General features: G+C 43.9%; 1 protein-coding gene across 2 annotated transcripts; it reads right to left on the reverse strand.

Annotated features, from left to right (window-relative positions):
- Window positions 1–2,297: 2,297 nt before the first annotated feature.
- On the reverse strand, window positions 2,298–42,634 carry AQP9 (aquaporin 9). 2 transcript variants are annotated; one of them, XM_034783048.1, is made up of 6 exons: window positions 42,290–42,633; window positions 24,901–25,027; window positions 21,148–21,285; window positions 17,276–17,394; window positions 14,631–14,848; window positions 2,298–3,756 (listed from the first exon to the last, which is right to left on the reverse strand). In XM_034783048.1, exons 1-6 carry the CDS (start codon window positions 42,389–42,391, stop codon window positions 3,555–3,557), a joined length of 906 nt encoding a protein of 301 aa, XP_034638939.1. In that variant the 5' UTR covers window positions 42,392–42,633; the 3' UTR covers window positions 2,298–3,554. The 2 variants fall into 2 exon arrangements, with proteins under 2 accessions (XP_034638939.1, XP_034638940.1); XM_034783049.1 differs by lacking the exon at window positions 2,298–3,756 and adding an exon at window positions 6,602–6,820 and having other exon boundaries at window positions 42,290–42,634.
- Window positions 42,635–61,672: the final 19,038 nt, after the last annotated feature.

Consider the following 61,672-nt stretch of genomic DNA (forward strand, 5'->3'; position numbering starts at 1 on the left):
TCTGAGTCTGTTCAATATCTTCGTTAATGGTTTAGATAATGGCATTGAGAGTACATGTATAAAGTTTGCGGATGATACCTAGGGTTACCATATTTCAACAAGCAAAAAAGAGGACGGGAGGAGCCCCGCCTTAGCCCCGCCCCTGCCCCTCCCACTTCCCACCCCCCCAGAACCCCCAACCCTCCCCCCGTTCCTTGTCCCCTGACTGCCCCCTCCTGGGACCCCTGCCCCTAACTGCCCCCAGGGACTCCACTCCCTATCTAAGCCTCCTTGCCTCTTGTCCCCTGACTGCCCCAACCCTTATTCACACCCCCACCCCCAGACAGACCCCTGGGACTCCCACGCCCCATCCAACCACTCCCCCCCCCCCGACACCCCCCCCCCAGAACTCCCAACCCATCTAAACCCCTCTGCTCCCTGTCCCCTGACTGCTCCGATCCCTCTCCCCACTCCTGCCCCCTGACAGCTCCCCCCAGAACTCCCAGCCCCCTACCCCCCGCTCCTTGTCCCCTGACTGCCCCCTCCTGGGACCCCTGCTCCTAACTGCCCTCCAGAACCCCACCCCCTACCTAAGACTCCCTGTTCCTTGTCCCCTAACTGCCCCCTCCTAAGACCCCCCCCCAACTACCCCCCAGGACCCTACCCCCTACCTGTACCCTGACTGCCCAAAACTTTCTCCACTCCCCTCCAAAAGCCCCCCCCGTTTCTTGACTGCCCCCTCCAGAACCTCCCTGTCCCTTCTCCTGCCCCCCCTTACCCTGCTGCTCAGAACAGGGTGTTGGGCTCTGTGCCAGCCGGACACATGGCTGAGCTCCCCTGCACAACACAAAACCCGGTCCCTGGCCCTGCACAGGGCTGCCGGAGCGGGCTGCAGGAGGAGGAGCTGCCGGCCGGCTCAGAATGCAGGGAGGGGGGGGGTGGGAGGAGGAAGCTGCTCCGGAGTCCAGCCCGGGACTTTCCTGCAGCCCTCCCAGCCGCTCGCTCTGCCGGGGGAGGGGGAAATCCCGGACATTGTGAGTGCTTTACAAATTCCCCCCGGACGCTATTTTTAGCACACAAAAGGAGGACATGTCCGGGTAAATCCGGACGAATGGTAACCCTAATGATACCAAGCTGGGAGGGGTTGCAAGTGCTTTGGAGGATAGGATTGAAATTCAAAATGATCTGGACAAACTGGAGAAATGGTCTGAAGTAAACAGGATGAAATTCAATAAGTACAAATGGAAAGTACTCCACTTAGGAAGGAACAATCAGTTTGCACACAGACAAAATGGGAAATGACTGCCTAGGAAGGAGTACTGCAGAAAGGGACCTGGGGGTCATAATGGATCACAAACTAAACATGAGTCAACAGTGAAATATTGTTGCAAAAAAAAAAAAAAGCAAACATCATTCTGGGATGTATTAGCAGGAGTGTTGTAAGCAAGACACAAGAAATAATTCTTCTGCTCTACTCTGCGCTGATTAGGCCTCAATTGGAGTATTGTGTCCAGTTCTGGGAAAGATGTGGACAAATTTTAAAGACCCGAGAAGAGCAACAAAAATGATTAAAGGTCTTGAAAACATGACCTATGGGGGAAGATTGAAAAAATTGGGTTTGTTTAGTCTGGAAAAGAGAAGACTGGGGGGGGGGGGGGACATGATAACAGTTTTCAAGTACATAAAAGGTTTTTACAAGGAGGAGGGAGATAAATTGTTCTAGTTAACCTCTGAGAGTAGGACAAGAAGCAATGATCTTAAATTGTAGCCAGGGCGGTTTAGGTTGGACATTAGGAAAAACTTCCTGACTGCCAGGGTGGTTAAGCACTGGAATAAATTGCCCAAGGAGGTTGTGCAATCTCCGTCATTGGAGATTTTTAAGAGCAGGTTAGACAAACACCTGTCAGGGATGGTCTAGATAATATTAGTCCTGCCTTGCATGCAGGGGACTGGACTAAATGACCTCTTGAGGTCCCTTCTAGTCCTATGATTCTATGCAGCTCCTCAGGTAAATGGTATTGTCAATGTCCAGTCAACAATGCAAATTCAAATAAAGCTTTTGTCTGCATTTTTACTGGCATATTACGTCAAGGAAGGGGAGTAACAGACCTGCCCTCTGGAAATTGGGAGAAGGCTTCTGACCACATTATTCTCAAAACCACTTCTGTTTGTCATTTGTTAGAGTGGCTGCCCATAAAAACAGTTCTGCACTCCCCAGTGTAGATACTTTGGAGAAAATGTGGGTGTTGAGGATGGATTGAGGTTAGATAGGGAACAATAATACCCTAAAATGAGTGAATAGAGCTGATAACCAGAGCTTTAGAACACAGCTTTTGAACATGAAGTCTCTTTATTCACAATCACAGCCATATAAAAATTAGAGATTGCTTTGAGCTAATTTGACACATTCCATTTACATTGATAAAACAGGAACCTGGATTTTCAAAGTGAGGACTTGATAACGATACTGACTAGCATAAGCTAAATAGTGTGGAAGTAGAATACATCTAACCATCTTCATTAGAGAAAGAGAGCCCACTCCTCAGAGCCTGTCTGGATTTGAACTCAGTCTGGATCTCAGAGCTCAGTGCAGTTTGAATCTGGGGTCTGGCTTTGGACCTATTTCTAATTTTAATGACTGTTTTTGTGAGATGACTTGAAGCCACCAAAACAAAAATTGCTCCCTATTAGAGGATGAAATTCATCCTGTGCAGAGTGCCCACACGAGGCCTCTTATGAGCTTAAGTAGTGCATAGGACGTGTCTGCATTTCGTAAGCCTTGTGCTGCTGGCCCTCTGTGCAAGGATGAAATTCACCCAGAGAACACAGCAAGAGACATTTGGATGAATAATCTAGTTTAGGTTTTAAATAGATTCCATTAAGATTAATCAATTGGTTTGAAAACTTACTTGGAGCATTACAGCTATGAAGAAGCTGAGCAAAAGTATCAATATTATATTTTTGGATTAGAGCTCAAGACAGAGATTTCTTACCTTTTGTCAACATGTTATCTATTATCAATCCTCACCACTTGCATAGCCTTTCACAGCTGTCCAGTTAATACCCAGATACAAAATTAAGTACAAACCACTTCAATTAACTTTTGGGTAATTCTGATATTGTTTTTCCTAACGCATAATCTTTTCAGCACATGCCTTTTTTTAATAAATGGCTGTAATGAGTGAAATCGTTTCTTTACATGGTAATGCAGCACTGGACCACTTAACTGTCTCTGTGCAGGCAGTTTTGTGACGAAGTGCCTCATCCATTAGTGGTTAGTTAGATCACTTGACTTATGGATTGTATGGATTGAATTAGCAAATCAGTGTATCATCCCATTACAATTTCATCTAGAAGAAAACTTGACCTGAAAATCACAGAAAAAAAGACAGCATTTTGTCTCCTGAAGCAAGTAAGTAATTTACGTCCCAGATTTTGGAATAATCAGCCTTCTGCTTCAGGGGAAGAAATCCTTTTTGGACTTGTTTTCTGTGCGGGTCACATGTAACTTATGAAGTGTGTACTTTAATTGAGGCACACAGTGTTTGCAGAATGGCCTATACAGTCATTTTGCTTTAAATCCGAACAGGGTTCTGATCACAAATTCTTTCTTCTTTCTCCATATTGGTAAGTTCATATTTTTCATACATATCAGTGTCTTCTTCCAGCTGTGTATCTGAATGATGAATTTCAATAAAAATAATATAGGTAATGGCTCCAATTACGCCTCCCATCATAGGTGCAACTGTAGGAACCCACCACCAGTTATTTCCAGCCCTGTAAGAAAGAAAAGCAGAATTACTATTCACTATGTTGCTAATACTGATCTATTGTTTGGAAGCCAAGTTATAAGCACTGTATGGTGGTATTGATTTTACTGCAATATTTCGTGTAGCTAAAATGCCTATCACAGTGAGGTTTTTGTACCATATCTTACTGTGGTAAATGTTTACTTTGACCTAATGTTTCTGTAGATTGGTGACAACCATTATTTTCCTGTGCACACTCTGGTTGAAATATGCTAACAACCCCCTGGGCCTTAGGTCTGATTACTGTATATGTTCTTTAGAAAATAAGGCTTCCTAACTACCAGACCCTTAGGGGATAGGGAATTTGGGAAAGCTGGGATTTGTTGGCTTGTAGTGAAATTAAATGAAACATATTTTTTGCACTACGTTGTCAGATGATGAACACACTAATGAGCAGCTGGCAACATCAAGTGTGATGATTGCACAGGTATGTCTTAATTTTTCTGCTTACATGAGGAATGGTTTGCAGGATCAGGCCCTACATTCACATAGTATACAATGTTTTGCTCGAGAAGTATAGTATATTTTGTGTGTCTTGAAGAGTATAGTTTCACATACTAAAGTGTAAAGTATATTATGCTTGACTAGAGTGGTCAAGATTCAAGTTTCATAAGGCAGTTTATTATCTCTGTTTAAGGTGTGAGTTTTTTTCAGTAATAGTTAAAAAAAGATGCTGTCAAGTTTTATAGGCCTGAAACTGAACCTTCTTATAATGGCAATTCTCTGATGGAAAGTCTTGTAGAATCTAAGGGTGAAATTTTGGTTCCATTGAAGTCGATGGAAATTTTGCCATTGATTTCAATGGGGCTGGGACTGGTAGGTAATAGCTACTATATGTGTGTATCCTAGACATATACAATCAACAGCAGCAGTTTATTCTGAGCACTGGTTCCAGAGCTCTGATGATAATATAATGAGCTGTTTTGGCTTAGTAACATGATATATCAGTTGAAGATGTGATTCTCAAGCAGAAAAGAGTCACTTACATTTAATGCATACTGGAAATGAAGAGGGAACATATTTTCCCCAAATACAAAAAGATAAATTAATTTGAAAAAGGATTTTATTGGAAAACGATTCTAGGAGATTATTACAAACAATGGCAAATCAAATTTTTAAATGATATAAATAATTACTCAATGCGTGACAGCATAATTTTATGTGGAAGTGAATTTATGTTTAGCCACATTACAAGTACAGTGGTATTTGTTCAGTCTTCACAATGTCCATTTCATGAAATTATTCTTTTATTCAGTCTTTATGCCATAGTCTGGAGCTTCTCCTTTGGAGTTGTTAAGATCTTGCAAGAGCAGAGGTGGGCAAACTATGGCCCGCGGGACCGTCCTGTCCGGCCCTTGAGATCCTGGCCAGAGAGGCTAGTCCCTGGCCTCTCCCCTGCTGTCCCCCCTTCCCTGCAGCCTCAGCTCGCCGTGCCACCAGCGCTGTGGGCGGTGGGGCTGCGAGTTCCTGCTGGGCAGCGCGGTGGCATGTCCGGCTCCGGACGGGCGGCGCGGCTCAGGGGTGGATTTACCAGCAAACATAGGGTGCCCTGGTACGGGGACCCCCAACAACAGGGGGCCCCAGGGCTGGGCACTCGGGCAGCCCAGCACTGGCGCACCTCCCGTGGGGGGGGGGGCTGCACTGTGGGGGCAGGGAAGCAGGGAGGGAGCTCACCTGCAGCCTCAGGGGAGCAGGCAGGAGGTGCAGGTGGCGGGAGTGCTGCAAAAGTGGGCCAGAGGATTCAGGAGGCGCACCCGGTGGCCGCGCAGCCGGCCAGAGAGAAGCAGCACTTTGAAGGGGAAACCACCGCTTCTCTCTGGCTGCGTGGCTGCCCTTGCGCCTTCTGAGTCCTCCGTCCATGTTCGCAGGGCCGCATTCTGAAAAGGGCTTTGGGGGGGGGGTTGGTTAGGTGGTGGGGTCCCGGGGGGGACGATCAGAGGACAAGGAGTGGGGGAGGGGGGTTAGATGGGTCAGGAGTTCTGAGGGGGGCAGTCAGGAGGTGGGAAGTGGGAGGGGGTTGATAGAGGACAGGAGCCAGCCTGTTTGGGGAGGCACAGCCTTCCTTACCTGGCCCTCCATACAGTTTTGCAACCCTGATATGGCCCTCAGGCCAAAAAGTTTGCCCACTCCTGTGCTAGAGGGTATAAAATAGTCCTTGACATTGTCCCACTGAGTTTGTAGCTCCATTCATTGCTCAGACTTGACTGGCCATCTGGGCTCTGGATTGCTGTGACAAGGTGTACTCAGTAGTCTTTGTTCTGTTGATCTACATGTGACGGGTTCGGTCACAGAGATCCCCTTGGGACTGTCACCTGAAGTGCTGAAATTACCTCTGAGCTCATTTTCCCTGCCAGCCTGGGACTCCAGAACCCTGTCTTGTTGATCCAGACACGCTAGCCTGCTGCAACCCAGACCTAGGGTATGGTCCACACCCCCAAAGCTGCAGACTTAATGGAAAATAGCTCAGCAGGTACCTATCTCCAGCACCCAGACTCACCCAGCTCCCAATGGGATCCAAACCCCAAATAAATCCGTTTTACTCTGTATAAAGCTTATATAGGGTAAATTCTTAAATTGTCTTCCCTCTATAATACTAATAGAGAGATATGCACAGCTGTTTTCTCCCCCAGGTATTAATCACTTACTCTGTGTTTTTTAATAAACAAAAGTGATTTTATTAAGTATAAAAATAGTATTTAAGTGGTTTCAAGTAATAACAGACAGAACAAAGTAAGTCACCAAGCAAAATAAAGCAAAAACATGCAAGTCTAAGCCTAATACATTAAGAAACTGATTACAGGTCATCTCTCACCCTCAGAGATGTTCCAATAAGCTTCTTTCACAGAGTAGACTCCTTCCTAGTCTGGGTCCAATCCTTTCCCCTGGTACAGTCCTTGTTAGTTCCAGCAGATATTTCAGGTGGTAAACAGGGGATTTCTCATGGCTGGCCTCTCCTTGTCCTGCTCCACCCCCTTTTATAGCTTTGGCACAAGGCGGGAATACTTTGTCTCTCTGGGTCCCCACCCCTCCTTCTAAATGGAAAAGCACCAGTTTTAAGATGGATTCCAGTATCAGGTGACCTGTTCACATGTCCTGTGAGACCACAGCCTACATCCTTCCAGCCTGGCCCACGGGTGCACAGGAAGGTTTGCAAGTAAACAGAGCGATTTACAGGTCATTGATTCTGAAGCACCCTTAATGGCTTCCACTTAATATGTTTACAATAGTAATACAAATTTATATCTTATTCTCCTAACTCCAAACATAGAAATAATACATGCAAACAAATAGGATGAACACACTCAGTAGATCATAAGCTTTGTAATGATACAAGAGACCTTTTGCATGAAGCATATTTCAGTTACATCATATTCACATTCATAAACATTATGGAGTGCAACGTCACACTACACATGCAAAACTTCATCTGCATCTTGCATGTGTGTGCGTGTCCCTGTTCCAAACAAAGCCAGTGAAGACAGGGACATTCAGAGGATTCAGGGGGCATGGGGCAAAGCAATTTTGGGGTTCCCTTCCATAAAAAAAGTTGCAATACTATAGAATACTATATTCTCGTGGGGGCCCCTGCAGCCCTGGGGCAAATTGCCCCACTTGCCCCCCCTTCGCCCCGCAGGCGGCCCTGGGAAAAATAAACATTTAAAAACCTTCCGCATCTCGGCACAAACCTAGTTTTGAGAAAACTTATTTTCAAGTCACCTTTACAAGGTATCACTGGTTCTCAGCATCAGCTAGTGCTAAAAGGCACTAAAGCTCATTAAAAGGGTTGGACAAATATTTTCCATCAAAACTTTTTTTGGATCGAAAACAAGGGGTTTTTAAAAAGCAGAAAAAAATCACGGACAATGTCTGCTTTCCTTCAAAATTTGTTATTGTTTTTTTTAATTGAAAAGCTGAAATTAGTCTGCCAAAACCTGAACATGGTTTGGGGGTTCAGAAGTGTGTGGCCAAATGTTTGCTGCTTGCTGTGTTTGATTGTTTAAAGAAACAATAAAAAAATTCTGCTTAAAAAAAAAATCCAAAACTTTTGAACCACCTCAGCTTGTGACCAAATGCCTCAGCTCATCCACTCAGAGATTTTTCCAGGTTTCTGATACTCTGCTGGCTTCCTTGACTCATATCTGTCTCCATAACTTTGGGTTCATTTAGGTTAGAACATAAGAACATAAGAATGGCCATACTGGGTCAGACCAAAGGTCCATCCAGCCCAGTATCCTGTCTACCGACAGTGGCCAATGCCAAGTGCCCCAGAGGAAGTGAACCTAACAGGTAATGATCCATTGATCTCTCTCCTGCCATCCATCTCCACCCTCTGGCAAACAGAGGCTAGGGACACCATTCCTTACCTATCCTGGCTAATAGCCATTAATGGACTTAACCTCCATGAATTTATCTGTTTCCTAGAGACTGGCAGCATGGGGACCCTCACAAACTGGAGACGGTTACTGTGGGTTTGTCTTTAGTATAGCTTATGTACGTACTCCACAAACTGAGCATTTGAGCTTGTTCCAGAATGTGGGATGAGCCTATGTTGTGAAAACTGAAATGCTCAAAATAGCACATGCATGTGAATGGACACAGGGTGGTAAAATTAAATTAACCCAGGGGTTCTCAAACTGGGGGTCGGGACCCCTCAGGGGGTCACGAGGTTATTACTAGGGGTCGCGAGCTGTCAGCCTCCACCTCAAACCCCACTTTGCTTCCAGCATTTATAATAGTGTTAAATATATAAAAAACTGTTTTTAATTTATAAGGAGGGGTCACACTCAGAGGTTTGCTATGTGAAAGGGGTCACCAATACAAAAGTTTGAGAACCACTGAATTAACTCCTCTGGAGCCTTGGGGAATGCAGGGGACGGGGGTCTCCCTTGGTAGGGTTGGGAAGGAGGAAGGTGATGTATGATATTGCTCTTCTCATGTGAACCCTCCTCCATGGATCTCTTGGCTCTATCACTGTTAATCTAAAGTGGCTAATTTTAAATGAAGCTACCCTCCCCTGACATGAGTCTCCCTATGGCACTGAAATTAAATGTAGACTATAATTTGGCATTTGAGAAGTGAAAGGGATGGTAGCCCTAAGGGAAAAGATAACAACTTGGCTTATTGTGTTAAATAACTGTCTGCAAGCCTCAAACTGCTGAATAAGCTTTAGCGTAGGGAAGGCTGTGCCTCCCCAAACAGTCTGGCCCTGCCCCCTATCTGACCCCCACCCACTTCCTGCCCCCCGACTGCCCCCCTCAGAATCCCCGACCCACGCTGCTCCTTATCCCCTCACCGCCCACCCCAACCACCACCCTGGGACCCCACCCCCCACCAACCCTCCCTGTCCTCTTACTGCCCCGACCCCTATCCACCCTCCCCCCACGCGTCCTGACAGACCTCCGGAACGCCCACGATCCAACCTCCCATTCCTTGTCCCCGACCGCCCCACCCCCCCCAGCAGAGCTGTCCAGGGCCGCTCCTGGGTTACTGCTGCCTCTCCCCTCTTTCGGAGCCTCAGTGTGCCGCGTCCAGGAGCTGCCCTGGCCCCTGGACAGCGCTGCAGCGGCGTGATTCCAGTGGGACTGGAGCTCGCAGCTCCGCCCCTTTACCACGCAACTCTGACTCAGTGGGAGGAGCTCAGGCCCCGCTGGAGCCACTCCGCTGCAGCGCTGTCCAGGGCAGCTCCTGACGCGGTGCGCTGAGGCGCTGGGGGATGGGGAAAGGCAGAGGTGGGGCTGGGGCCTGGGGCAAATTGCCCCATTTCCCCCCCCTCCGGGCAGCCCTGAGTGAAGATGGGGCCCTGGTGCTCCCTATTTTATCTTCTCTAAATTATGGCCCTTACTTGCACTGGACAACTGCAGTTCTGGCATTTTCCCTCCTGCTAGGAGAGTATAAGAGCAGATGCCCTGGAGTTGATTGCAAAGCTAAACTGAGATCAGGACATGCTTGAGTTATGAGTTGCCATTATCCTCTGTCCTCCTCCACTGAACAGTGGCAAATACTCCTTTGTGACATCCCTTAGCTCCACTGATGCACATTTAGTTCTCCTGTTGCCCAGCACGCAGCTGGGCTTCCAGGTCAGAAGGAAATCATTCAATTATGTCTTTGTGATAATAAAGTATTTTCTCTGCCACTACTACTAAAGGGACACATTCTGCCCACTTTATTCATGCAACTGAAGACTAAGGGTACGTCCAGACTACCCGCCGAATCGGCGGGTAGTAATCGATCTATCGGGGATTGATATATTGCGTCTCATCTAGGCGCGATATATCGATCCCCGAACGCGCTCCCGTTGACCCGGAACTCCACCAGGGTGAGCGGTGGTAGCGGAGTCGATGGGGGAGCCGCGGCTATCAATCCCACGCCGTGAGGACCCGAGGTAAGTCGAAATAAGATATGTCGACTTCAGCTACGCTATTCCCATAGCTGAAGTTGCGTATCTTACATCGACCCCTCCCGCCCCGTGTAGACCAGCCCTAAGGGAGCTTGCAGGTAGTTTCCTCTGCTGCAGCTAGGGATTCCCTCAGGGCAAAAGAGTTCACAGTGGATGCAGACCTGACAAAGCCGATACCTATGCTTTCTTTTCTGCAGTCCTTGGCTCAGGGAGCATGGTATAGGTGAGGGAGTAGGAGTGGCTGAAGTACAGTGCACTCTAGTCATCCCTAGCTGGTTCATGGTCCTTTGGGGAGCAGGGGCAGAGAATCAGGGAGCTGTAATTAGTTCAGTAACAGCTCCTCACTCTGCCAAAACTGGGCACAGCAGAAAATCTGCCTCATTGGGACTGCTCTCATAAGTAGGGGGTCTCGTGAATTCGCAGAAAATCATGTCATGGATTGTGAAATCTGGTTTAAACTGTGAAATCTGGTCTCCGGTCACCCAGCTCTGAAGGCAGAGCGGAGAATGGCAGCTGCTGGTCAGGCGCCCAGCTCTGAAGGCAGCGCCGTGGCCAGCCCACCTTACTTCTCTGCTGCTGCTACTGGCAGCAGTGCTGCCTTCAGAGCTGGGCGCTTGGACAGCAGCCACTGCACTCCTGCTGCCTAGCTTCAGGAAGTGGTGCTGCCAGCAACAGCAGAGAAGTAAGGGTGTCAATACCACGCCCCCCCCCCCAATAGGTTTGCAACCTCCTTTTGGGTCAGGGCCCCCAGTTTGAGAAATGCTGTGGAAAAAATCACACATTTTTTGTGGGTTGGTCATGCAATAATAGCAAATTTCATGGATATGATGCATGGTGTAACACATCTGCAAAATTTGCTATTTATGCCATGACCAACTTGTGAAAAATGTGATTTTTTCCCCCTCTGATTTAAGTAGATCTCCTACTCATAAGTAAAATAAGTAGGGATTTGGTCCAGTATCCCCCATCTGTAATGGAACAGCAAGTTAAAAGATGGGTGTGGTTAATCAGAAAATCTGGAATGAAACTATATGGGATAAAATATATTAAACAAAATCCTGTGGAGATTTTTAAACATGGGGCAGCTGCATCACAGAGAGAACATTACACGTATGAGTGCCAATTAACTACTGTATGTTACACTTTAAAGGGAAACTCTCAGGTTCAAATCTAGTCATTTTTAAAAGAGTTCAACATTGTACAGAGTGCTTAAGCCCCTTTGCCCATTTTGATTGTTTTACAGTCACATTTTCTTTGTTTTAAAAATGCTTGTCCTCTCCTCTGTTGCTGTTTGAAAGTTTCCCAACAACAGGAGAAACTGGCTAGTTGAAGGTACATGCACAGAGAACCTAAGGCTAATAATGCACCTTCCAACACATCTCTCACCTTTTGAAGTAGGATATTGAGGTTAGAATAATTCTGATTTGATTTTTCAAAGAATTCAAACAGTTTAAATTCTGGGAATTTCTAGATGCTCCTTTACATTTTAAAACAAATGCAAAATGATGCACAAAATCTCACTGTACCTTATGTAGTTCTTTTGGACTTCTCCAGAACAGAAGTTGGTTTTAGTTAATGCTATTCATGCTGTTTGCATCACTCAAACTAGACATGTCAGCAGAGATGTGTAGATATCTGAATGCTACCTATAACCTTTAAATAGGACAAGCTGATAGCCGATAAATCCCTAAAGCTTCAGTATGGAAATATTAGGACTGATCTCTTGCAGCTAGCCGCCAGAGGGCACTATTACTATACAATATAACTAAAAAATCCCCAACACATTTTAAATCAGATAAAGGAATTCTGGTCTGAAGAAGGGCTCTGTGTGGCTTGAAAGCTTGTCTCTTGCACCAACAGAAGTTGGTCCAATAAAAGATATTGCCACACCCACCTTGTCTCTCTAAAGGAATTCAGAGGCAGTTTCAGGGGAGTCTAAATACACTGCAGATGTAATATTGAAAGGAACAGTACTGGCTGCACAGCTCATACAGAACTTTCAGTCTGCTAGTCAGTGCTTACCTAGCCTTTCGGAATCATCGTGGGCCCTGGTTAAAAAGGAAGGTATGATAAACACAGGGGGGGAAAATTCCACTGCTGCTAGATAGTTTCAGATACTGTAGTAAAATACTCATCTGTAGCAATGTCCCTCCCTCATCACCTCTTCACATTTTGTTAACCCGCCAGCTAATCAACTGCAAGGTTGAGCATTTGTATCTGAATCTCTGGCTTTTTTTTCCTCACGGTAACCAGAACTGTTAGTGGAAACCATGTTTAAGTATGGCTGTTAGGAGATTCTAGCATTATTGCCCTGTTCAGGTGGCTAAACCTTGAAAACTTTGGCTTTCCATTGATACAGTAGACTTCAATAGGACCTACTTGTTTGAGTAAGTTATCCGAACTGTACTACAGACAACCTTCTCTGTCCCCTTCTAAAGTATACAGAATGGTTTGACAACACAATTCTAACATGGGTTAGGCAAACCAAATCTGTCTAATCTGTGATTAGAGAAATCCTGCCACTGACCTGCTTATAATATTATTCAAACTTTAGCGTATGCAAGACCTTATCCGTATTCTGCAACCGACATACTGTACCTAAATTTTAGCCCAGTTATGTAACACTCCATTTAACCTTCTGTACTCCAACTTGGAATTATGTTGTAAATGGGTAAGGGAACAAGCATGTTGTAACTTGCTCCCCAGTTACAGCTGTAGGGTAAAGCTGTAGACAGCAAGATGTCCTACTTAATTTATATGTCTCTAAGACTGCTCAGATTATTTTTTCTCATGGTTTCAGAGATCTACTGCAATACATTCTGTGCTCTCCCTTTTAAATGCTCAATATGGTCTTTACGGTGTGGATATATTTCCCACCTGACTATAAATCCCAAGCAAAACTAACAGAAATGATCTGAAACAGGTAACAAATGCATTTTCTTCTGAACATAGTTTTCCTATAGATTTTAAAATATAAATGTGTATGACACCTCATATGAGGAGAGGGGAGTTCCTAGGGAATCAATGATTAGATTACTGCACGATAAGACTTCCCAACCTTCTCCAGCAAAATTGCCTATTTATAATGAAAGGTTTTTTCCCTGAATATGAAATCTTACACTGATGTGCTCCATTTTTTTTATAAGGCAGTGTTGTCTAGTGGACAGAGCACTGCCCTGGAACTCAGGAGACCTGGAATCTATTCCCAGCTATGCCACTGGCCTGTTGGGTGACCCTGGGCAAGTCACTTCCCAGGCACTCTGTGCCTCAGTTTTCCTGACTGGAAAATGGGGTAATGATACTGACCTCTTTTTATAAATGCTTTGAGATCTATGGATGGAAAAACGTGCTATGTAAGATCTGCGTAGTAATATTGATTGTCTTTGTATGGAATATTAGGGGCTCTGGATATTTATCCTGTAGATATCTAGGGGCTTTAAGTAGTTGTGGTGAGTACTTGGGATTCCTACTTGTAAATAATTAGCAATACAAAACTAAGCAACCAGAGGAGCCGCCTCCTGAAGAAAGGTTTGAAAATAGTGCTGTTTGTGTATGTACAAAGCAGGCACCTGGATACAACTGGATACAGGTGAGCTTTGCTTTTGGTATGTGCACATGGCTAACAGTGTGCCTAGCCAGTTCAGTATGTGCAAACCAGGGATTTGAGAGTGCATGCTGAAACATGAAAACTAAGGAGGCATCACACAGCCTAAACATCAGGCCTTTAGATTTTTCAGATTTCTGCAATTACCTGCATTCGACTCTCAAAATAGTAGTCCAAGTCAGCCTGATCTAGTTATGTTGTTTTCAGCGTTATTGTGGGCAGGTGGGTCCCAGGATATTAGCGAGACAAGGTGGGAGAGGTAATATCTGTTATTGGACCAACTTCTGTGAAAGAGACATGATTCCGTGCTTACACAGTGTTCTTCTTACCTTTCCCAGACCTGAAGAAGAGCGCTGTGTAAGCTCAGACTTGTCTCTTACCACCAGAAGTTAGTCCAATGAAAAGATATTACCTCACCCACCTTGTCTGATCTATCTATGGCTTTTAGTGCACCTATCACTGCACTAATTGCTGACTCTCTACAGCAGTTTTTGTTCTTTATGAAAACTGTTGTGAGAGAAGAAAGCATTTCCTTTATGCTATTTTCAGTGTTATCTGAGACCCCATAATATTTTGGGAGAGTCTGTCTGAAACTGTACCTGGTATTTGAGGAAATGCAAGTTTTATTTTCTGTATGTGCCAAAAATCCTCATTAAGACACGGTACTTACTTTATCATGTGTCAAACTTCAAGTACATGAATAGACTTCACTGGAACTATTTCATACGCAGGTGAGTATGGTATGTGCTGAAGTACCAGGCTTGATCAGGGTCTTAATCTTTCAGCAGAACAACACTTAACAGGGATATATTCACATCCCACTGATGCAAGAATTACTTACGTGAATACTTCGAAACCCCATCCGGCTATAGCTGTGAAAATCCTTGGGCTTAGGTCCCTGGCTGGGTTCATGGCACAGCCACTGTTCATTCCCAAGGAACAAGTGAGCAGAAGGATAAGAAGTCCAACTGCAATTGGTTCCAAGCCCTTTGGTACACCCATATTTTTGGTGTCAAAAATAGCAAAGACAACCAGAACAAGAAGAGCTGTTGACATCACCTGTCCAATGAAAAGAAAATATATTGAATAAATATACACATAAGCTCTAAATAGAGAGGGGGCCATCTGGACCAGAATCTTAACTTCCCCAAAATTTGGTGAAGTTTGGATTTGATGATCAGATTCATCCCATTACGGAGAGATGACAGAGCAGCCCAGTTGCGATCCCACTGTCCCTGTAGTTCAAGGTGATAGGAATATAGTCCGGTTTGTCGCCTATTAGCAATAAGCATCCAAAATAAAAAAATCCAACTCCACCCAAATGTTCATCATTTGTAAACACATAATAGAAAGGTGCCCAAGCAATAATAGATAGGAAAATACTGAAAAATGCAAGCGGAGAAATGCAATGTAAACTGAAGCTGCTGGTACCTGGCAGATCACATTCCTTTATGCAATAATTTTGCCAACACAAAACTAATTGCTTCAGATTTCTGCTTTGCTCAGCAGTCCCTGTTGCACATTTGATAGTCAGTTGAAGTGACTATTTGAACACAGCATCCATGCACATTAAAAATGTTGCTACAGAACCATTTGCTTATGATGGGCTTAATCCCACAGACTGTGTACAGGCAAAACTGCCATTAGTCAGCCCAGTGTGCTTACCTGGAAATGTATCCAGGGTTTCTTTACTTGCTGTCTAGGAGCTTCTGAAGAATAAAAATCACCTTTCCCACCCCCTGAGTACTTTATACAGTGACAGCTAGCTCTGCTTGATTCTAGTTAACTTTACGTAAAGTGTGTGTGTGTACATAGACACAAAAGACGAGACTGTCTGAACAGAAAGCAAAGGACAAATCTTAGAAATGTAGAGAAGGAAGTGGCAAGATTTGTTTACAAGCTTGAGAGAGACAGAGAGAGAGAGAGAGAGATGTCCCCCAGTGTCTAAGTACTCATCTACACTCAGGTTTTTGTAGTAATTTAGCTATTTCAGTTAAGAGTGTGATTTTTTTTACCGATATCATTAAATTGGTACAACTCCTAATGTGGTAAGTTTTATATACCAGTATAAAGGTGACTTATGCTGATACAGCTTATTCCCCTAAATTTACAGTTTAAAAAAAAAAAAAAGAGAGAGAGAGAGAGAGAGAGAACCTTTATTCTGGTATTACATCCAAAACCTACATTTAAAGAACAATAAGTTTACAAAGTTAAGCACTCAAAAGTTAGGGAATGCCGGAATTTTCATTGCCTGTACAACCTTAATTTGGGCCCTTTGTGCATATGACTTATGACATAATTTTTAATAGAGCTGCATGGAAAAACTTTGACAAAACAGTTTTCTGTCAGAAAAGACAGTTCTGACAAAATCAAAATACTTTGCAAAATTGAGTCAATTTCCCCAAAAGTTTATTTTTGAGAAAAACCTGGGGGGTGGGGTGGGTAGAAGGGGAGAGTTCTGACAGTGTCAAAACGTCCAATGTTCACATTTTTGGAATGAAATTTTTTTATTTTTTTTTTTTTGCTTTGAAATGACTTCATTTTGAATTTTTTTGGTATATCATGTTTTTAATATAAAATAAAAAAGTCCTTTGTTGCAAAATATTGATCAATACACTACAATTTTTAAAAAATTTGTTTGCAGAGAATTTTGGAATGTTCAGGTTTTGTTCAGATTTGAAATGAAGCCATGTTTTGAAAATCTCAAAATCCTTCACCAAATGGAATTTCTATCCTTTTGACAGCTCTAGTCTTTACATACATAATCACATGCTATTTTTCCACAGTGCTGGAGAAGGCAAACAGAGGCATTAGAGGCAGACAGCAGGTAAGAAATCATGCTGTCATTGAACGAGGAGGTTAAAGTTTTGGAAGGGGTGGAGAAAGGTGGAGGTTGTGGTGGATCGTCTCAATTTTTCTTTAATCATCAAAAATTCGTGCAGAGCAGGGTGGGGTGAAGTGGCATCTATGAAGGAGTTAAAGGTAACAAATAAATGACTGCGGTTCTAATTGTAAACTGCTATTTAGCAAGGGATAACATACATGTACCTAATGGGCCAGAACCCCAGCAGGTATAAATTGGTGTACTCCCCTGGAGACAGTGGAGCAGTGCTGATTTGCATTAGCTGAGGATCTGACTCAATACATTGATAAACATAAAATAGTAGAAGAATTCCAAAGACTGTGTGGATAAGAATAGCTATTATCTGGGGTTTAACATGGCTCTCACCGCTGGAAAGAGCAATTTTAAAGAGTTTTGCTTGCAGTCTGAATGAAATTTTCTCTCTACAAGCAGCAATATCTTGTCATTACTATAATGCATAACAAGGAGTGACCAAAATGATAAACTTGGCCACAGTTGTTAGACTTTTAATTGTTTTTTTTTTAATTGGCCAATTTTATGTTTTTCAACATTTTGTTTCTACAATCAAGACAACAAATGTAACAAGACTAGGTTTTTTTTTTTGTTTTTCTCTGTGTACTTACTTGATCTGCAAATCCACTTATCAGGGACAGATGTGGAGCTGGATAAGTTGCAAAAATATGTGCGGTTGCATTAGATCCTGTAACTATAAGCTCTCCACCACTGTAGTTCATGAGTGCATCTACAGAAAACATATCCATTGCCTGGTTATGCTTACTTATCAACATTACATACAGTGGGAATTGCACATCACATTCTCATTTGGAAGCTATTGGATCCTGTTTTATTTATGGCGAGGAATGATAAAACCACCTCCTCCATGTCTCATTTCCGCTCCTGTGCATTCAGGCACTGCAGTGCACCTCTTGTCTCTTACGGTCCATCTTTCAAATCCAGGCTCATGTGTTCCTTCTTTCTGATTGCTCGCCCCAAACGAGTGCTTGGAAAAGTTTCCTGGTCTTGAACTCATTTATATTGTTCTGCAAAATGTTTCTAGACCTGATATGACATCTTCAGATATCCGATTTCAGCAGCATTCTGATTTTATTGTTGTAAAACCATTCAGGTTACCAGCAGCCAGGGAAAAATGCCACATTACTTTTTGCATTATATTACATTATACAGTCCCTTGCTGTGGTGAAGGAACACTCCCGAGAGATCTCTGGCCCCAAAAGAGCTTGCATTCCCTGCTCTGTGTGAGGGCTTTACTTCAACCAACTGCCAGATATTTCTTCTGATACCCAAACGTCTGCCTGCCTGGAGAAAGGGAGTCACTTCTCTCAAATGTTGCCATTCCCCAGCCAAAGAGTTCAGCTCCCTGGAAGGACCTGCTTGGTGGCATGGGAGTTGGTGACTTAGTACCCTTAATTTCTCTATCTAATTTCGTGTTTACCAATGTCTTTAGAGTTGCATTCCTTTCCCAAATTATAGTCCCTCCTAAAAGAAGGTCTAAAGCCTAAAAGAAAAGACTCCCATTTTCCTAGCCATCCAACCTACTTTTTCTTTCAAATAGCAGACATAACATGGTAGTTAGCTCTTATCTTTTTATCTGTACGTAAGGTATTACCACTTCTAGCATTGGTCTTCATTATGGCCAAGATTTTTTAAAGTGACTTGTGATCGATTCTTGGGTGCTAAACTTGAGACACTTTATAGGGACCTGATTATCACGATGTGCTAAGCACCCACCTTGTGAAAGTCAGGTCCCTTTAAGGTGTCTCAAGTCAGACATCCAAAATCACCCATCAGTTTTGAAAATCTTGGCTGAGAATGGAATATCTTCTTGTCATACTACAGCTGCAGCATGGTATTGTGGGGGAAACTCATTGGGGCAGAAAGAAATGAGGACTCCATTACATATATCAAAATAAGGTATTTTAATGTAAAACTTCCTGTAATTTGACTTACAAAATTTGAGGTAACAAAATTCTGGTCCTAAAGATCCAGCTTTCCAGATCTCCTGCCTGGATCCTAACCTGGAATGAGCTATTACTAGAACTGGGTCTAACTTGGGGTGGGCTCCAAGGCCATGGAAACCTTGCATTAATAGTCCCTTTGCTCCACCTTCCTTTTGCTTCAGCCATTCAGACCCCCTCCGCTGCCCATGCGGTGGGGCAGGAGGTTCATAACTTTTTGTCTGTGAGTTTGTAGTGTGTTAACTATCTAAAAACAACTTGCCACCTTGGCACCCTGCCTGACAAGGAGGAAGGAAGGGGTCACCAACACCAGGGACCCATGAAAACAAACAATGAAAACAAACTGAGCATTGCTTTCTGTGCCACACTCCTGCCTTCAAGTGGTGCTATGGGAATGTAGAAATAGCCTCACCTCTCTCATAATGGAGGTCAGTGGTAAGTATTGCTGGCTAGAGCCGGGAGAGACCCAAAATGGTTTTAGAAACTTCTCAGAGGTAAGAGTGCCCAGGTCTCTACTTTTTGTAATAAAAGGGCAAGCTGAAGAAAAAATACAACTCTGCTGTGTACACCCCATGGTTGTTTTTTCTTTCTAGCTTTGTGTAAAGTTGAGATTAATTTAACTGTGAATGGCTTTTGGGTTAGCCCTTGACTAGTTGACCCCTCCTCAGGCTTCCTCCTTCTCATTGGTGGATGGTTCCATCACAACTATCTACGAATAAAAAGGGAAAAAAAAACTTTTTAACTGTGCCCTACTTTTGTTTAATTCTGTATATCTTTAAAAATTCCATATGTACATCAGTCAGATTATCACAGAATCATGTTGTGTGAAGTACCATCTCTCTCTGGAACATCATTGGTGGTGAAGGAAAATAGCACAGGCAAGTGATGTGGAATAAAATTATAAAAAGCTCCTAAATCCCACTGACTTTCACATAGGCTTTGGCTCCTAAGTGCCTAAATCACTTTTTAAAAAGAACGAGAAGTACTTGTGGCACCTTAGAGACTAACACATTTATTTGAGCATAAGCTTTCGTGGGCTAAAACCCACTTCATCAGTAATAGCCCAGCTTAACTGATGACTCTCGTTATAGTTGGTATGGCAACACGCATTTTTTCATGTCCTCTGTGTGTATATATCTTCCTACTGTATTTTCCACTGCATGCATCCAATGAAATGGGTTTTAGCCCACGAAAGCTTATGCTCAAATAAATTTGTTAGTCTCTAAAGTGCCACAAGTACTCCTCGTTCTTTTTGCTGATACAGACTAGCACGGCTACCACTCTGAAACCTGTCACTTTTTAAAATGAGACTTAGGTTCCTAAGTCACTTTGGTGCTTTGGAAAAGTTTACCTGGCTTCAGGAACCACAAGCAATAGTATAATGGGAGGAGCATATATGGGTGTAGGGATTGAACAAGGACTAAAGGAGAGAGAGAGGAGAGGGCCTTGGGAAATTGGAGAAAAGAGAGTTCCTGTAATCCTAGATCCTAGGAGACAGTAGCAGAAAACAAAGAAAAGGAGCTTTCATGAAATACAAACACCCACAGAGATCAACAGAATTAAGGATGGGACCACAGAAGCATGGAGTGAGTCCTTTTAAACAAGAAGCAGTGGTTAAAGAAATGACCTAGTCCTGGAGGATTTATCTAGCCAGGGAGGGCTATAAATATACCGTCTGATATTTTATTTTTCTATTATGCCTCAACATGTCATAGAGAGAAGCATGGTCCAGACAGAGCGGGGAGTAAGAAATTCCTGCATTCTAGTCTTGCCTCTAATATGTGACCCTCTGCCTCAGTTTCCATCTCTAAAATAGGGTTAATACCTAGCTCAAAGAGGTGGTGTGAGATTTAGTCAGGTGGGACTTGATCTGTAGCCTCACGGAACAACGTTGATGTTACTCGTATAAGAGCTGTTGGATCAGTCCTTCAATATTTCTAAAGTCCTTGCAGGAGGAGAAGCCCTATATACATGCTAAGAATTAAATAAGTAAAAGTCTTTGTGAGAAATACATGTTCTTAGAGTATCTAATTTGCCAAGAATGAGTCATTTTTCTACATTTCAGAACTTTTTCTGTTTTCTGAAATGTTAGTATTGTCGAACACTTGGGAGGTCAGAGCCTTCCCCCTTAGTTCTTCCTTTCTCTTTTTGACATAGGCAGGGCCGGCTCCAGGCACCAGCTTACCAAGCAGGTGCTTGGGGCGGCCACTTCGGAGAGGGGCGGCACATCCAGCTGTTTGGCGGCAATTCGGCGGACGGTCCCTCACTCCCGCTCGGAGTGAAGGACCTCCCGCTGAATTGCCGCCGCAGATCGTGATCGCGGCTTTTTTTGTTTGTTTGTTTGTTTGGCTGCTTGGGGCGGCCAAAACCCTGGATCCGGCCCTGGACATAGGCCCCAGTCCTGCAATGAATTGTGTGTGGCAGACCTCTGTGCCTGCTTGGAACTCATTGAAGCATCAGGGTGTCAGAGATTTCCTTACTTCTTGCAAGTCCTATAGGTGTGTCTACTATATACTCACCATAATAAATCCCAAAGACAGCTGCTGCTCCAACGAATGCTCCCAGGAATTGTGCTAATATATAAAAAGGTAATTTGGTCCATTTCAACCTTCCAGTTGCACACATGGCTAATGAAACGGCTGGGTTTATGTGACCACCTGAAAAATAAATCACAAAATAATACCAATAATATAGATAACACAGAGAAATAGGAGGCAGTGGAGTGTTTGTAAAAATGTGAGCACTTTTGAACACTAGACCATGTGCCTAGGTTTGCTGGGCAAGGGGTTATTTTGCTACCTCTCACTCTTCTCAGTATTTGGGGGGAGGGGGAGTCAGTAGAATGTTATTGACTGTTCATTCTGTTTCCCAAGCATTTATTAAGATTAAGAAGTAACGTTCACTTGGTCATGCTGCAAATCTTGATCTGGATTCTGGGCTAATCTGAACTGCACTCAGGAGAAGGTGGCATTAAGTCATCTTTATGCTCTTTGATCCTGGGGCTGGATGGGAACTGAGCCTTCCCTGGCATAAAGTAAAATCACCTCAGACTGCTCAGGTCGTGCTGACTAGAGGCTATCTGGAATTGAGATCACCAGTGAATAGATGCACTCTTACCCCTCACTGGTGAATAGACGCACTCTTACCTCTCATCGCACCCTTACCCCTCCCCACACTCCTATGCTGAGTTCAGGAGGGCGTGTGGCCAGGGAGCCGCTGTGGTGACCCTGTGTAAGCAGAGGGACCTATTTTTAAATATTTAGGAATGCATTTGTGACAGGGACCGTGTAAGTACCTAGATATTTAGGAAGGACGAGATTTCTCCAATAGCTGAGTTGGCTGTAACAACTTCATTATCAAAATCTGAATCGTGTTGTTTATTATGTCATGTATTATCCACTTCCCTCAACACCTTTTAATCTGCTTTGGGGAAAAGTGTTGAATGCCTTTGTAAACCTCATTATTGCTGGATGTGCACTAGATGCTTAAGAAATGCATATTTCTAGTTATAGTAATAAGTAGACTTCAAGATATTCTAAAATGTAAATATGATGAACTTGGATTTTGCTACAATATAGAACATGTCATGTGGTAACTTCCAGGTAAAGCCACATTCAGAGATATATTGAGACAAGAAAAATGATGGCCATTGTCTTTGATAAAATGTATATAAGAAAGTGACCTTTGTCAAAGGATAGCAGTGGAGAAAGGGTTTCTCTCTGCTATTTCCATGTTTACTTGCACTGTGTTATCATCTTGTGAAACATAAGCACCTATGACACGTGAACAGATAAACACAGATAACAAGTAGGATAAAGACCTCCCTTGTATCCTCTCCAAAACTGTCCCTTGTATCCTTTCCAAAACTGTCATCAGTCTGGAATGAATTCTGAACTCCTCTAATTCTTCATCATAGAGCTAATAGATGGATGGGAGCTTATTTAACAATCCTTCATGCGAATTTCATATGTCCTTGTCTTATCTTTCTTTTTTCTTGCTCTGTCTGAAATGAACAATTTTCTTTTCTTTCAACAATCCCACAATCCCACACCTGTGCTTAGCGGGTACATGCAGGGGAGATGATTATAACCTGGAAAAGGAGCTCATTAGAAATGGCTGATAAAATTAGATCTGCAATGGGCTAGTCTACTGGGTGGATTTACCACTGACTTGGGAGAGACTCAAGTTTCTTGGTCTTTGAGCCACCTACTGCTCCTTCGAATGACGAAGAGGCTTTGGAAAGTGTCATTTCCATTCTAATTCAGCCAGAAAGATGGGGAAGCCTCAACAGTGAAATGAGGAAAAAATGTGGGGAGGGGAATTCTCAGGGCATTGACAGGGATGTAGACAGCCCCAGAATGGTGGGAAAAAGGGAAATTCCCTTAAAATGGCATCTAGAAGAAAGCTCGAATTATGCAGACCTTTTAACCTTATGATACAGGGAGTTAGAATTTCCTAAAGTACCAATGCAAAGGATGTCAGCAGCACTTAGCCCTGGGAATGCAGGATTCTAGTGAGCCAGAGGGTGTATTAATGAGGCTATGTGGAAATGGATATTCTACAACATATACAAATAATTAGAAGTTGGGTTGTCACATCCTATTGACACATCTGCTCTTTCCCAGAGAAAATTTGCTGCATGCAGAATCCCTTCTCAAAGGAAAAGCTTTGCAACCTTGCCACAGATGAGCCCCATATATTTTAGACAGGTCCATATGAATATCCTTTAAAGGTACAAAAAGTGAGATGTGCTTTCCAGGTTATTTTCATAGTGCTGCATTGGAAGACCTAACCTAACTGTATCCACATCACAAGCAACAGCTGTAGTTAATCCTTGCTCAGATTAGAACAGCATTCCTGACATACTGTACTACCAAATTAAGCTTGTGTGATACTATTGAATCACACTTATCTGTCTGAGTGAAGGTAATGAGATCTGGCTGTTTCACAATACAATGAACCACTTCTTGGTATGAATCTAGAAACATCCTCTGTCAGTTATCTCAATGTATTGTCTGCGTAAAAACACACTAGAGAGGAGAAAACAAACAGCCACAGCAATTCCTTCCAAGGCAACTAGATTTAAATGCTTATTGCTCGGCTGAACTGCCCCTCTTTATCAGTGGTCGCAGTTTCCTCAACCGAAACTAGAGGGCAAGGGAACCCTTTAACTTTAACCATGGCAGTCTCCTCTTCACTTGCAATTAATTTTGCTTAAGTTATAAACAAAAAATGCAAGCTTCCCTTTAAAATGCAAGCGGGAGCTAACTCAGAATAAACACTAGAGCTGAAAGGAGGTATACAAACGCTCCCAGGATCAATTTGGTCAGAGCCGAATGGGAGGGTATAAATGTGCTACATGTCGGTACTGTAATGAGTTACCTCAGTGATAGGCACATTAGAGATGCCTGGATAGATTCACTGATTTTATTTATATAGAGACAAGTGGAAAGGTAGACAGAGAAACAAAGGGAAAGTCTCACAATACAAGAAGAGAATTATTATGGGTTTGCATGTTATTCCCAGATAATGAAGAACATCTGGCATGTTTAAACCTTTTCCTTGAATCCCTTTATCTTTTATTGATTTCTGTAATGCCTGATTCTTAAAAGTTACCCAACTGACGTTATTTTACAAATCTGGGGGGGAGAGGCACGGAGGGAGAGGCGGAAGACACTTGCTACTTTACTGACCTGAGACCTAGATCTGTAGTCTGGTTTAGTTCCCCTTGCTGCAGACATGGGGAAGGGGATGGCAAAGGTGTATGTATGTCACCTTTATATATCCCTGATCTAGGGCTGGCTAGTGATGCAAGTTAGAGCAACTTCAGGGTCACTCTAACTTGTACCCAGCTGGGAATCATTGTAGTAGCTGGGCATGGCTGGACTCTACAGCTTTTCCTGGCCATTACCCTAATATGGCTCTTATGCTGTCCAGGGAGCCCTCTCTGCTGAGGAAACTTCAGGCCAGTGGCTTGGCTGGTTTCTGACCTGGTGCAAAGCACTTATTTTAAGGACCAGGATCCCGAGGGGCCTTAGTGTTACGTGTTTAAATCCAGAATGGAAACTGGTGGCTGAATTTATTAAATACTGAAAAGGGAAAGTGTGGGGAGGGATGGGATTCATGGAAGATCTGATCTATCCTCTGCTATAATGGTACAGACAGCAACTTGAAGTTGCTAAATGTGTAACTGATAAGAATACCATGAAACTGGACTATATATAAATCTGTGAAAGCTGTGGTATGAATGCTTCACAAAAAAAATGACTTACCAGACACGCCCCCAGAGACATACACTGCCATAGTGACTGCCATTGCAAATCCAACGGATATTGTTACGGTTCCACCCATGGCCCCTCGGCTAAGGACGGCTTGGGCAACAGACCCACATCCGAGCACCTGTAGTTCAGAAGGGAAAGGTAAAACATGAGCATGCTGGCACCAAGCTGTAAATGAGATCTTACTGGATAGTTTGTAACTCCTGCTTGCTGCCTTAATGGCAGGGGAAACGTGCTAGTCAAGAAATGCAAGTGTTTGAAATCAATGGCATGTGGACAACCAGTACTTCAATTGTGCTGGGTATTGGTTTTCATCTCCCTCAATTCAGTGGCAGAAAGCGTGGCTTGTTGTGGGTAGGAATTCTATCCACCAATGTCCTATAGCAGGGGTCGACAACCCTTCATTTATTCACTCTAATTTAAGGTTTCGCGTGCCAGTAATACATGTTAACGTTTTTAGAAGGGTTCTTTCTATACGTCTATAATATATAACTAAACTATTGTTGTATGTAAAGTAAGTAAGGTTTTTAAAACATTTAAGAAGCTTCATTTAAAATTAAATTAAAATGCAGAGCCCCCCGGACCGGTGACCAGTACCCAGGCAGTGTGAGTGAGACTGAAAATCAGCTTGCGTGCTGCCTTCGGGTTGCCTACCCCTGTCCTATATTATAACAGAGAAGGATCTGGTATTCATGGAATAAAAATGAACTTCTAGGTTGGAAGACAAAGTGCAATGACAATGTTACATTTCTCTTTTTGCTTCATTAAAAGGCAACAAACCTAGCTCTTGCCTCCTAGCTCTACTTATGTTGGGTATACATAGAATTTTATATGGTCTCTCCCAAGAAAATGCTTTTGAGCTCTGTTGGTGAAATTCAGCCCAGCACGGAGCCTGCATCAGAGCCTGCGGGCTGTGTGTCGCTGGAAAGGAACACACCTTTGGGTGCACCAGCCTCACAACATTCAACTTGATTTATTGTGTAAAGCATGTTCAAGTTTATATATTTATGTTGACTTTTCTTTCAGACGAAATCCTTTTAATGCTGCCCTTTCTGAAGTCCACCTCCCAAACCAAACAAGTCCACTCCAGTGGCTGGATGCTGATTGGGGAAGATCATTCTGTCTGGTAAGATTTCAGTTCCAATAGGTTATTATAAACAATGAGAAAATGATGATAAAAAATTGTGAAATATATCCCAACAGTTTCTTAGCATGTAACTTTGATTTGAAACTCTGGATTACACAGTTCAACCAGCTAGTAAAAGAGCAATCTTTGGAGATTTTATTGTGTGCTTATATAATGCTGTCTGGAGATCAGACAACACTCTGTCTGAATGTGAATTGCTAGAATATCATGTAAAAATATTTAAAATGCCAGGTGTCCATAAAATGGACAGGACAGTATAGAGGAGAAGAGGTTGGAACAATTGGAAAGATCCACCGTTACATAAACAAAGGTCAGAAACAAGAATGAAAGACCAGGACTAATTAAGTTGTGGGCCTAGGTTGGAAGGAGACAAGCTGGAGCAAGTTCTGGAGAAAACAGCCAAATAGATCTACCTGTTTTCTGTTGCCCTGTGCAAACAGCCTGTAAAATAAATAGTTATACATGCTCACTAGTGAATGCCTCTTTCCTTTACCACTTATGCCTACCTTTTCGAAAGTGCTCAGCACCCAACTGCTCCTATTGAGCGCCAAGGGGATTTGCTGTGTACTGAGCGTCTTGAAAATCTGCCCACTTGTGACTATTTTATTTTAAGTATCAGGGGGTAGCCGTGTTAGTCTGTATCTACAAAAACAACAAGGAGTCTGGTGGCACCTTAAAGACTAACAGATTTATTTGGGCATAAGCTTTCATGAGTAAAAACCTCACTTCTTCCTATGCATCCGAAGAAGTGAGGTTTTTACTCACGAAAGCTTATGCCCAAATAAATCTGTTAGTCTTTAAGGTGCCACCAGACTCCTTGTTATTTTATTTTAGCGCTGTTCTTGGATGTGTGGACAAGCGGAAACACTCACATGAGTGCTTCATTATCTCTGCATTCTCCACATGGCACATCATTAAAATGAGCATTCTCCATCAGTTCACACGGGGGTTGGGAGGGGGGAGAGTCATTCTCACTAGGTTAATGAATTTACATTTTATGCTGGTTCTCATCAAGGTCCCAGTTCAGCAAAGCACTTAGACTGATTAAGTCCATCCCAAGTCAGCAAAGCACTAAAGCTTATGCTTAGCTTTAGGCACATGCTCAAGTCCCACATTAAACCAATAGGGAAGATTGTGAATGTCACAAAAGGCAGGTAGGCACCCAGCTCTCGCCACAAGCCAGTTTGTGCCTTTGAAAATCTCCTTTAAGCACATTTCTAAATGTAAGCACACACTTAAGTGCTTTGCTGACTAGGGATCCACAGCTGAACTGGAGCCTGGGGCCAACAGCCTGAACACTTCCATTTCCATGTCCATCTAAGAGGCTAAGGCTCATTGGATAGTAGCATGTGCCTCAGGAGAGTGCAGTCTGACTCACTCCTTGTTAGGTTGTGAGTGGGATCATCTTGAGCAATGTTAATTACCTTGGTGATTCACGTTCATGTGCATATTCGTTTTCTACCTGTCCATGTGTATGGGATTCTAATTTTTCTTGCTCCTCATGAACGATCTCTTTCTTATCTTTACTTAAAAGTGATTCCAAGTTAGCCAGTGCTAATCACCTCTCTTAATCACTGTTGTAATGTTATTGGGAACCACCAGATGGCTGCATTGCAGATGGTCTTCCTAACTCTGTTTATCTGAATGTATATACATTTGTTCTTGGAGAAGTGCGTATTGTGAGAGTGAAGCAAATTCTTTGCACAAGCTAAGCAGAACAGCAGTAAAAGCCTATTTTGCCTTAGGCCTACTCTAAACTACAAAAGGTTTGTTGGTATAGCTATCAGGCAAGCCCTCCTAGGACAGATGCAGTTTATACCCAGGAGCGCCGCCAGCTTTTCTGCTGCCCTAGGCAGCGGAAGATCCCGCCCCAAAATGCTGCCCCCCACAGAGGCGGCGGAAGGTCCCGCCGCCGAAATACCGCCACGGTCGCCGCCCCCCAAATTGTAGTGCCCTAGGTGACCGCCTAGACCCACGAATTCCATGCTTCAGTCGGCTTTATGCTATATTAGGAGTGGAACACTTCTGTAATGTATATTCTCTCTTGTGCTTTAAGGATGATATACTTAATGATTAGACACTCACAACAAAACCTAAAACAAAATGCATTTTTAATTGTTTTCAAATCTGACTAGTTTTATTGTCTTTAGCTACAGCCTGGGTCATTCAGGCTCATATGCCTGGATTGAAGCAGCTCAAGACTTAGACCACAAGACTGGTGTATTGGAATAGTTGATGGGACCAGAGCTGGTAGAGGATGAGTAAAGCATTGTGCTCTGCAGCTACTTCATTCTTCAGACTTTGTAACGGGAATATCTGAGGAATTGCACCAGGCAAGACCTAGTGAATGACACAGCTTAGAAGTGTAACAAAAAGATCCCAGTATTGCTATGGTACCTATGTACCTTTCTGCAGGTACAGTGTGCGCTCGGTCAGTTGGTATCCCTCAAGTGAATGGCTCGGCACAAGTTTTGCAGGCTCAAAAAAGAGACCACCTTCTTGAAAATGTGACCCAGTCAGTGTGCGAGAGAGACAACTGGGGTGGGAAGATGAGGGGAGGCAGGGAGTGCTAAATGCTGACTTTTTTAAATATATAGTGATGCCCTGGGCCAAGTTTTCAGCTCTAGCCCCTCTGTTTTTGTGCTTGCACCCACAGAAGCAGGCACACAAACTAAAATTTGCACAGGTAGCTAAGGCACTCAATGCCTTGCCCAGTGTGTATGTGTAATGCTTGCCCATGCGCAGTGAATGAGTACTGTCTATCGTGGGCACAGTCAATTATATGCATACCAGGAGCTAAGCTTGCAAGTATTGCAAATACCGCCTCATAATATAATTGCATAAGCAGCAATTTAATATCTTGGTAATCTCCACTAGTCTGAGCTGAAACTGGACTGGATCATCACATTGTAACTCAATATTTTGAGTTTCTAGGCCAAGTTCAGCCTTCAGTTACACCCATGCAATCTCACTGTTTGAAACAATTGAAATCAGTGGGGGTTGCCTGCGTGTAAATTGAAGGCAGATACCTTTATCTTATCTTGTGTTGCCAAGTTCTCATCTCCTCAGCAGTTGTCTGCAGCCTCTTCTGCTTAAATTTGCCCCTGTAGCTTCAGGGCTGACTCTTTTTGTCCCAAAACAAATAAGATTACTGTCGTCAATAACATGTAGTTTGGCTGGGTGTGGGATGGCTGTCTGCACATTCTCTGCTAGAAGAGCTTGCTTTTCAGACATTGAAGCTTTTCCTTTGTCTTGGGTAATATGACAAACATCAGGGGAAGGAGAACAATTGGGCTCCTTTGAGCATAATATCCTTGTTGCTCCCTGGCAGCTTGTAGAACTTTCCCAGACATTGGGGAGACTGAGAGCATACTGACTCCATCTGTGTGATAGTCAGGATTTCTGCAAAGATGTATCTAATAATAGCATTTTTGGTATTAAAAAGGGTTTTCTGAAAGGTCTAAGTCCAGAACTATAGAGAATATATTTTCTATAGAGGCTATAGTGTCTGAGTCCTTTTAAAGTGCAATTCATAAGTATATATAAGAATGGTATCTCTTTACTCAACAGAATTGCTTCTTGTGTATTCAGAGTCCTGTCTACTTCCTGTAGTGCCAAAACGAAGTTTATTGCTTTATACCGCTGTTAGCTGCAAAGAGCCAACACAGTTTAGACAATGAGCTGCATTCTTTTGCATCTTGCGCATCATCATCAGAACTGTGCACTAGGCTCCAGTCAGTTACACTTGTGCAAGCCTACAATGAGTGGCACAGGTGTTGCTGAGGGCAGAATATGATCTCCAGGATCTTTACAACTGCTGATATTGTACAAAAAGGAAAGAACTCAGCACAAACTCAGGCTGATCCCAGAGGTGGCAGTTACAAAACCCATCTTTTAACTTGTCCATGAAGCACTCTTAATCTGGAAGTCATTGAAAAATAATAGTGTCTGTTTTAGTCACTTTTCAGAGGACAGCCACACTTTGACACGCACGTTTGCTTGCTCCAAGGATCACTCTAATGCAGTAGAACTTTCAGTGCAGATTTCTTTATGAAGAGAGGACAGCTTCTTTGCCCCTTTCCGACACCAGACCCACCTTCCTACCTTTCTCTGCAACCCCCGGTAGGCATTTTCTGTTGGCAGGCAAAATGCCTTCTCCCTCTTTCTTAGGCAAGGTGGACCTCTTTAATATTTGTCTGGATTATTCTACAGCTGCATCTGGTTCTTTGAGGCTGAGATGCCCCAGAATGCAATGCAGTACAATAGGCTAAAAGTCCTATTATCCCATGAGAGAGAGTCCTTACTGTATCCTAGCTTCATCCATTCTGAGTCTGTGGAAGCAGAAAGATTGTCATGGGACCCTGCTGGGAGCTTGGAGGACCATCTCTAAGGGAAAGCTGTCTGACATGACATCCTTAAGGCAATAGCCATATTTCCCCCTGGCTGTTTAGGATTTTGCAGGATATAGGATTCCAGAAAGTCCATCAGGTGGGCAGCTGAAATGGCTGCAAACTGCCCTCTGCTGGGTTGTGGTGGGGAACATGTCTAACCAGTTGTAAGGGACAAGGGTATAGGCGGTCACAGCTGAGGTTTGCCCACTAGGGATGGGAGTTGCCTGGCAGGAGTTGGAACAATCGCAAGGCCAGGTCCCATAAACAAGAGTCAGGGTCAGAGTCAAGCTAGGGTCAGAGACTGGAGATCAGAGATAGTACCAGGTTAGAATCAAGAGGCAGAAATCAGGGTTGAAGTCAGGCTGGAGTCAGAGACGGAGATCAGGAGATGAGGCGAAGTCTGGTGTTCCAGCAGGCCAAAATCTGTGTGGCTGCCCCGACAACTTCCTGGGGCTAAGTAGGAGTACTTGGCCAATCAGAGGGCCACAAGATACAGTCATTCTGGGTCCCTTGGGAAGTGCTTTTTGCGGCACCTACTCTGCACAGTGCTCCCTAGCTGTGCCTCTGCATGGCCTCCCAGTGCCACTGTGGGAATATCAGCTGCCCTGGGCTCTGCAGACCTGAGTTCTAGTCCCTGGGTCCTAACACCAGCGCAGCCCATAAAGTGGTGTCCCTGGCCTGGGATTGGGTATAGCTAGGTTCTCAGGCGAGGTGCTAATTTGCGCATGCCTTTGACAACCTCCGCCAGCTGGGTTCTGGTGGAGTGCTCCAGGGAAACTGAGGATATGTCTAGGCTAGAAATGCGACTGCAGTAGCGCTATAGTGTAGGCACTTATTACAGTGATGGAAGGGGGTTTTCTGTCACTGTAGTGATGGAAGGGGTTTTTCTGTCACTGTAGTGATGGAAGGGGTTTTTCTGCCACTCCTAGAGGCAGTAGCCAGGTCGATGGAAGAATTCTTCCACTCCCTTAGTCATGTCTATATTGGGGCTTAGGTCAGCCTAACTATGTCTCTCAGGAGAGTGAATTTTTCATACCCCTGAGCGACTTAGCTAGGTCAATCTAACTTTCTAGTGTTGAGCAGCCCTGAAGCTGTCCCTGACCTGTGGATGCCTCAAGGAAGAGGGCCAGTGAGAACGTCAACAGCCCTTCCCACAGGTTAATTCTGCTACCCTCTTCCATGGGGCATAATAGGCCTTGCTAGTGCTGCAGGGTGTGATCTGCACCTTCTTGTCTCAAGGGCTGAATCTATTCCAAAGCTTCATTTTCTAAAATGAATGCAGACAAAGGAACAGTGGACATTTCCGATCTGCTCAAACATTTGACACATGGAAATCTAGTCAATTAAAGAAAACTCAAAAGAACATAGCTGTAATGCAAATCAAACAAGTAAGTTTTTTTTTAAACCCTAACACTTCCGTGCCCCTCCCACACACCCCTAAAAATACCCCAAACAGGTTTTTTTTATTCTGAAATGGGAGGAGAGTCAGAGACTCCACTAGGGTCTTTTGTATTGCTGTCAAGCATGTATAAAAGTTGCTTTGCTCAGCTACTGCGGTGACAGACAGCAGTATAATCAAAAGAAAGAAAGAAGTTTACAGGTCGTACCTCTGCCAGTTTGTAAAACCACAAAAATTGGCAGGGGGACAACCACATTTTCCTATTTGAAAAAAATATTATTTTTCCCTGTTGCTATATGAAGGATCTTCACAAGGAGGGGAAACTGGCTAAATACCTGATTCTACGGGGGGGAAACAGTGAAATTGATCATACGCAAATTGCTGTCAAATGCACAAAGTAAAACTGAAAATGTAAAGAATATTTTTCTGTGATCTTCTTCAGTTACGGGAATCTTAGGTGTTGTTGTTAATAATACTAGCTAAGCTGTTTTCAGACAGAGACAATTATCAAGTCGATGGTATCCCTTTGAAAGTTTTTTCCTTTGTCTATTTTATAGTGCTCTTTCATTTACAATCCATTTACTTGCAAAATCAGCGTTGCTTAAATCGTTATTTCCCATTTGATTTCCCGATTAGCTGTTTTTATAATAAACTGTAAGATCTTTGGGAATAGGGACCATCTTTTTGCTCTGTGTTGGTACAGCACCTAGCACGATGGAGCCTAGTCCATAACTGGAGCTCCTCAGCACTATCACAATTCAAACCATAACAACAACAGAGGCATGTTTTAAAACAGCTAGTATGTAGGGTCAGAGCTCTGGAAGAATTCAGGGCACAGGATTTTTATGAAGCTTTTTTGTTCTTTCTGGAAAGTCTTCAGCAAAAAGTACTCCTCATCTCCATCTTTTCCAATATCTCCAGTGTTTTGGCTGATATCATTTCTAATTTTCATGGTGCAATAAAAATGTAGTCTACTAGTAAAAAAAAAATCATGTAACTACTTTAAAACCACATGGCTCTTTATCATTAGTTATATATTTAGTTTTGTCCTGCTATTGCAATTTAATCAAACTTGGAGCAATAACTGTGCCATATCCATTCTTCTGGAGATCTCCTGGGACACAATCAATATCCTTTCAGGCTCAAATGGATTTTCCTCCATTTGTTTTCACTATCCAATAAAATAAGGTTTGGAATTAAAGCTGATCATTTAAGTAAATTAAATAGTATGGACATAAACCCTAAAATGATTATCATTTTGAAAATGTTTCTTTTTAATGGCAAAAAACATTACTACTAGGAGACAGTGATATACTGTACATTTCATAGGCTCTGGCAGAAATGAGTACATTTAAGCTTTAAAACACAAGAAGATCTGGTTCAAATTGCTCTATGTAAAATATATATGAGAAATATTGAGCTATAGACCCTACTTCATTTTTTAAAGTAGTGTTTTAAATGTTTTATTTTTTAAATAAGTGTTTTAAATGTTCTTGCATGTGCTATAGAGGAGGAATAAACTGATAAATTGCCCAGGGAAACTGGAAAGGTCTGTACTCTCTCATATTTTTTAATATTTTAATTTAATATTTTAATTTAATATTGCCCTCTTCAACCTTGGATACTGAAATGCTTTTCTGTCCTAAACTAGCCAAGACAACCAGTTTGAACCAATTTCTTCAGTGAAAATTATTTTCAAGTTCTCACTGGGTTTTAGAAATCCAGGAGACGGTCGGAAAGGAAAACACTCTGAAGGAGTTCAGGTTGTACCCTACCTTGCAGGGGTGGAGGGTGTCTGCTTCAAACGGGGGTTGGGATGCAGAGAAAAGAGAAGGAGGGAAGAATTACTTTTTAGCTTCTTGAGAAGAACTAAATATATTAATTTGGTGTTTCCTTGCAAGTCTCATAATTTATTCTTGTACTGAGATGTGTCTGTCTCTTTTCCTTCCTGCACCAACTTACAAACGTAAAAGCTTAAAAAAAGTAAAAGCATGTTTAAACACAGCAATGCTGGCTGGGGAGTTGTATCACCCAGGCAGTAGTGCCTGCAGGTGTTGTGCCTGTATAGGACAGAAGCTGGCCTGATGGCTCCTGGGAGAGTGGTACCTGAAAAGTGCAGTATGTACTTCCTCCAGGTGCTGGCAAATGAATGGGAATGCAGGGCCTTGGTCATGCTCCCAGATGTACAGTCACACCCCAGGTTGGGTGTACAATGCCATTGGTCATTGGCCCTCAGCTGGTTGAACTTTGTTTTCATTCAAAAATAGGATAAATTTTGTAAGTTTAATTTTTTTGAAATGTTAATAGAACAGTGTGACACGGTAGGTCTTATAGGACCAACTTTTGTTGGTGGAAGAGACAAGCTCTTCCTTAGGTCTGAAGAAGGTAACCAGAGTGCCTAAGCTAAACAGAAGGTGGAATAGATTGTTAAGCATAAGCGGTTCACACCTGCTGTAGAAGACCACTTAAAATGAAGTGAGCAATTAAGGGCAGCAGGCAATAGGGTATGTTACAAATTGTTGTAATGAGCCAAGATAAGTGCACTTGTTAAATCTATGGTTTTTAGCATCCAGCAGAGTTATGAATTTAAGTTCTCTGGCTCTTCTTTTGAGGGTGTTGTGCAGTCACAACTGCACCTATTTTCTCCCTATGTCGTCTACCCAGGGGCACCCATTTAATTGTTTCCAGCTTCTTGCTGTCACTTCTTCTGGGTAGAGATTTGTGCCTCTCTCCCTTCTGAGTGGGGTTTTTAAGGCAGTTCCCTGATTTACAGTGTCAAGTCAATCTGCTTAAACAGGCCAGTGGCTGTGCTTTGCTTTCTCTCCAAAGGCTATGACCAGTGTATTGCCTGCAGGTGTAAGTTACCACACTGCTGCTTCTAAGCAAGCACATTTTTTGTTAAGGTAAAAGCATTAGTGAGAGAACATATCAAAACAATAGAAGTTCCTACGTGCATGCTAAAAGGCTTACCAGAGGTCATTGCCTTCTCCAACCAAGGGGTCTGGTAGGTTTTAGTTCTTCACAACTCACAACTGGGTTTTCCCCATGGTTACATCTTAGATCCAGAACCAGAACAAAAACTGGACAGATCAGCCTATTTCTTTATAGTGCTCAAGCCTTTGAGCTTGGCCTGCTGTAACAGGTAATCAGCAGACAATGATACTCTCCTGGAGCTGGGGAATTTGCATTAACCTTTCCCAGGGGACTCCCCAGAAAATCCACTTATTGTTCCAGAAGTCCACACTTGTCTGGCATATTTTCAATATAGTCTTTTTAGAACTGCCAGGTCTGGTATCTGCCACTCAGCCCACAATAATACATAAATTAAACATAATAAGGTTTTTCAAGAATATTGCAGGAAATTGCCATATCAGTCATAAACCATTTTAGGGATGGCTTAGAAATTAATTCTGCCATTATACAAGGGAATGAACTAGAAGTCTCACAATAATTCCTTCTAACCTAAACGATTCTATGATTTTAACAATCAGAGCATACTGAAGGCAAAAGAGTGTAAACTCACTTTATAGTGAAAAGTTAATTTCTTGTCTCTCATTATATGTTCCAGGTTCTTGTAACAGTTTGGAAATTTTATTAGTTTAACTTCATTTTATTTATTTTTATTTTCTTACTTAATGGGCCAAATTTCCAAAAGAGCAGCGTCCAAATTTGCGCCTGCAAAATTTGCACCCACATTTTGCACCTACAGTTGAATTGTGGATGTAGTTTTGATTATTTTGCAGTCAGGCTGGGAGAGGCTAATGTACTCAGCAATGTGCATGCAGTTCAGTGCCAATTTTGCTGGCAAAAGTTATATCTGCACAAAGGACTCTGGGCCCCTGTCCTTTGAAAATGTATCCCAGTTTACTTATTGGTACCTCTGTGTTAATCAACAGAAGCCAATCAGATGGGGCTGCTGATATTGCAAAGATGAACTGAATTCTCTTTTAAAACCTTTGCACAGTACAGAATGCTTGCAGCACCTGAAATTAAAATGTCATATACTGGAAAGCCTGACTACCACAATTTTGCACTTTGGGTAACAGGAAACACAAAGGATTTCCTGTAACTTTTTAAAAAATTATTTGCTGTGAAAAACATTTTAGGTTTGAAAAACATTAGCTAGCCTTACTTCCAGTTCTTCCACTCCACTGCTAACCATTCAGCTCAGTTAGAAAGAAAAACTACAGTGAGATATGAACTGCTGTTTGGAGCAAAAACCTAATTTTGATAAAAGTACAATTAGGGCCAGAAAAGTGACTATGCAAAAATATCTCCCTCACTCAACACAATCTGGTGCCTGTGTGTTGGGCTGACTGTCCTCTTTAGTGACAAAAGTAAGCAATGTTTTTATTACGTTTGACTTCTGTTTGCAAGCAGGTTCAATACATTTGAGAGAGAGAGAGAGGGATTATTATTTGGCTTGCAGGTCATCAGTAGAATTCCCAACAAAATTCTAGCTTCAGAATCTATGTTACTGGTAAGTTTGCAGGAGCCAGAAAACTTTCTGACCCCAGGTTGAATTTGTGGCATTGGCAGATAGGAAAAAACACAGACATTTTTACTTGTAAAATGCTCTGGAAGTTCAGGACCAAACTGTGTCAAGTTCAAATCATGAGTGATGATTATTGTGTTATTTGTACTACAGTATTGCCAGAGGTGCTACTACATAGAACTCTGTAACATTGTAGAGCCACTTTTCAGAGTATTACTGTACCCGAGCCCCACAATGCATAGAACGTTGTTATAAAGGGTGTTGCCATAGTAAATGATGTATCAAAATTTCAATTATAAATGCATTTTAATCTTTCATTTATAACCGCTTTTTTCTCATTCATGACTAACCCATCCTACTTCAAATCCCTTCTAACTAACTTTTCACGTGATGCTTTCTGGAAACTGTCAGTTGATAACAGCTAGTAGCTAGGTGGCTATTAGAAGCCACTGATATCTATTTAATTTATATTTTATAATACACAAAAATGACTGAACCCTCTCATTCTATAAATAGATAGTCTAACCTCTCTTCAAACTTTGGATTTTTGATCATGCCAAAACTTAAATCATCTTTGTTTTTAAAAATATAAAATTTGTAAGTACTTATTCCATAATGTAGGCTAAACACATCTTTCATTTAATAAACAGAAGTAAATAATCAAGATTTAAACTGGCTATTATCCAATAAACACCACTTTATAAGGACTTCAAATATGGCTTCGCTAGTGTGGATCTGCAATACTGTGCCATTCTTAATGTGCACTGGAGTTCATATGGAGTATGGAAGAAGAAAAATATGAAGTCAGCTGAATTGTAATGGATTTATTGACTTGATTGTGACTTGACCAGCAGTCAATGATTGATTTGTAGATTTTTTTAGGCAGGAATAAACCAAGATGTGGTATTTTGGTGCAAACCCAAAGAGGAGTTTATTTACAGTAGGAACCAGGAAAAAAAAGTGGTGAATACAATAATAAAGTGCTTGCAGTTTGAAAACAAGACAAAAGATATTGATGACCACAAGATAAATAGGCATTCAGTCATTAGTCAAACAACTGCTCTTACCTTCCCTCAGTCTGTGCTAGCGTCTTCAACACAGCTAGTGTATCAGATCTCCACAGACCGCAGTCTTTATGCACACAACAAACACCCATCCGTTTCAATGGGAGTTACACAGGAGGCTTTGCAACTTCAACCTCAGACTAAAGCTGTGCAGAAGGACAGCAGCCATCCTAAGTCCTCAGCTCTTCCCCCTTCAAGGTCAAGTTTAAGGGTTTACGTGCACTGCATTTGGGGTGTGTGATTGCAGCATTTTGCAACATACATACCCAAGCTAACTTTAATCTAGCTAGCGCGGGTACCAACAGTACTGAAGCCACAGTAGCATGGACTTCAGCGCAGACCAGTTGCTTGAGTAATTACCTAAGGTTCTGGACAGGCTTGAATGGCCTGTGTTGAAGTCTGTCCAGCTGCAGCTTCACTGGTCAGGTACCACACTAGCAAGGTTAAAGCTAGCTTGGGTAGGTATGTTGCAATCACACACCCCAGTTACAGTGTAGATGTACCATGAAACATATACAACATCATCTCCAACTATAACATACAGTGAAATGTTCTCCACAATCAGTAGGACGACACAGGTAAACAACACACAATCTATATGTAGAGGGAGCCTGCACAACTGCCACCCATTTGCCCTGATATTGCAAGTGGAAGCTTGTGCTCTACTTTAGCAAGTAAACAGGCCCTGCCCCTACCTGCCTGTTGGACTCCGGAGTTATTTGCTCCATAGCCAGTTTTCTGGGAAATTGCTTTCAACAAGAACATTCTCTCGAGAGTGAAAATAAAACAGAAAATACACTAAGTTCATGGAACAAGCGAGGGAAGTTGCTCTTTTGGAGCATTTCACTGCTCCAGTTCAGATGAGCTACACTGGTGTAAACTGGAGTAAGTCTGACTTTACACTGGAGCAGCACATCACCACCACCTTGCTTCCTGTGTAGCTGCATTGGTGTAAGACACCCTTGCACAGACATGACTTTAGAAAAGGGTAAGAAAACAGAAGGGAAAAAATATATGTAGAAAGAAGGTTTAAACCAGAGAAAGGCAGACTAGGCCTACGTAGACCCCTAATGAGAGATCCACTGGAATGAGAGATCAGCTGGAAATCATGTAACCCACCGCTCAGTTCCATTGCTTCTCTGCTCTGTTGTGCCACTGTCCCTGTACCATCTCTCCCACTAGCCCCATGGAACTCTGGGAGGAAATTTGCCACAGGCCCCACAGCACGAGGGCTGCAGGCAGATGCAGGGACCCTGTCAATGTGGCTCCAGTGGAGTCTCACTGCCAGGAAGCTGTCTGTGTGTGGGAGGTTGGTGTGGGGCAGGGGTTGGGTGCATGCATGTGTGTGGGAGACCCAGATGCAACACGGAAACCCATGGAAGGTCCCTGAGATTTGGGAGCAGAACCCACAGCCTGTTTTGGAGGGGTGCAAAGCCCACCATAATGTGAATGGGGCCAAATGTCAGCCAGAACTGGAATGATCTGGTCCAGTTTCCATATCCTGGGTGTGCAAAAATCACATGACACTGCACTTGCTGTGAAGAAAACAGGTGTCTCTATTTTTATATATGTGCTGCAAACGCTGCAGACATACCATAACTGGGTGGGTTAAAGATAGACTTTCATCTTTAAAAATGTATTTAAACTACACAATGAGACTTTAGATGTTACATGTAATGCCACCAACACAAGTGTAAAAACAGGGAAATGAACAGTTCAGACATCAGCAAACCATTTGCAAGCAGAAATGTTCGGCATAATGCACGCTCCTCGTAGCACACATTTGCCTGTGCTGCTAATATAGAAACTGCACTAGTCCAAGTTTGTTTCTTAGAAATTACACATGAGGCCTGACATTCCTACCTTGATTAAGTGTAACATTTTCACTGCCTATGTATGGTGGAACCACTCTAATCCTGGTCCTAGAGCATAACTAGAGCAGCTATGCTGTGTGCTGGGGAACACTTTGGAAACTGTTGGTGAAAGCAGAGGGGTCTAAAACTGGAGTAGGCTACACAGCGGCATCTATGACCCATTCTATATAGTGGGCCATGGCCATTGCCCTATATGCCATCAGATCCACCTATCCCAGTGGCTTGCTATGGATTTGTGGTGGGCTGTGAACCCCATGAAGCCAGGCTCTGGCATAGGGTGTGTGAGTAGCTAGCTCTGTGTGGCATCCTCAAGGCCTGTCCTCAATGAATCCACATCAGTTCTACTGTAGGCGGAACCCTCCGCGACCCTGGTGGAAGGGCAGGTTTTGCCCCATAACCAATTGCTACTTTACCAATATCCTGAAATAAATCCTATAAGGCTTTCACACTTAATTTTTCAGAGTCTGGAAAATAATATTCCTGGTTTGAGTGAACTTTTCAAACATGGTAACATAAGAACGCATAGCAGTCTAGGATCAATGATGTTAGCCTCCCAGAAGAACTGGAGCCAAAATTGGATTGCTCTGTGTGTGTGTGTGTTGGCTGCGGGAGGGGGGCTACATCTTCTTAGGGTCAGTGGGGTTGGAATCCTGAGGTTAGTAATAACATATGCAGTCTTCCACTTCTAGGAGAAATAAGTGACTGGCAAAATTATTATTTTTTTATTATTATTATTCCATTAAACCCCAATTTGGTAGTGACTGAAAAGACATTGCAATATGTGGCCTATGGGAAATCAATAAGCGATCTGAGCCCATTTCTAGCTGGATATAGTATTCACATCCTACAAGCAACCCTCACAACTGGCATTAGTTGTGCCTCCAGAGAGGCTCTGGATTGAATAGACCAACTGAACTGTCTGACTCTCACTCCAGAATAGGATTAAGGCATGTCAGTGGGACAGTGTGGGGAAGCTCATACTTCTGCAGTCCACCCTGACGCTGATCTGCTCTTCGTGGATTTCTGTCTCCAGAGTTGTCAATCATGCCCCTTTCACCAGCTCAAAATTAAATCGGTTTTAATATTTTTTTTAAAAAGAAGTGAATCATAAGGTGAGAGATGCTATTGGTAGTGGGATCCCATTAAATAGTGAGGCAAGTAACTGCAGAAAAGGGAGCGCCTTGTTACAATAACCCTGTACTGTAGTTTACTTCAGAAAATCCTGTGCAGTCAAAACATCAGCCTAGTTTCTTAGCGGTTGCTGATTGCTCAATTATCCAGTTGTCTATTTATAGGTCTTTTCAGCATTATTCAAGGCTGAAACAACTTTAAACTAAAAAAAAGAGAAAGTAGGTTGTGAAATTTGGTTGCCAACCCCTGGATTATGTATTTTGTTTTCCCCGTTATACTATAAACAGACTATACGGTTGAATTTCCTTCCACTCGTGCATGGCAGAACATTAAATAATAGCATCTGCACTATAATATATTTTCTTCACTTACATAATTTGATTAATGGGGGGGGAGGAGGATCCTGTGGTTAAGACATAGGACTGGATGTCAAGTGATCTGGGTTATATTCACAGCTCTGCCACAAACTTCCTGGGTGCCTCCTATAACCTCTGTAATCACACTTCCTAATATGTAAAATATTTTCCTTCCTTACGGGGTTATTGTAAAACTTAATTGATTATTGTTGGTAAAATGCTTTGAGAATCTTGCATCTAACTGAGTCCCTTGCTATAACACTGTGCAGATGTTTTAGAAAATTGCAAAGTAGGATTGTTACGGTCATGCCTGTGCTAAGAGTTGGTTGACGTATGATAACGAATGTCATTTTCAACACTTACATAACTATCGGGAGTCTTCTAGAAGTTGACATGCTTTAAATCTAACTGATATGATTACAGACAAAAAAAGACACCTTTCCATGCTAGTATTATGCCTGTATTTAGTTTGGGGTCTTGGTAGGTATTTTTATTTTTATTGTTTTGTTTATTTTCTGTTGCAGTTTCACCTTGATAAAATACTTAGCAAAACCACAAGACAGTTGCATTCCATCTACAAGGAAGGATAGGGGGATTAGCACTAGTATTCTAATCCCAGATAATCCTCTTTGGTAAATCGGTGACCTGCTCTGTGCCTCAGTTTCCCCATCTATAAAAAAGAATAATACCAAACTCACTAAGGATTAGTCAGTGTCTGGAAAGCACAATGTAATCATTATTTTATGTGCTATTAGACTGTTATTAACATGTCAGTGTGTCTTTGTAAATCAAATCTACAATGTGTGTCTAATTTCTAATATGCAAAGATCCCAGAAAACTTTTTGAACAAGAAGTAAAGAGGAAAACATTTTGCTGCTGTGAATAAATAACGGAGGGGTCTAATATTTACCTGAAATGGAAAATTGATGCAGGTTACAGCAAATGTAACAGTGTAAAAGCCACAAACAAAATGTGATAAGCTTTCAAATCCCTGAGGATTCAGCAGTGCAACAGCTATTACATTCACTAGGAATCACAGGATTAAATCTGTGTAACACAGTGAAAAGATACCTAGTCTGAGATCTGTTATCCCCTATATGCGCAATATGGTTCATTAGTCAATGCAAATAGAACTCGTGCATGAGAACTGAGAAATTCCTGATTTTTTTTAAAAAATAGAAAAGCAGGATTATTGAAGTGTATTGTTCACATCTGCACATTTTTCAGAAGTTGGTAAGTCACTAAAAACCTAGTCAGTTATCAAATGAAACTTTTAAGAGACAATTGTAAAGTATATTCAACAAATATTGTAGTGTCTATATTTAATAGTCATGCATATTTATTTCAAGTGACTGAAGTAATAACAAACTTACCATTAATAGAATCAATTCATTTACTGCTGTGCACTATTTGTCAGTCAGTGACCCAATCTACTTGTAGAGTACAAGGAAAAGCAACACATGTCCCCTTACAAATACTATCCATCATTAAATTAGTGGGAAGGAAGGAAAGCAGCTGAAACTTACTATCATTACAAATGTTCCCAGGAATTCGGACAGGGCTTCTTTTATAAAGCTGTTCTTCAAGGCAATTTTCTCCTTGAATGTTCTTTTGCTTTGCCCGTTCATTTTTTGGTTCCTCTTGTTGCTCTGTAATGCCAGTTATGCTCCAGCACAGACCCCTCAAATTTGCTTTGTAATCATCCCTGCTTCAGCTGAACTTTGACACTTTTACTTATACATTGAAATATGAGATTTTGACATCTGTGCAGCCAGTGAAATCATCTGACTGTGCAGGCATTGACTGGATCCCCTCAACGTGACCTGATGATTCATCATAAGTTTTCCATCCTGTGTGATATCTGAGTTTGCTGGCTTCTATTTATATTAGCAGAACTAGATAATACTGGAAACCTCACAATCAGAAGCTGATGAACTTTTTTTCTTCTAATTCCACACAGAATGGATTAATCATTGTCTTTCCCCCAAGGTTACCTTTTACCAAGGTAAACTTTTGTGTGTTTATTTCCCCAAAAGATGAGAAGGAGAGAGATTATATAAACTGCCAAATATGGAAGCAAGCCCTTGGTTTTGCTCCCGGATGGGATTAAAGTTACGCAGTTGTTGGCCATTTGATACCTTTCTGCAAAGGAGGCTGTGCCAGTGAGTGAGTGCTTGCCAAAGAAATGTGCTCTAGCCTTTCTTTATTTATTTTTTTAAAAAGGCACATTCTGTACAGTTTAGAGAGATTTCAGTGCCTATTGAAGAATGCTGCTTTAGAAGTGCTGTGATTTTGTACATTCATGGACTGAATAGTAATACACTGCTTGGACTAAATACCTTAACTCTCTAGTGATGAGAGAGCCCTGTTAATGAGAGAGCAATGAGGCAGAATAATGTAAATGCCTCTAATGAAATCTGCTTCAGTCCAGTGGCTTTTACAGTGTGGTATAGTCTGGTGAGGCACTGGAAAAGAGTGTATGCCTCCCAAATGTTTAGCTTAATTGTAGTCCCTGTGTTGAAGTAAAACTGACTAGGGGCTTGATCCTGCAAGGTATTCAGGACCTTATTTCCCACTGACTTGAAAGAGAGCTGAAGGTTCTGAGCACACTACAGGCCCAGTGTGGAATAATATTTCTACAGTGAAACATTCATCTACTTTTCTTTAAGAAGCTATTAGCATCTTGGTTGTTCCTATCAGATGTGTCACTGACTCAGCTGACACATTGATTGATTGACTTGAACAAATTGACACATTGTTTCATCCGTTGGCTTTGTTTGTATTAAGTACAGGAATACCCAGAGCCTAATCCTTGTAGGTGACTTCATGATGAGTTGGGGATGCATAGGGTCTGGTGCTGTGTCTACGCATGGGGTCTTTTGGATCCCTGGTATATGTTTACACTGCATTTAGACACCTGTGGCTGTCCTGTGTCAGCTGACTCAGGCTCACACGGCTTGGCTAAGGGGCTGTTTAACTGTGGTGTAGATTTTTGGGCTCAACAAGGATGTTCTGGGGGGGAGGGTCCCAGAGCTCATGCTCCAGCCTGAGTCTGAACGTCTAACCTGCAATTAAAGACCCCTTAGTCTGAACCAGCTGACATGGGCCAGCCGTGGGTTTTTAATTGCAGTGTAGGCATACCCACAGTTCTCAGTGGCTGCAGTTCCACTGGTGGGTTAGATGCCCCGGTAGTAAAGATGTCTAAGCCTTGTTTATACTATTCCTGTCTCCAGCTGTGCTGCACCCATGGGGTATTTGGTGTCTGAAATATGCTAGTGTAAATAAGGCTATGTAGAAGGCAGCAGCACCTAGCAGCATCAGGAATATAGAGCCTGACCTAAAGCTGACTAAAATCAGTGGGAATTCCCATTCCTATGAATGTCAGTGGGTTTTGGATCTGGCCCATCCAGAACAGGGCCTGATTCTGCAGGATCAGGATAAGGGTAAAATTCACTTCCCTCACCCAGGAGTCTTCTACTCCAATTGCTTCAACTGAGTTATTCCAGAGATCACTCTGGTTTGGTGCAACTTTGGAGTGTAATGTGATTATAGCCCAATTTATTACATTTTGGGAGACACCTTTGCACCAAAGCTACATGTTCAGGATATTAGTTATTACAGCACATAAAAGATACAACTTTATTATGGCTATGAAAGGAAAAGATTTGCATAATTATTTGTGTAAAAAATTGCAGCAGGTTCCTGAGGACATGTTCATTACAGCAAGAATGAGATGAATACGGTGTTTCTTCCTTGAAAGATGAGACATAAGTGGTGTACTTAAGAAAAGTAATTGATTAAGAAGAATGTTGATAGCAATTCCTTCTCTAACAGAGGCCTAGATTGTGGCAGGTAGCCACAGCCCTGAGTAGGGAGGCAATGAAGAGCTGCATTGTTCCAGAGTTGCACTGCCTTTCTGTACCCCTTTTCATTCTCAGAGGGCTGTGTGGTGATCACCTCATTAATCCTCACAACAGGTGTGCAAGGTTTGGTAGCCCCATTTTTGGTAGCTGGAGATACTGTGGGGGGAGAGTTGGCTGAAGTCACAGGGTAGAGTCAGTGGCACATCCAAGATTATGAGTCAAGAGCTCCTCATTCCCAACTCCTTGTTCCTTTCTCCAGACCACACTGCTTTCCCCATAGTGCTTTTGTTCCTTGGCTAGGTGAGCATAACTCTGAGAATCTGCTTTCTAGTGCCAATACCTACACTTAAAAGATCAGAGTTTGCTTTCTTCAAATATTCTTTAATATTTGCTTAAAGTTTTCAGTTTTCACATATATTCCTCCCATTGAAGTAATTGGCTAGACTCTTTGCAGAAAGCCAATACAAAAGGGGCACAAACGCAGCTGTAGTGAATTCAGTTTATAATTTGAGTGATAATCACAGCAGGTTTGTTGAAGTATTCTCCCAGTTCTAACAAATATCTAGATGGCATTGGGGGGGGGCGGGGGGAGAACATATTAAATGTAAGGAAAAAGAAATACTATTAAACATTTAAAACCTTAATTAGTAATCCATGCAACCTACCTTTCCTGTTATTGCTCCTTTACTACATAGAGAGCTGGACTGCCCAGTTAAACAGTGGTCAGATGATAACACCATGATTACTGTTTTCTACTAATCTCACTCATTCTCAGGTTTACCATCTTGGCCCTGCTCGCGATGTCATAATGGTAGGAATACTGGCACTGCCAAACAGATGACATGAGTATCCTTCAAGACTGTCAGGGTAGCTTAGAGCTTAAAAAACTGACAACTGGGATGTAACTCCCCAGGTCCATGCAGTAAGCACCACTGCTCTGCACCAGCATCTCTGGACTGTGATTAATCCTGGCCTTTGATCATCGCTCATGTGGAAAGGCTGCTATTACTGCAAAGAGGTGGAGAGGGTCGCACACGTGCAGAACAGCGCAAAGAGGCTAATACTCTCTGCCTGTAGTTTATTGATTTTTGCTAATGATGTTTCATTTGGACTTGAGTTTCCAATTTGTGTAACATATACAGTTTAAGTATCATTAAATGGAATTCAGGTGACTGAAAGCAGGGAGGCCAAAGCTTTTTAAAAAAGGGAAAGAATGTCTACAATATTAATGTGATCCATTCTTGAATGTACCTATACTGTAACCTCAGAACTGGGCCCCATAAATTGTCCCATTACATCCGTGAAATCTGCATTAAAGTACTTTGGCCCTATGTCTATATCCAAGCAGACTAGGAATGAGAAAGGGTTATATACAGACTGTATTATTCTACCTTCCTTACATTCCCCCTCATGCTTTGTCCTACAGAAATAAAGAATAATGCTGCTACATATTGCTCCCAGAGCTTAATTCTCAGGGGTAACAATATATACAGCACTGAGTTCTTAACAGTATAGTATTCCGAGTATCGCATAAATCATTATTGATGTAAGTGATAAACCCAACATAGCCAGGGTGAGCAAGTTTATTAACATGCAACACAATGCACCTTTCAGTATTTGTATAATATGGGCCAAATTCTTCCCTACTGTAAATCTGTTGGTTTTAGTTGAGCTACACCAAGGCAAATATGCCCATTAGCTGTATTTCCTGTCTGTATGCAAGTTTATTCACCTAACTTACATTTTCACAGAAAAATTACTACACGGTTTTTGAAAGATTTTTCTCTAGTAAGTGAATCATTGCTACTGCTGGTGCATTCAAAGAAAGCAACTATTTTATGATGAAGAGCTGAACAGATTCAAATACAGCATTACTGATTCTTTGCATACCCAAGGAGCACTTCTGTAGACCATCTTTCCCTTTCTGGTCTGCCTCCATCTATCCTTTGCTGTCATCTCTGATGCATAAGTGCTAATGTGAATCAGATATAGGAGTAAAAGATCTCAGTCAATAGAAGAAACATCAGCCCCTTGGAGTGACAAACTTGAAAGATTCCTATGAATTCATGTTACTTCTGTTAGTAAACAATGTAAGCATATTCCACATTGGCTATAGCCTTAAGGGCCTGATTCAAAACCCACTGCAGGCAGTGGGAGTCCTGTAAACTCCTTGGGGCAAAGTCAACAGCTCTCTGTTCTGAACACACCATGAGGTCCCAGGAAATAACAAATAATGATAACATTTTAGAAGATACAGAAGTGCAGTGTGACAGGGTGCTGGGCACAAAGTGCTTAATCAGCCCCCTGCCACACCAGCTCCAATCAAGGGAAATGGATTGGGGCTGGCTGAATAGCCCTGCCTACTTGGCAACTAGAAACAGCTGCCAGCCTAATTAGCCAGGGGAGTGGGCAGGGGGGAGAAAGGCCAGAGGCTGAGAGGGGCTGGTGGCTCTAGCCTGTTGCTGGTGAAGTCTGGCTGTAAAACCCTGTACATAGATAGCTGGTGGTGGGAAAGACCTATCATTAAAATACACAGTGATTGCATGGGCCTAAGGTGTTCCTGATTGGTTTTGTAAGGGCAGCGGGGCAGAAGCAAGAGGGGCCCAGCAGTGCCTTGCTACACATGGGGGCTTGTCTGGGATATGAAGCCAGCATGAGTGCGTGGTGGCCTGGAGATGGAAAGGATCCTGCAATGGCTAGTGAACAGGGCTGGTTTTAGGCACTGTGGGGCCCGATTCGAATACCCGGCAGAGATCCAGGTCTTCAGCGGCACTTCGGCAGTGGGGGGTGCGGACCCCCCACCGCCAAAATGCTGCGGAAGACCTGGAGCGAGTGAAGGACCCCTCGCCGCCGAAGTGCCGCCGAAGACCCAGACTACTGCCGGGTGAGTAAAAAAAATTAAAAAGGCGCTCTTCTTTAGGGGGTGGGGCCCTCTTAGGCGCGGGGCCCGATTCAGGGGAATCAGTGGAATCGGCCTAAAGCCGGCCCCTGCTAGCGAAGCAGCAGGAGGAGATGCAAAAGGTGCTGCAAGCCTTCCAGCAGTCCCACCAGCTAGAGAGGCAGGTCTTACTCACCTGGCTGCTGGAACAACAGAGAACCCTGCAGGACTTTATAAGGGAGCAGGCTAACATGCAGCAGCAGCTCCTACAGCGACTGGTGAGTCCCATGTGGGGTGATGGGCACCTGGGCAACGGGATTGGGCCTCTGTAAGATGGGCCCCGCCGATGACCCGGACACCTTCCTCCGCACCTTCAAGCAGGTAGCCCTGGGTGCCCGATGGTATAGGGCAGCCTGTGCCCTATGACTGGTTCCCTATCTGGCTGACAAGGCTCAAGCGGCCTATATGGCGCTCAGTAATGACCAGGCCAAAGACTATGAGACAGTGAAGGCGGCTGTCTTAGACCAGGTGTGACTAGCGGCATAAAAATACCGCCAGAAATTTCAGTCAGCCAGGTGGACAGGGGGGTTGCGGCCCCGGGCATTCACCCAGAAGCTGATGGATTGGGCCACTCGTTGGCTGCAGCCAGATACCCAAACCGTGGGAGAAATTGTGGACCAAGTGCTTCTAGAACAGTTTTTACAGGCCTCTCAGAGAGCGTGCGAGTCTGGGTCAGATGACACCAGCCGAGCACAGTGGAGGCTGCAGTCAAGCTAATTGAGGAGTATGCGGAAGCAGACTTACCCCGGAAGGAGGATTGGATGTGCAGGGACCTGGAGTCAGGGGAAAAAACCCAGAGAAATGCCCCCCAGGAAGGGCCCGGAGAGGAAGAAAGAGGAGCCCCCAGTCGTCCTGGTCAACTCATGTGCTGGCAGTGCGGATGACCGGGACATAAAAGGGGTGACTGCCAGGAGATGGAATGCGACCTAGCCGAGTTTTGCAGCTGGACTAACATTGGAGGGTGGGAGAAGGGACAAGGACTGCCACCATTCCAGGGAGGGTGGGGAGGAAGCCCCTGGAGGACCCTAATGGACATGGCCTCAGCCTGCTCGCTCATCCATAGGGGGCTGGTAAAGTCACACTGGCTTACCCCTGGGGTGAGGATGAAACTTGAGTGCGTCCACGAGGATAGGAAGCACTGTCCAATGGCCCAGGTGCCCCTGGACGTGTGGGGCAGGTTTTCCTGGAAACGGGTCAGGGTAGTGGAGGGGTTACTGTACCCAGTGATATTGGGGACTGACTGGAACCCCTTCCCAAAAGGTAGGGGAGGGGAGGAGACTCATGGGAGGAAAAAAGAGAGGGACCCTGAAGAAGGGAGGGGTGCCCTCTATGCTAATGGACCCCAGTAAAGGGGAGGACCAAAGTCCTCAGGAAAGAACAGAGGAAAACCCTAGACAACAGAGTCCGAATGGGGAAGAAAAGGGAGTAGAGGAGGAGGGGCCAAAGGAGTGCCCCAAAATAGAGCCCCCAGACAAAGAGACCCAGACCCCACTGGACAGGTTGGAGGAACCTTTGGCCTGGGTGTCCTGGGGAAAGTCGCAGCTGACCCTGATCCCCTGCTGGAGGGAAAGGGGGAGAAGCAGGGGGGCCAAACCTGGGGGTGCAATTGGTGTGGCGACCTGTAGGTGGTGGCAGAGCTATGGGGCCATCCACCCCGTACACAGTGTACGTTCTGTGGGTGGGGGATGAACAAACCCGCAAGGAGGACCCTGGGGAGCACCCAGTGGGAAGCAAGAGACTCCCCTAGAGTAACACCACTGGCAGAGGAGGAGAGGCCTGGGATGGACCAACCTAGTGGTTACCTAAGAGGGGAGGTATCTGACAGGGTGCTGGGCATGAAGAGCTTAATTAGCCTCCTGCCATGCCAGAATGGACTGGGGCTGGTTGAATAGCCCTGCCTGCTTGGCAACTAGAAACAGCTGCCAGCCTGATTAGCCAGGGGCTATAAAGGCTTGTGCGGGGGAGAAAGGCCAGAGGCTGAGAGGGGCTGATGAAGTCTGGCTGTAAAACTCTGCACATAGATAGTAAGGTGGTGGTGGGAAAGAACTATAAATAAAATACATGAGTGATTGCATCAACCTAAGGCGTCCCTGATTGGTTTTGTGAGGGCAGCAGGGGCAGAAGCAAGAGGGGCCCAGCAGCGCCTCGCTACATGCAGCCATCCCATTTATTGACATAGCTTTAAGGAGCGTACAGTATGGCACTTCCTATGTTCATATATATGACGACCGTGCAATGATTCGTTGAGAATGTGTGCTCTCAGAGATTATCTATCTGAAATAGTATGACAGAGATAACATTTCACATTGACAGGGCTCTAAGAGCTGGGCAGAGGGCAGTAGTGAAATGCTGCTGGATCACTGCTCTGGTTTCAAAATGCACGTGTAGTAAACATGTTGTAGTTGTACAGCTATTTTTGTGTCCATGCCAATGTTATATGTTGGGTTAGTGATAGCTTTTCCTTAAACCTGCTGGTTATAATACTAATATAAGCTCCTTTTGTACGTTACATTACACATAGCTCTATCTTACTGTATGTACTGGGAGAGGGGTGTGTAAATCAGGGCAGGATTTGGCCAGCGGGTGTTTTTTGAGAATGGATTGATTGAGTACAGAGAAGTAGTTTGTTCTGGCTAGTTCCCTGTCCATTTTCAGATATACACTCCCTTTTTCAGAACAATTAAGGTCCATAAGTTGTGCATACCTTTCTCTGCAAGAACAGAATATCCTTGGCTCATTTCATATTTTTTTATTAATTTCAGACCCCTGAAGAAGAAACACTTCCAAAGGGTGTTGCTATGAAAACAAAAGGTTTCTTCGTAAATACATTTGTGCTGCATGAAGAAAGCAAGACAGCCTTGAAGTATTTCCAGTGGATTTTTCTGATGATGTAAGTTCTATATTTTCCTAATCAGAATGGGATGCATTATCAAACCCTTTCACCCTGTTACAAAGACTAAATTCCTTATGGTAGCAGGAACAGTGGACCTTATTATGGCTACTGATAAGACAATAAGGATGCTAGAAGGGCAGTAGATCTAAGCCTTCCTAGTGTGAAATATTATTTTAAGAAAACCCAAGGGAAGTGAGGACTTGATTCCATCTCCACAAAAACAATATAAAATGCTGCATTTGACAAGCAAATCTTTGAAGATGGATAGGGCAGCATCTTTAGGAGGGCAACAAAACTTCCTCCATTTACATTGCAAACTACCTTCCCTTTACACTGCCAGTCCACTCCCAAGGCCACCCCTCACCCTCCCCCCCGAGATCTCCTTGTATCCAGGCACCGCTTCATACTTAGTGCTTCTACTTCCCTACTTCTAGTAGGTCTATCCAGCAATTAACAACTTGTGGCTGGATCATGCCAGCTGACTTGGGCTCATGGATCTCAGGCTGTGGGCCTGTTTAATTGCAATGTAGACATCCGGGCTCAGGCTGGAGCCCAGGCTCTAGGATCCTGTGACATGGTCCCCCTTTATCTTCTCACTTGGGTCACCTCTAATAGCAGTGTTACACTCACTCCATTGAAAGCTCATTCAGTCCATTACTTGCCACCTAACAGGTGAGAAGCTTCCTGTCTTGCTATTTCTAGGTGCTCTAAATCAGAGTCGCCCTCCCACTTTGTTCTCTCCAGAGGTCCCAAATTCACAATGGTTCAGTCTGGAATATCTAGATTTCCTGCCTCTCCAGAAACAGAAGTGTTACTGCTTGGGTTCATTTTGCGTGGGGGAATCTATCAGATGCTAGAATGAGGACAAAGACTAGAAAATTGTCCAATTCACGCTGTACAGAAATGTTAGATTGCATGTGCGCTTGCTCTTAGCACTCCGGTTTGTTTAATTGAAAAAAATTGCTCTGAGATTCATAGCATGTTCTTTACAGGATATATAGGTAGGAACACTCCGACACAGCAATCTGCTGTTGCCCCAGTGCTGTATCCATATTCATTAAGGTATAATGAATCTATTAATTGAATATGTAAGTTCAGTTAATTAGATATAAGACTTATTCCTTTAGTTTAAAGGGTAATAATAAAAAATTTAAACTGGCAAACCAGATTGAGCAATTAGAGATGATAAATGTGAACTGGAAAGTGCAATATTCCAATATGAATTAGTTAATTGCATCCGTTCATTAGGTGATATACATTAGCAGAAAGGTCAGTCCATTTGAGGCTTGATGTGTTTTTCAAATAGTAAATTCAAAAAAGCAAATTGAAGAGAAGTTCAGAGTAGGAAGGTATGTTATATATCTCACTCAGCATAGAGTATGTGGAACCAAAAGCACACCTGGCACAACTGCATAGATGTTAGCACACACTTTATAGAGCACTGACCCAAGACATTGCACATTGTCACCATCCCTGTCTGAGGTTTAGTGATGCTCAGTTGACAGCAGTGGGCCAGACTGTGCATGTGGCTTTTTGCCTGCTAGGCAGATAGAGGACACCCACACGGGTGGCTATGGTCTCAGGCAGATCTCAGGAGACCTTCAGATTTTGAGGCTACTCCTTGTGCACGTTCCATATTAGGTAACGTCAGCCCCCAGCAAACCAGTCTAGTGGTAAATCGGTGCTGGGAACATTATGTTTAAACCATAGACTTAAAAAGATAATACCAAACTTTGCAACTGACCCCTGTTTCTACTATGGGCCAAACCAAAACCACAGACCCCAACCCCTGCAGACTCTTTTTGCTTGCACCCAACTGAATAATTTGTGGCTTGACTAAAATCCTGACTTTAGGCTTAGGATCAGATTAACTGCAGCAGCGAGGAATAGATCTGTGCAGCGTGAAATGGACTCTATCACAAGTTTGAAAGCTGATCCATTGGTCTCATTTACAGTAAATAGTATATCAAATCTAGTTTTCATCATTGGTAGTTTCTGGACTTCCAATGGTCAGGAATCATTGCTGAGGATTGACGTCACCATCTATTTTGGATTCTATATTGAAACCATTAGTGTAAAAAGTAAATCAAAATATAAGTATGGTTTTGTAGCATTTGTAGAACTTACAACAGATCCAAAAATCCTCATTAAGCAATTACAACTACAGATGTGTAGTATTTAGACTCTGGATCCTTTTTGGTATGTAGAATCTTTTTGTAGTGAATTAATATTTCTCTGTAAAATCCCTGTAGTAAGTTTTAGGACTGTACTTTTATCTGGAGTAAGTATCGAGATCATTTTGCATGCAACTTGAGGAATGTAATTCTTAAAATATTTCAAACAATAAACCTCTCTCAAATCATCAGGCTTGGAGACATTTAAAGAAGTGATTCAATTAACTCAGGGGGAGGGGGAAGTGCTAGAAGGTGTGATTTATTTTTGCAGATAAATTACAATACCAGTATCTGTGGAAGAGCATTTGCTGCCATCATGGCCAGTAATGAAAATACCAGGCAATTAATATGAGACACTTGAGGCTGAAGCATTGACTGCATGAAGTTCAAATTTTAAAGTGGAAATTTGATCAGAAAAATGACTTAGTGGAAGTGGCTTTTTGGTCCTTATTTATTCTCCAGTTCTAATTCCGAAGCATATTTGATCAATTTTCCAAGTTAATTGTTTTTAAACTGCCAAAACTGTAAACTGAAACCAATCAGCCTATTTCTTTCTTACTTTGCAAGTACATCAGCACAAAGCATTACCTACAACTAACAGTCTGGAATTAGAGTTTTGCTGGCAATTTGGTTGATGAGTTTGTTCTGCTTTTATGCATCTATACCGAATCAGTGCAAGGGTAGAAAAAAAAGTAAAATTATTTTCCCAGAAAACAAAGTGCAACACTATACAACATTGTTTTTATAATGCCTTTATACAAACTGAATCCCCAAAAAACTTTATGGAGTTAAATGACATAATTACAAAGTTAATGTTGGGGGGGCAGATGAGAAATATGAAGAGATGAGATGTTTGCAGATAAGACTTGAAATGAGAGAGAGATTTAATGAGGCAGGTTATTCAAGATGGCAAGAGCTGCAGAGGAAAAGGCTCTCACACCCACAATGGTGACACCGGAGTGAAGGACGTCCATAAAACAGGCTTATATCAATCTATGGAGGGCTTTGAAAACAAGGTCTGTTTTCAACTGGGTCCTGAAATGAATGGGGAGCTAGTAGAGTTGTGGGGTTTTTATCATTCTTTTTACTGATTTTTATAAAGAAACAGACAATGTACAGTACAAAAAGGTAAATGACTTACAGCTTGTATATGTTTACAAATACCAAGCAGAATTGTTTGAGTAGCAGAGTGATGTGATCAGACTCCTTTGTGTGTGTTGAAAGGGTGGTGATAAACAGTCTAGAGCTGCTAGGGGAGTTTAGGAGATTCCATTGGGTATAGAAATAGTCGAGGATCAAGGAGATGAAGGCATAGACGAGAACCTCAACAGCCATGGAGGTGAAGCAATGCCTATAAATGTCAGTGGTGGGTCAGCATTTACGTACCTTTTGTTATTTTCTAATAATAGTGGAATACTATTACATATTTTTGTATAAAATACTTAGTGGGATTTAAGTGAACAAACTCTAAGATGACCAGGCGCTCAAATGGATAATGATATTAATGAAACTCCTGTCAGAATAATGCCCAACTACAAATCCACCTCATTGCCTAAGATTTGGTAGGTTTGCTTAGCTATTCGCTGTATGAGCTAGACTCTCCGGACATATGAGTAGAGCCCTACCAAATTCATGGTCCATTTTGGTCAATTTCACGGTCATAGGATTTTAAAAATCATACATTTCATGATTTCGCCTATTTAAATCTAAAATTTCATGGTGTTGTAATTGTAGGGGTCCTGACCCAAAAAGGAGTTGTGGAGGGGGTCTCAAAGTTATTGAAAGGGGGGGTGTAGTTCCGCTACCCTTACTTCTGGCTGCTGCCAGCAGCAAAGCTGCCTTCAGAGCTGGGCAGCTGGAGAGCGGCAGCTACAGGCTGGAATCCCAGCTCTGCAGGCAGAACCGCCACCAGCAGCAGCACAGAAGTAAGGATGTCCTGGTATGGTATTATGACCCTTACTTCTGCGCTGTTGCCTGCATTGCTGGGCCCTCAGTAAGCAGCCGCCACTCTCCAGCTGCCCAGCTCTGAAGGCAGCAGTGCAGAAGTAAGGGGACATGGTGTGGTATTGCCACCTTTACTTCTGCATGGCTGCTGGCGGGGTGCTGCCTTCAGAGCTGGGTGCCTGGCCCACAGCTGCCACTCTACAACCACCCAGCTCTGAAGGCAGCACAGAAGTAAGGGTGGCAATATATGACCTCCCTAAAATAAATTTGCGACCCCCTTACAACTCCCTTTGGGTCAGGACCCCCAATTTGAGAAAGGTTGTTCTCCCTTGTGAAATCTGTATAGGATAGGGTAAAAGCACACAAAAGACCAGATTTCACGGTCCATGATGCATTTTTCTTGTCCCTGAATTTGGTAGGGTCCTACATATGAGCGATGGTCAGCATGAGAACATAGATGACTCTCTGCTACCCTGATCTTGAAGACAACCTGGTGCTGGGTTGGTCCCTTTGGGACTGCTTTGCCAGCCCAGGATCTTTGCAGCACAAATTACTAAGGCCACACCTCCTCCCAGCCCTAATATTCCCTGGGAATGGAGGAGTAGGTGGTGCAGAGATGCTATGCTGGCATTATGCCTGGATTTCTTTACATGAGCGATCATCAGAGGCCCAGTTAGGGAAGCATTCCAGTTGCTTTCTGGACTATTGATGGCCCCCTACACCTTTTGAGTAGTTTTACTTTCTAGTGGTTCACATTTGCTGACAGTTATTTGTGCTGTTGTTGCTTCTGGTGCAGCATAGGTCTAAGGCCACATCTACACTGGCAAGTTTGTGCGCAGTAAAGCAGCTTTGAGTGCTGTAACTCCTGAGGTGTACACACTGACAAGCCACTTAGTGCGCAGATGCAGCGCTCTAAAAAAACCACCCCGACGAGAGGCGTACAGCTTTCTGCGCTGGGGCTACAGCGCTGTGGTGCCAGTGTAGACACTGTGGTGATTACAGCGCTGCAACTGGCCTCTGGGAGGTGTCCCACAATGCCTGTTCTGATGTCTCTGGCCGTTGGTTTGAACTCTACTGCCCTGCCCTCAGGTGACCAACTGTCAGCCCCACCCCGTACATTCCTTTGCAAATTTGAAAGTTCCCTTCCTGTTTGCTCGGTGATGCGTGCAGTGCTCTCAGCGATCCCCTGCTTGGAGCAATGCCGAGCTGCTAGACCTCATCAGCATTTGGGGAGAGGAGGCAGTGCAGTCACAGTTGTGCTCCAGCCGTTGGAATTCTGATACCTACGGACAGATTTCTAGATGCATGATAGAAAGGGGCCATGACCGGGACACATTGCAGTGCAGAGTCAAAGTGAAGGAGCTGCAGAACACCTACCACAAAGCGTGGGAAGCAAACCGCCACTCTGGTGCTGCGCCCATGAACTGCCGGTTCTACAAAGAGCTGGACGCGATACTCGGTAGCATCCCCATCTCCACAGCAAAGGACCCTGTGGATACTTCGTTGGCTTGCGTGCCAGTCGAGAGTGGACCGAGCCAGGAGGGGGCAATCTTCAACAAAGAGGGGGATGGGGACCCAGAGGCAGAGGATGGTTCAGAGGCCAGAGATGCATACAGTCAGGAGCTCTTTTCTACCTCAGAGGAGCCTAGCCAGTCACAACAGTCGGATCTTGGCGAAGCACAAACAGGAGAGGAGGCCCCTGGTAAGTGGATCTGATTTGGGGAATTGCTGAAGCGAGTTGTTGGGGGCAGGAGGATTGCAGAAAGCAGGCTTCTCTCCCACTTCATGCCTAGCCGGAGCAGGCTGCTGATACTCCCTCACTTCACGGGAATCTCCCTCAGAGATCTCCAGGAAACTCTTGTGGAGATGCTGGGCAAGCCACTGCTGTAGGTTCCTCAGGAGGGCTGCTTTGTGTCTTGCCCCATTAACGATAACTTTCCCACGCCACTTTATGTGACGGGTGGGGGGACCATTGCTACACACAGGCTAGCTGTATAGGCGCCATGGCAGAAGCCACAGGCTTGGAGAAGACCTTCCCTTGATTCCCTGCTCACCCTCAGCAGCGAGATATCTTCCATAATGAACATCTCTTGTGGAAAGTGTGGGGACAGGAATGATTATCAGGCCCATCCTACAGTGCTGGCTCTCCTCAAGTGCCCAAGAGCCACGTACCCATTGTACAGCAGGGTCCTAGAACAGTGATTTACTCTGCCCTTGCGGCTACTCACCATTTTGGGGGTCTTATGGCTCATGTGTGCTTGCATGGGGTCAGCCAGTTAGTGAAAGGTGTATTAGTACTGGCTGTGTTTTAAAGCACAAACAGTGTTGTCTGTGTTGCAAACAATACTGCTCCTGTAAAATGTTGCATTTAAACTTCACAGAGATGACCTTGGGAGCACAGCCTCCCTCTTTGTTATTGGTGGCAGAACGGCTGCACAGAATTAGAAAGCGTCCAAGAAGAAGTAAGGAGGACTTTATGCGTGAGGTTATGATGCACTCCACCGCTGAGAAAAAAGAATTGAAGGAGTGGCGGGACAGCGAGAAGAGGGACCGAAAGGAGAATGCGGCACACCAGAAAGAAGCCACGGAGCGGCTCTTAATAGTTATGGAGCACCAAGCAGACATGCTCCAGGCGATACTAGCTCTTCAAACCGAGCAGCTCCATGCCTGCCCTCCTCTGCAGCCTCTGTTGCAAAACTCTTTCCCATGTGCCCCACACACACACTGCCAACACACTGTTATCAACCTCCTGGCTCCACTCTCTACCCGCAGCATTCCACTCCTCCCTCCTCACAGTCCAGCAGTGGGGACTGCCACTACCCACTGCACTCAACACCCATCCCTCTGCAGCTTGGCCCTGCTGAAGTCCAGCACCCGCTGCATCGTACTCCAAAGGAGAAGGTTGGGTATGATCCTTGGACATACACAAATCTGTAGCCATCCCGGGACCCCTCCTCCTCTGGAGACCTTCCCTTCCCCCATCACCTCCCTGCTGATGATTTTTTTTATTTGACTCTCTCCTCTGGTTGTTGACTTTCAATAAAATAATTGTTTGTTTGAAAGCAATCTTTATTCTATTAAGTGAAAGCAAAAACAGCACTGCAAAGCAACATACAATTATGTTAAGGGCCCTTCTTGCATCATGTGCGCCAATCACCTCCTAGCATTACAAGCACTGCACTCCTGAGCACAGCAACAAATATTAGTGGCTTTCAGCTTCAAATTGCTGCCTCAAGGCATCCCTGATCCTTATGGCCCCATGCTGTGCCCCTCTAATAGCCCTGGTCTCTGGCTGTTAAAATTCAGCCTCCAGGCTCTGAGCCTCTGCGGTCCAGCCCTGAGTGAAGCTTTCACCCTTCCCTTCACAAATATTATGGAGCGTACAGCACGCGGCTATAAGCACATTACTATTGTCATTGGCCATGTCCAGCTTCCCATACAGGCATCGCCAGTGGGCTTTTAAATGGCCATATGCACACTCCACAGTCATTCTGCACTTGTTCAGCCTGTTGTTGAAGCACTCCTTGCTGCTGTCAAGTTGCCCCATATATGGCTTCATGAGCCATGGCATTAAGAGGTAGGCGGGGTCTCCCAGGATCACAGTGGGCATTTCAACTTCCCCTATGGTGATCTTCTGGTCATGGAGAAAGTCGCTGCTTGCAGCTTCTTGAACAGGCCAGAGTTCCAAAAGATATGTGCATCATGCACCTTTCCGGACCAGCCTGCGTTAATGTCTGTGAAACGCCCATGGTAATCCACAAGCACCTAGAGAAGCATTGAGAAATACTACTCAATCACCCCTCTGCAGTTAGGGAAGCCCATTTGTGCAAAGCCATCCACAATATCATGCACGTTGCCCAGAGTCACGATCCTTCAGAACAGATGCGATTAATGGCCCCGCACACTTCCATCAACACGACTCCAACGGTTGACTTTCCCACTCCAAACTGGTTAGCGACCGATTGATAGCAGTCTGGAGTAGCCAGCTTCCACAGTGCAATCCCCATGCTCTTCTCCAACGGCACGGCAGCTCTCATTCTCACGTCCTTGCGCCGCAGGGCTGGGGCAAGCTCATCACACAGTCCATGAATGTGGCTTTCCTCATGCGAAAGTTCTGCAGCCACTGCTCGTCATCCCAGACATGCATCACGATGTGATCTCACCACTCAGTGCTTGTTTCCCGAGTCCAAAATCAGCGTTCCACTGTGGTCAGCACCTCTGTGAATGCCACAAGCAATCTCATGTCATAGTTACTACGCATGGCTAGATCAACATCACACTCCTCTTGACTTTGTAGTTTAAGGAATAACTCCACTGCTACTCGTGACATCTTGGTCAGTGCGAGCAGCATACTGGTCAACAGCTTGGGATCCATTCTTGGGGCTCGAAAGAGGCAGGGCAGGGCAAGCAGTAAACAAACTGTTGAAAGATGGTGCCAAATGCGGACGGAAGCACAGGGATTGCTGGGATGCGAAGCAATGCATCATGGGGCATTGGGACAGGACCCAGGGTGCCCCACGACCCCTTCCGCCTTCCCACAAGTCTTAGCGACAAAAGAGAAAGAGGTGCTCTGTGGAATAGCTGCCCAGAGTGCACCGCTCCAAATAGCGCCGCAAGTGTGAACATGCTATTGCGCAGGCAGCTGTCAGTGTGAACACACAACAGCAATTTCCCTTTGGCACTCTCTGAACGGCACTGTAACTGCCGGCACTGTAACTTTGCAAGTGTAGATGTGCCCTAATACCTAATCCTTTGAGGGGTGAGCCCATTACACTGCACTGGCCAAACCTGGAAGGTTCTGAGTGGGAATGCAATAGGTAGCAAAGGTGGGATCCACGAAAGTATTTAAGCCCATAAACCCCAGACTTATGTGCCTAAGTCCCTGTTTTAGGTACCCAGGGCCCAGTTTTGGCTCCACTGTGATTCATCAAACTCTTGCCTATATTTTAGGCACCTAAACTCACTCTGTGCCTTAAGCTTTTCAGGGTAAAAGTTCCCTAAGCGCCAATGTTTCTGCTTCTAGGCATGCATGCTGCTACATCTCTATAGCTGTCCAGATACCTGCCTCCCACCTAATCCCCAGAGCAATCCACGAACCAGGGGTCCACAGGCATTTGGTTGCATAAGTTGTGTGTGAGGCCCACCTGGATCTGGTAGGTGTGCTCAAAGGGCACTTACAGGATTGGGACCCATTCAAAATCTGGCTGGAGGAGGTGGTGCTGGTTCCCATCTTATAACTTTTCGCTTGGTAGTTAGAGCATTCACCTAGGATGGGGAAAACCCAGGTTCAATTCCCCCTCTGGCTGAGGGGGAGAAAAGAATAGAACAGGGGTCTCCCAACTCTAGGAAAGTGCTCTATCCACTGAGCTATGGGATATTCTGATGTGGGGGACCCTCAGTCTCTCCTGTTCCACTGTGGGTAAATAATGACAGTGTGGTTGCAGCAGGGGGACTGGACCCAGGCTCTCCCACCTCCCGGGGGGGGGGGGTACTCTAATCACTGGGCTACAGAGTCATTCTAATCCTCTTACTCTCACCCAATGACTGTGTAATTATCCACAGTGGAACAGTCCTTGTGCCAGAGAGAGAGGCAGAGTGGGGAACTGAAGCTGGATCTTCCCCATCCCAGATGAGTGCTCTAACTACTTGGCTAAAAATTACATGGTGGGCACCACCGCCTACTCCTGTTCCTTGTGGAGCGAGGCAGGTGCCTAAGTCATTCCTACAAGAAACACCTCAGGTGCCTAAGGTGTCTAACTCCAGGCCATGGGTTCCTGTTCGTAGATCACTAGGCATGGATAGACACCTCCCTGCAGCCTGGACTGAGGCCTGGTCTACACTGGGGGGGGAGGGGGGAGTTACGCAACTTCAGTTATGTGAATAACGTAGCTGAAGTCGACATACTTAGATCTACTTACTGCCGTGTCTTCACTGTGGTAAGTCGACGGCTGATGCTCCTGCGTCGACTCTGCCTACGCTTCTCGCTCCGGTGGAGTATCGGAGACGACAGGAGAGCACTCGGCAGTCAGTTGATCGCATCTAGACTAGATGCAATAAATCGACCCCCAGTGGATCGATCGCAGCCCATCAATCCAGTGCGTAATGTAGACACGTCCTGAAAGAGGGGCAGGCTTAGCATAGCAGGGAGCTATGTAAACTAGCCAATAGGAGATGCTGCCCAGTGCTTTGCTGCTAGTGCGCGGTGCTTTGCCGACGGTGCGCTGCATTTTCCTGGCGGATCCTGCTTTCTCTCTCCCTCCAGTCCTGTGCTTTCTCATTCTCTTTAATAGATTGCTGCATCACTTCTTGCGACATGTCTTCTTTGCTTTTTCGCGGTCTCTTCCTGAGTCTTTGCAGACTCTGAGCAGGCGATAAGAGGGATGGCTGAGGTCTCAAGGTTGATGCAGCTGTATAGGCAAAATGCAACATTTAACAGAGGCAGCATTGATTATACCAGACAGGTAATGATTCCCCGCCACACTTAAGGAGTAGAAAACACGCAGGGTCTACACAATAGCATAATTTTCCCATCCGAAACAGAGCACACATATCCCACGGGAGCCTCAAAATGGTGAGTAAGGGGGACTGATTGTTTCAGGGCTGCACTGTCCTCTGGGTTTCTGTGCCTTGGGGAGAGCCAACAGCTTCAGGGGGCACCTACACTGAACACTGTCCCAACATTTTCCACAGGAGTTCGTCCTGGATGATAGCTCGCTGCTGAGGGTGACCTGGGAAGCAAGGGAGGGTCTTCTACTGCAATGCGGCTTCCGCCCTGGCCCATATGCAGCTTGCCTGTGTGCAGCAGCAATGGTCGCCCCGCCCCTCGCGGCACAGTGGTGCGGACACGTTAGCCTGGCTGGGACAAGAACCACGGTGACTCTCCCGATAAACCTGCGCAAATGCATTGCACACGTTCTGGATGAGACATTCGAGGAGATTACCGAGGCCGATTACCGCGATGTGATAAACCACATCAATGCACTATTCCGCATCTAGGCATGCATGCTTAACCCTCCTCTCCCAAAGAGCCCGCACCAAAAAAATTCCTTCCCGAAAGGAAAAACCGCTTACCGGGAACCTGCTCTTCTGTTTGTCCT

Source organism: Trachemys scripta, chromosome 10 (genome assembly GCF_013100865.1).
Source record: "Trachemys scripta elegans isolate TJP31775 chromosome 10, CAS_Tse_1.0, whole genome shotgun sequence".
NCBI classification, from domain to species: domain Eukaryota; kingdom Metazoa; phylum Chordata; order Testudines; family Emydidae; genus Trachemys; species Trachemys scripta.

Coding starts and splice junctions, on each gene's coding strand:
- AQP9 (XM_034783048.1), bottom strand. CDS start 42,391: ATGAACGGGCAAAGCAAAAGAACATTCAAGGAGAAAATTGCCTTGAAG. Junction 17,395..21,147: donor TGTCTTTGGGATTTATTATG/GTGAGTATATAG, acceptor TGTTTTCTGTAG/ATGCACTCATGAACTACAGT. Junction 3,757..14,630: donor TGGGGTTTCGAAGTATTCAC/GTAAGTAATTCT, acceptor TCTTTCTTACAG/GGCTGGAAATAACTGGTGGT.